At 44.3% G+C, this 71,883-nt stretch overlaps 1 protein-coding gene across 1 annotated transcript; it reads left to right on the top strand.

Annotated features, from left to right (window-relative positions):
• The first annotated feature begins 12,876 nt into the window (after positions 1-12,876).
• On the top strand, positions 12,877-70,410 carry NCALD (neurocalcin delta). The gene is made up of 4 exons (XM_033053739.2): positions 12,877-13,042; positions 53,722-54,118; positions 60,140-60,245; positions 60,352-70,410. The coding sequence occupies exons 2-4, from the start codon at positions 53,741-53,743 to the stop codon at positions 60,447-60,449; spliced, it is 582 nt and encodes a 193-aa protein (XP_032909630.1). The 5' UTR covers positions 12,877-13,042; positions 53,722-53,740; the 3' UTR covers positions 60,450-70,410.
• The last annotated feature ends 1,473 nt before the right edge of the window (positions 70,411-71,883 follow it).

Raw genomic sequence — 71,883 nt, 5'->3', positions numbered from 1 at the left:
GAGCTGCATTACAACTATGCTCATTTCTGTAACAGAGTCTCTGGTGGTATCACTAATGAAAATAATTACCCTATTTAAAGCTTTGGTATATTTGCTCCTGTTCCAGAGTAAAGATCTTAACAATGTGGGGGGAGCAGGAGCCTTCAGGCTGCCCAAGGTCTACTGGTTTTAGTCCCATTCAGCCCTGGTTCCATGTGATGCAATGTAAGTCTGTGCTGGATCCAGGTGCCCTGCTGTTGAAAGTGCTGTATGCCTCTGGAAGATTCACTCTTTTCTTGCCAACTTGCCAATTTCCACAATTTTGACACTGTGAGGCTTGCTTCACAGAACCTCTGCTTGCATGAGAAAAGCTGCAGAGGAGGAGTGTGACCTGTGGGTTACCTTCTGCGAGGGCAGCATGCCAGGCTGGGTGCCACATCCAGGACCTGCTATACTGTAAATCAGCAGGAGCAGAGGATTGCTCCTTTTGCCCTGCTTGGTGGTTAGAATGGCCTTTCTTTGAGCATACTGTCTCTCTGAACATGTCTTCATCTCCTGTTCATCACTGTGCCCCCAAGCAGCTTTTGAAACCACTGCCCAAATCCAGTCAGACTGGCAGAAGTCTCCCTTCTGGGGAGATCTGCCCTGAAAATGGAATCCTCTGTATTCCATGAAAACTAATAGCATATTAAAACAAACCAAATTAGCAATCTCCCATCCAATGATATACAGAGACATTTCAGACCTTCTTTATGCAGTTTAATCAGTCCAGACATACTGTTAAACCAGCATGTGATGAAGCCTACCATTACTACCATTATCCATGTCCCAAACCATCAGTGTGGAGTAGCAGGAGGCTAAGGCAGAGCATGGCAATGGATACTGGGGGTGAGCTGGGTGCCACAAAGGCAGCTCAGAAATAAAATGGAAGGACTGGAGGGGTTCTGGAGACGTCTGCAGATGTGAAGGAGGCTTGGAAGCCTCATAGTGAAGAATCATAGGGGACATGGAGAGAGGTCTGGGGTCACTGTGATAAGGAGCACAGGGGCCATAAACACAACTCTAGATTTCAACCAGTAGTAGGAATCAGCTCCTGCTTATCCTAGAGCTTCCCTTTACTAGCATGTTGCCTTTCCTAACATTACTTTAATTTTAGATGTATTTCTACTGGCTTGTTTTGCTTGCTTTTCACAAATGAAAGGCAATGCTCATGATAAGGCAAGGCAATATTTTTTCCCTTGCTTTTGGTCAGCTACCTTAATCTAGTCCTGTCCTGTCAGTGTCGTGGTGGAACTTTCTTGGTTGTTTAAAATGCCATTTAGTGCGTACCCACAGTTTAACTGCTTAATGTTCATTGTTGCTAATCCACCAGAGACCTTAAAATCCTCTAAAAATTGCCCTTTGGCAATGTGAAAATCTCCCTCATCCAATTCATTTTCCAACAGAGAATTTCCAAGAGATAAATCCAGGCTTATTTTATATTGTTTTTGTTTTTGCATTGCCTAGTTATGAAAAGTTGCATGACAACAGTTCAAAACGGTGACTAACTACCAGCATAGTGGAACTTACTTTTTTTTGCCTTTTAGAAATGATTTGTACTTTTTTTCCAGAGCAGATGTACCTTTTGGTAAAACAATTCAAAAGAGATGCAGACAAATATGCAAATAAAATGCTTGAACTGTGTATCCCTTTTATTGCGGACTGTAGTTTCAAGGAGTCACTGTTCCTTGCCAAACACATATCTTGAAAAGGAAAGTTTTGAGTCAGGTCTAACCAACCCAGGAGTAGGGTGAAAGGGGAAATATGTCATTGCCTCCCTTGTGTCCTCAGGGAAGTGTCCATGGGATGAGCAGGATGTGCTTGGAAACAGTGATGGCCACTGCTCCATACCCTCAATACCTTTTTGCAAAACCTTTTTCAGCTCATCCAGTCTGACCAGAGCTGAGAACTAGCTTTGTTTCCTCCAGCCAGGTAGGCTTCCACTCCTTAAGCATCTCTGCCCTTTCCTAGTTTGAGTTTGTCTGTCCATCCTCTGACACTGAGATCAGCTTGCATGTAGGCAACATCATCATCACCATATTTCACCAGCAAAATATTGCTTTTTGTGCCATTATGAATTAGAGCACTTCCAGGCTCCACCCTTGAGGAGCTCTGCTGTTGTCCACCCGCCAGCCTGCTCCAGGCTCAGGAAATTGCTGTCCACTGGCCACTTCTTCCTCACCTAACAGTTCTTGTAGCTTGCATAATTTCCATTTTTTCTAATACTTACCCATATTGTATCATGTTGGCTGGTTCAACAGAGTCTAGGTAAATAACATGTCCTTTAGCCATTAAAATCCTTCTATCAAAAGCAGATATTGGCTAAAATGAATGCATCTGTTTCATAAAGATATGGGCTTGTATTCTCTTCCTCTGTGTTTGTTCCTCCCTTAAAATCTGACTTTATGCTTTTTATGTTACCAAGATCAGATAAAGGGACCCATATTTGTGGGCATTACCTATAGTCCTTTGATTAGAAACAGCCTGAACTAGAAATATTTGTTAGAAACACTTGCTGCCAGACTTACTGTTTGATTTGCCTGCTCTTTCATTATTCTTTGCTTCTTAGATACAAATCATCTGATCTTTTGATTCAAACACATTAAAAGCCTTCGAATGTTACTCCATTGGTAGTATTCATCCCCATATTCTGATTAACTACCATATCTTTGCCCCTCTGATCATTGTTCTGTTGTACCACAGATTGAGATGAAGGATTAAATTTGTTTTGGGACCATACCCAGATAATCTTCAACTTGGATGTCACCATTTTTCTACATAGTAACTCCTCTCTTTGTTCTTGTCTTGCTGGGCTGACTTGCAGCACTTAAGTACTTGGGTGAGTTTCATTTGCAAAGTTAACATTGCTTTGGGGCAGTTCTTATTCAACACATTTCTAAAACTTCAACATCTTTTTCACCAGTTTTGGGTAACATTTCATCAAATTCAGCATTAATAAAAATTCCCTCTGCTGTTTGACTCTTCCTGAAGCAGACAGAACATGCAGCTGTAACACCTTGCACAGCCCAGGAGAGCCCAGGGCTCTGCTCTCTGGCCCCATGATGAATCCCCAGGGACCAGGGCAGGGAAGGAGAAGGACTGTGAAGGAGCAAAGGCTGAGCAGGACTGGGTGACAGCAGTGCCCACACTCAGTGAGTCAGGAGCAGAGATTCTTGCAACTACCTGCATTTGTCTTGACTTTGCATCTTCTCAGAAAATTAATGCATTTGTAGCCTAGAAGCCATCCTCAAACCAGGATGGTATTCACCTCCTGAATAAAAAAAAAAGTACACCAGCTGGAAAATGCTGCTCTTGACATCACTGATGAGGGGATGAGGGCGATGCCTGGGTCTGCAGTGTCCAGCCATGGCTTGTCTTCTGGCTTACTGAAGTTAGGTCCCTCTCATGTCAGTGACAGCTTCACTTTTGCTCTGGTTTGTTTTGTTTTGATGAGTTTTGTTGCTGGGATTTAACACAGCTGGGCGACTGTCCCACTCAGAGATAATGTGGGAAAGCAGCCACAGTTTTCAGTCTCTGTGAGCAGCCCAGGGACATCGGCCGTGCCTGGACAGGGTCATCTCCACCAGGAACAGGAAGGTACCTCATGCAATGAGGCCTTTCAATCAAAGGACAGCATAGTTCTTAGTTCCTGTTAAGGACAGATAGCAGCCATAAATACAGCAATATTGGTTACTGGATTCTTAATTCTTAAAGAATTTGGCTGCTCCTAGGTTGGTTTTGTTTTATTTTTGGGGTATTTCTACGTGTTTCTGGCAGGCAGTTGTCAGCTCTGTCTTACTTGTGCTCTGCAGCAACCAAGTATTGTCTAGGTGTGGCTGCCTTCTTTGCTTGGTTTTGGTGGATTTTTTTCCATGTAAACCACACTCGTGTGTGGGGCAGAATGAGCTCATACCTGCCTGTGAAAAACCATGTGTGCATGCACACCCATGCAGTCAACTAAGACAGCAGAAAGGCTGATTGAGTTGATTTGTGGAAATCTGCCCTTGCATTCCTGTTCACTAAAGCACTGTTGGGCTCAAAGCACCTCTCTGGGGTCCAGCCATGGAGTTGCCTTACATGCAAGATTTTACATGGGGACAGCGTGCCATGGCATGTGGTCTGGTTTCAGGAGAGACACAAAACACCAAATGGAGACTGGAAAGGTCTCAAACACTTGGCTCAGTGTCCAGAGTCCTAACAGACTCTGGTTTATCATCACCTGTGGGGATGGAGTGGCAGATGATTAGAGAGATGTTCTGCTGTTGTCTGCCCAGAGACTGACAGATTTTGGTTTTATTGCTGCCACAGATGCCTGGCCATGCAGAAATCACTCCTGCTGCTCTGTGCCTTCCTCTTGTTGCAGTGCCAGGCTGCAGAGCCTGCAGCATGAAAATTCATGCATTTACTTTCGAGCAATTGCTGTGAGCTTGCAATGCAGGTGCCTAACTGGCATCCTCACATCCATCCTTCTCACAGCAGGGTCGGGGACACAGGCAGGCGCCAGCAGCAGGTGCTGGAAAAGGCAAAAGTGAGAAATGGGATGTCAGAGGGATGGAGTTGGCCTCTGCTGTTGGAGCTGCTGATCAGGCATGGCCAGGTCCTCCCTCTCAGCTTGGACAAAGTGGGTGCTGAAGCAGCAGGGGTGGTCTGTGTCCCAGCATGATAGCTCCTCTGGCTCCCACTCCTGTGTTTAGGAAGTGTATGACAAATTTATCACCACTTACCTTTTGGATATCAAGAGGAGAAAGGGGAAAAGTGTATGTGATCAAGGAAAGGGCAAAGACACTTGGTGTAAGCCAGAAAACAGTTGCCAAAAATGCTTTCATTCCTATCTCTTCAGCTGCTACTGACACTAGGAAACCTTTCCATATTATCTGTGGAGGAAGAAGTTAAGGAAGCGCCTGCCAGAGACGCTCTGTAACAATGAGTGCAAGGACAGTGAGTTACATTCTGAAGAGCAAAACTCCAGAGCATTCTGAACTGACCCTTTGTTCCATTCTGACCCCTGCCTGCCCACTGATAAAAAGCCAGGCAAAGCTGGCATTTTAGACTTTACCCATCTAGCAGTGAGGAGCAGCAGAGTTTAGCTGCTGGGCACGTGCTGGGTAACTGGGAGGGACATAGAAATGTCCAGGTCAGGACTGGCAGAGAATTGAAACAGATGAGTTGTTTATTGTGTCCCAATTTGAGAGATTTTCCTCGTGGCAAGATAGGGTCTGGGTGGCAGTCTGGAGCTGGGTGAGGAGGAGGCTGGCAGTGACCAGCACAGCCCAAAGGCCCCACATCCCCCAGGCTCTTCTGGGCAAGATGTGCAGGCAGAAGCCTTCTTTGCAAGGGTGTGCACAGGCTGGGCTCCTGGGGTGGGCTGCACAACACCACCATCCTCTGCAGAGGGAAACAGGTTTCCAATGCCAAGGGCTGATGTGACACTGGGGGCTTCAGAGCCATGGGAAGTGCTGGACCACTGTGTCTCCATGGAGGAAGGATAACATCATGTTCTCCTTCCTGAGGGTGGGCAGTGAAACACCATGTCAAAGGTGGGCTGAAATTCACTTTTTAATAAATTGGGCTATTCACAAACTGGTATATTTAACAGAAGTGTGATATAGTATTTCCATGTGGAGCTGCAGCCTGGTGGCTGGTGATTTGCTGTAACAAATTAAATACTAGCAGCTACTCAGATAAGATAAACTACACAGAAATGGACAGCAGCAACTCAGGGAAAGGGGGAGGAAAAAGAGGGAGTGAAAACACAGGAAATAAAAATAAGAAAAAACTAAAAACATTTGAAATTTGCCAGATGTGATTAACGCTGCAACGAATTTTTTAAAAACGGCAAAGGTTCCTTTCAACATATGTGGGACAAAAATACATATCACCAAATTCCTGTTACTGATTTCTCTTCCATTCTCCTTATTGGTGAAAGGTTTCTTTGGGAGGAAAAGGGTATTTCTATTGTGTTTCTTTGTTTTTCTGTACCGCTATCGCTCTGTGCACAGTTGGTTTCCACCATGCTGTCAGGCACTTGGGCTCCCATCCAGCAAATACTTAAGCACACGTGTAACATCCCAGCCAGCATAAGGTTATCCATGTGCTTAGATGACTTTGGGTCAGGATCTTAATATCTCTGCAGCTCAGATGTGACTTCCACACAGTCAGGAGGAGACGCAGAAGAGCCAGACAATTAGAAAATGTTTTTCTGAGACCACAGAGATCCTGGCAAGAGGGCTCAGGGGGTAATTCGCTACCTGAAACACAATTCTGGTCTGGATGAAAAATTGGTAAATCGATTATTCTCCAGAAAGTGCTGCTTTCAGGCGTTGCAAAACATCAGCAAATTCAGCCCAAATGAGCTAGGTTAGGTTAGACAGTACAAATATCAGAGTTTGAGAGGAGTGGTGGTCTGTGCTTCCCAGCCAAAGAGGCCTTAAGGATGAGGAGAGTGACCACCAGCAGGGCAAGTAATGCTTGTCCTGCCCACACAGGTCTTGGCTGAAGTGCCAGTGCAGATGAAGACCTTTGTTTCCAAATATCCTTGGCTTGTTTTAAAATGCCCTAAATGCTTTCTTTGATCCAAAGTGCATTTTTTCCCCTGCGTGTTGCCACGTAATCAATTCTTCTTTGATCCAGATTACTTTTCCTTGTTTTCTTTCAGTTTGGCCCCTAGATAAGGACACACAACTCAAGTGCATCAATTAATGGAAAGCATCCATCCACATTCAGCAACGAAATCAGTCTTCTGGCTGGTCCCTTAGGAGGCACTGACTGTGATTGCTAGATTGTGGTAATTCTTTTTCATTTAAGAATATTTCATTTTTTATCTAGTCTCTTAAGTTTCTGAGCTGGTCTCCTGGTGTTTCTGTGATAGTGAGATGGAATTCCTACAAGGGTGATTCCAATCAGGCACCCTGGCTACTGCTCAAACTGCTGTGGTAGCCAACCTCAACTCCTCTCACTCTCCTGTCCGTGGTTTAGTGAAGAGCAGAGTTTTGAGGTCCTTCACAACAGGAGGAAAGGCATGAGGCCACCCTCTTGGGGGAGAGCTTTGTCTCTGCAGGCTCCAGTGGTGCTGTGACATCTGATCTCTGGTCCAGGAAATGGGTCCTGGCTCCTTTTAGCTGTTGGAGTAGATGCTGTCCTGGAAGATGTGCAAGGTGCCAGAAAGTGATTTTTATCTTGCTCACAGCTCAAGATGCTTTTCCTATCTAAAGTGAGGGCAAGGGAGTTTCCCAGAGTGAAGGTGAGGGCACTGCAAAGGAAATCCAGGAGAATAAGTTGAGAAAGGAGAGGATGTAGAGACACTGGCACAAGGGAGGAGATGCGAGAGGGATGCACAAGCCCCAGAAGTGATCAGCTCTTATGAGGAAGCAGGTGCAAGCAAAATTGTTAAAAGAAGCTGTTGCATATCTCAGCAGTAAAAACAATCAGTGCAATACTGCCTAAGGATAGATGATGGCATTATTTAGGTTCAAAGGCCAGAAAAGTTTTTGTAGATCAAGTAATCCTTTCTACAGAATATGTCACAAAAAGGCAAATCCCACTGAAGAGCTTCTCCCACCCCTCAGCAGCAGCCATCAGAGGCCTTTGTTGGAACCAAGTCCTTGCTGCTGATGCTTGCACCCTTGCAAGTCTCCCTTCAGTCTGGGGGCTCCTCTCACCATTAGGAAGGGTGCTGGGGGCATCCCCAAAGCCACCAGTGCAGTACAGGAAACAAAAATTACTGCTTTGGAAAGCAGAATATTCACCCTCCCTGGGAACAGGAATTAGTGGCAGTAAAGAGTCATGACAGATATATGGAGAGTGCAGGATCTTCTTACAGTGCTGCATTCCTGGGAAACCATCTTCCACCTGACTGGACTCAAACAATAACTCTTTCACTGAGCCACCATCAGTGAACAGGGTGGGCTGAACCACTTTCTCTTCTTGTTTTTGTTTAAACCCCCCCTGTGCTAGTAGTGCCATGACAGCTGTATCAAAACTAAAATGTCTTTTCCTGTGGGTTTTTTTCCATGTTGTTTTTCTACGAGAGCAAAAGTCAACATGACAAGTTTGCTGAGCCCTGTTTCTTTCTCTTTTTTATCTGTGTAACCAATGCCAATGGAAACATTAGCCACTCTTTCAAACAGCAAGCTGCAGAGGCCAGCAAAACACATGTGGTTTGCTCTTTATATTTATTAAATCAAAATCATGCCTACTTGCCTTTTTCCTTGCTTTTATTTTTAAAACAGTGAAAAGTAGTGGATGTTTGAGGGAAGATTCCAAGATGAAACACTTTTTAAGTGTTGTTTTGATAAGAGGAAAGCCAGGAGTAGATTCTCAGCTGCTTGCATGGATGTGGCTCCTTCCTGAGAGCGGGGATTGACGCCAGGGAAGATCTAGTCTTGTGGGTTCAAAGATCAACCCATATAGAGTTTCTGCTCCCTGCGTGTCTTCCATTTTATGGGCAAACAAATGTTATCTATTGTTAGCTCTGTAGAGACAAAAGAAGTGCGGGGGAAAGCAGGATGGTGCCCTACCTTGTCGTGCTGCATTTGTGTGTAAGTTATTACACAGGTCCTGATCCATGTGTGCTCTAGGTTTAGGTACTTGAGATATCTATGTGTGTATTATGGTATATACACACGTACGTGACACACTTTGCTGCAGCCAGTGAAGTTCTGGCAGACTGTCCATCATCCAAGGATGAAGGAGCCAGTCCCTATTCCCTCTTACTGCCCTCCATGGGCCCCAGACCTGGAGGGGTGGGAGGGATGAGGTGATCCCAAATGCATGACAGAAACCTCTCCCCAGGAGCCATCGTGTTCCTGTAGCAGGAGGAGGAGTGCCTTTGTATCATGGTCCCAGATGGATGCAGTGCATTTGTTACCAGCAGGTTTCAGATTTTAAATTGAAGAATGTTAAGGCTAGGAAGGAACCCCAAAGATCATCTGACTCATTTTCAACCCTCCATCCACCAGGAGCTCCAGGTCCCATTCTGTGGTGCTGCTTTCCAGCCTCTCATTCCCCAGTCTGTCTGTACATCCTGGGTTGCCCCGTCCCAGGTGCAGAATCCTACACTTTCCCTTGTTGCACTTCAAGTTGGTGATTGTTCAATCCCTTTATTTCTCCTGCAATTTGCTCCTTTTGATGCAACTCAGGATTCAGTTGGATTTTAGGACTGCCACTAAAACTAAACTTACTAACCTAAATGAATGAAAACAAAACAAAATTTAAAAACTTTAAAAAACCCTAAGCGTTCTAAACCAAACTACTCTAAGCTTTTTAGACTGCCAGCTCATGTTGAATTTTTCATCAGCCATCACTCACAAGTTCTTCTCTGCATAAAATACCTGTTTTGTATTTTTCCTGTCAGTGCCCATATCTCATTGCTTTGAGCTCACTTGGTTGATTGGAACTATAGAGAAAGCTGTTTTTATGTTGGAGGTTTTATCATGGAAAAGTTAAGTTAATTCAGGGAATATAGGTTTTCCTGCTACTTCTAGCAGGACACTTCAGCTCTCTGAGGGACAGATACTGTTGCTTTCATTTCTGCATGTCTGCATGGTGTAAGGTCTCCTTTGACCCTAGTCCTGGAAAGCTTTGACAGTTGCACTGGGCATTGTGGAGAAGCAGGGATTTCAGTCACCAATTCAGAAAATATCCCTATGGACGAGCCACATCACTGGGGAGGTGCAGGAAAACCTCTGCCAAGCCTTGGGAACTGAGAACATCTGACCCTACACTGCCATTATAGTATGTTCTTCAGAGCACTGCTCTTTTTTTCTTTTTTTTCCCACTTAGTTTCTTTCAGATAGCTGAAAATTATAACCCTCTCAACATATAATTAGTACCCCCTTACAAACACCATGCATGGTTTAAAAACTCCTCCAAGCTCTTGTACTGCAGCAGGAATATCCTGTCAAGGTGAGTGAAAGGGCTATTTTTATGCTGGAGGAGGAAGGTGCTCTTCATGTGTGCGCAGGTATGGAAGACCAGACTTACACAGAAGCAGGGCAGGTGCAGGTCCTTGTCGGTGTGTGAGAGATGGGGTTCTTCAGCCTGGAGAAGAGAAGGATCCAGGGAGACTGTAAAGCAGCCTTCCAGTACCCAATGGGGTTTACAAGAAAGATGGGGAGGGACTTTTTACAAGGGCACGTAGTGGCAGGACAAGGGGTAGTGGCTTTAGACTGAAAAAGTGCAAGCTGAGATTAGATATAAGGTGAAACACTGAAACAGGTTGCCCAGAGAAATGGTGGGTGTCCCTCTCCTGGAAGTGTTCAAGGCCAGGCTGGATGGGGCTTTGGGCAACCTGATCTCATGGAAGGTGTCCCTTTCCCATGGGAGAGGGATTGAAAGCATGTGATCTCTAAGGTCTCTTCAAACTGGAACCATTCTATGATTCTATGATCCTGCCTGGTTGTCTCTGTCAGCTCTTTAGGGAACCAGCAAAATGGGTTTTTTTAAATGTTTTGTGACCATCAAAATGCATGTGTTGTATTGTCCCCTTTTGTGAAAAGGCTTTTATAAGAATTAAGAACCATTAAAATCTCTCAGGTGCATGCATTTTTGTCAGACCAATAGAAAGGAATGCCTTACACAGTGTTGAGAGATGTCTTTTTAAACTGCAAACCAAACTTTATGTAATATTGTACAAACATTGCCATTAAGTGAAAGAATACATCTGTAAGTTATGATACAATTTTATTGGTGGGTGTTGACATGAAGTTTCAGCCTTCTATATTGGATTAATATGTGGGATTATGTGCAACACTTGCAGTAATCAGTGGGGTTTTAAAATTCATCACATTATTTTTGTTTTATTAAACAGTCACAGGTTTCCTAGCTAATTGTAAATATCTTCTTTTTATTACATGAGTTTTAGACAGTGGGGCTGCCTTATTCTACTGTAACAATTCTCTGAGCCCTCTTCACTGCTTTGCACTGAGGGTCAGGGGGCAGCCCAGGATCTCAAAGGGCTTTGCCCCTAATATCAAGTGGCCAAGAAAGCCCCAGTGCAGTGCTGGTGTTGGTTGTTGGTAAACTGTGCTGGAGATGCCCTACTCTCTCAATGCCGTGTAAAGCAGCGCTGGCTTTGCAGATCCCAGGCTCACAGAATGATTAGAAGGGACCACTGAAGGTCATCTAGTTCAATTTCCCTGCTCAAGCAAGGTTCCCCAGAGCATGTTGCTCAGGATTGTGTCCAAAAAGCTTTTGAATAACTCCAGAGAAGGAGACTCCACAATCTTTCTGGGCAACCTGTTGCAGTGTGGAGCTTTCTATGCACCAGTTTCTGCTCATTGCCTCTTGTGCTGTTACTTGGCACTCCTGGGAAGAGTCTGGCTGCCTCCTTTTGATACCCTCCTTCAGATACTGATAGATGTTGATAAGGTCCCTTCTCAGTCTTCCTTTCTCCAGGCTCAGCCTTCCCTCATAACTGAGGTGTTCCAGTCCCCTAATCATCTTTGTATCCCTTCATTGGACCACTCCAGGAGTCTCATGTCTCTCTTGCACTGAGGAGCCCAGAACTGGACAGAAAACTCCAGATGTGCCTCACCAGGGCTGAGTAGAGGGGCAGGATCACCTCACTTGACCTGCTGGCCACACTCTTCCTATCACCCCAGGATACCTCTGTCCTTGGCCACAAAGGCACACTGCTGGCTCATGGACATTTTGATGCCCACCAGGACCTTCCCTGCAGAGCTGCTTCCCAGCAGGTCACCCCCATCCTGTACTGGTCCCTGGGGTTATTCCTCCCCAGGTGCAGGACCTGCATTTGCCTTTGGGTTTCAGATGGTTCTTCTCTGCCCATGTCTCCAACCTGCTGAGGCCCTTCTGAAGGGCTGCACAGCCCTCGGGGGTATCAGCTGCTCCTCCCAGCTTTGTGCCCCACTGAACTCGCTGAGGAGGCATCTGCCGCTTCATCCGAGTTATTGATGGTAAGTTAGACAACACTGGACACAGAAATGAGCCTTGGGGAGCACCATGAGCTACAGGCCTCCATCTAGACCCTGTGTCACTGACCACAACCTTCTGAGATCTGCTGTTCAGACAGTTTTCTTTCCACCTCACTGTCCACTCATCCAGACCTGATGAGCTCAGAAGCATTTTCTTGCTGCTGACACTTGGTCTTTCCTCCTTGCTTCTTACAGGTGATAGTCTTTATCTTCTCCAGCATCTTCTGTGTCCTACTCCTGGCACATACATGTTGTGGGGCTCTGGTAAGGTGGAGAGAAAGAAAAAAAGGAAATTAGGAGGAAGGAGTGGATTTTAGCTAGAGTTACAAGGAAATTGGAGACGCTGGTGTTGTGTCTCTTCCCGCAGGAGAAGGCTGCACAGGTGAATCAGAATGAGGTGGAGACATGCGCTGCTGTGTCCCCCTTCCCGTGATGTTTGGCCAGGAGCAGCTGGAGATGCACAGGTCAGCAGAGGCTGAAGGACACGAGGCTGAGCTGGCCAGGCAGCTCCGGGGCCAGCCCACAGCCCTGCTCGGCTGCTGCCCATCACTACAGCACGGACCACTGCTGCCTCGCCCCAGTCCGGGCACAGCCACCAGAGTGTCCCTGTGGCTATGAATAAAACTTCAACCGCGTGTCGCTTGAAAAGACCCTAATTTTAGCTAGCCAGCGCATCGCTGAGGTGCCTCCTCACCCTCCGAGGGCGGCTCCCCTCGGCTCGGGCACACCAGGTGTGCAGTACCTTCCTTCCCGCGGGGCCGGGGCTGCGGGAGGCGAGGGGCAGGGCAGGGGACGGGACCGGCAGCTGCGGGCGGCCGCGGCTCGGGCTGCGATGTGCGCGCAGTGTGACAGATGACCTATTGAAATAATTTGGGAGCAGGGCTGGCGTTGCCAGGACAACCAGCGCTCCTGGGCCATGTGACGGCCCTTGACGTCAGGGGAGGCTGAGCCTGCGGTCCGGCCGCGCCGTCAAAGCCGGGAGAGACTCACACGGAGAGAGCCGGTGGATGCTGGAGCCATCCCCGCCGCCGCCGCTCGACCTCGGGGCTGCCGGAGCATGGACTGCTAAAATCGCCTTTCTGCAGCGTGAGGTAACCGCCTGCTCTATGTTCTCATCAGGTTTCGATTATTTTCCTTTTAGAAGAATAGAATAGAAAGCGGCTTGTATCAGTGTCTGATTTTTTTTTTTTTCACTTGTTTGTTTTGGCTGGAAGTTTGCCTTGATGAGCAAGCCCAGCGCTATCAGATAAATGCAGAGCAGCTTCCAGTTACTAATTCTGTGTGTAGACGGCAAAACGGAGTTAAATATAGATTAATGATCCATGAAAGGAGAATAAAACTATATCGTTCTCATTTGACACTTTAGGAATATAAATTAACGTGAGTAATCCTGGGCTGATGCATTCGGGAGTAAAAAGAAATGATGTTTAGGCATCGTGGTTTTTATACCTCTGTTGGAATTTGTAGTTTTTTAATGCTGCCCGGTTCCGGCGGGTTTGTACCCAATGTGTCCAGTGAGGGGAAGCCAGCAGTCAATGCAGCCAGCTTAAAACAGCTTCAAATCCAACTCTCAAAGTTGGAGCATTGAAATCATCTTTGTTCGCGCGGAGTCCCCGCACCCTGCGCTCCCCGGGCTCTCTGCCCCTCTCCCGGGGCACGCGGCTCTCCTGCCTGGAGAGTGTTTACAGAGGAAAGGAAGAATCAAAACCTTCCTGAAAAATTATCTGAAATATGCCAAGAGAGCAGCATTGCTGTACTACAGGCTTTTACACTCTTTCTCACAAGCACACACACACAGGGCTTGTTTCCTCTCTCTCTCTCTCTCTCTCTCTTTTTTTTTTCTTTTTTTTTCCTGTTGTGCATTGAGAGCAGTTAGAATAGCTAAAAAAAGAACTGCAGCATAAGCAGCATGATTTTTCAATCACCACAGTGATTGAAAAATGAAATGCTATTTGAGTCTTTTTGTAAAAACAAGAGGGAGTTTGAGTCTGTTTCTGTATTGCACTTACTGCGAGGTGGCTCTTGTGGGGAAGGATATCCCAGAGCTCCTGAAGTTCAGTGTCACAGGCTGAGTTTGTTTGTGTGGGAACATATAGATTTGCTTTAAGAACAGATTACAGCTGAAGCATCATGTGCGTTGTTTCCTGGAAAAGTATGTTAGATCTTTCTTATCTTCTCTAATTATATACTCCTGTTCCCTTCCTCCCAAAGTTCAAAGGGTTTATCAATGATGGGAATGATTCTCTAAAGCAGCTGCTGGTCTAAAATGATGTGGAGCTACAAAACAATTTAAAACACAGAGCAGTAAAATATATTTTTAAAAAATCTATTAAAATTATTCTAACATTATCAAATGCAGCATAAGTAATTGTTTCAGAAAGAAAGCCAAGACAGACACTAAAACTCGAGGCACTTCTCTAAGGAAGTTATGGCTTAGTGCTCTGAATTTCACTGCATTTGGCATTCTAAGCAGAGAACAAGGAAAAATGCTGAAATGTCTGAAATGTCTAAACCATTTCACTTGGTGTTATCAGTTCTTTCCAGCTCAATTCTTATGCCCTAAAATATCGTTGTTGGGGGGGCTGAAATATTTCAAATTGTCTTTCTTGAATTTTCCACCTGATGCTACTGCACCAGTGCATGAGAAATCTCTCCTGGTCCTCCTAGGTGAGTTTTACCCAGGTTTGCAGGAGCCTTGCAGTGCTGGAGGTGTTGGCACCCTGTGCACAGCCTTGCCGTGCCTTGGGCTCTTGGTGTCCCTGCCGGGGTGACCCACCTGGGCTGAGCTGGGCACGGCTCCTCCCCAGCTGCTGTGGGGAGCTGTGTCTCAACCCACAGCAGTACATCCCCCTCCATCCATCCATGTGAGCTCTCCAGACTGGAGAGGAGGACAGGGAGGTGGTTTATACAGCCCACCACCCTCTGAGGTCTGCCTGTTCACCAGCTTATGCTGCTCGAGCAAGACTGCAGAGGGACCAGGGCATGGAGTGTGGGGACAGATCTGAGCTGAGTGGCACCTGCCATTCGAGAGAAGTCATTCACCCTCATGTCTGCAGGATTTGACTCCATGTGTAGCTGCCATCACCTCCCAGACTTGACTTGAGTGATGATGCTCAGTGTGGGCTGAGGCTTATGCTCATTCATTTAGGTTTGGATACCGTGTCCTGGAGCATCTGATGCCTTGAAACCACCTGTAAGGGGAAAAATAATTGATGCAACTTTTACTCAAGAGCTATTCATTAGAAATACCTTAAAAATACCTTCCTCATCTCCAGGTGGAACATATCTTTCTTTACATATCTTTCAGACATATCTTTCTTTAGCCATACTGAGGTAGTATTGAAAAGGCTGTAACTTGATCTTAGAGTGAAGGATGATAAACTGCTTCACATTTTAGCAGAAGGGTCCTATACATGCTGTGGCAAGAGGTCTGAGAGACAACGTTATAGGGGAAGCTGGTAAGTGCCACTAAGGTAGCACAGGGATGCATCCTGGCAGAGTGACAGCTCTGTCCCCTCTCGATGAGTCTTTGGGGGCTTTGGGCATCTCATCACCAGGCTCCACCCATTTTGCCCAAGAGATGGGAATGAGTTACAGGCAGGCAGGGAGCTCACAGGCAGTGCCAGAATCTGCAACTGGACGTGACACAGGTCCCTGCTCAGGAGGGAAGGGAATGGTGTGAGAGTCATCCTGGGGCTATGTGCCTCTGCTTGATGATTTCATGCTCTTTTTCACTGCTCAGCTCTGTACCAGACCTTTTGGACAAACACTCAGGTTTACCTTGGCAGAGTGTAAAGTTGCCAGGCAATGCAATGCTAAGCATCCTGCCATCTCTGTGCTTCCACCCACCATGAGAAAGGAGCAAACAGCCTGTAGGTTCCTTCCCACCAGCGAGAGGGGAAGGTGGCTGGAGCCCATCCTTCACCTTCTGCCCAACACCACAACTGTGACACTCACAGTTTACTTGGGCTTGGAATCCTCCGACATAAAGAGAAAAAATGTGAGATGCACGTGGGCTTGGCAGCACTCCATCTTCTTTTAGGGAGTGTAGACTGACCCTCCTGCTTCCCATCAACCTTCATGCCATTTGCAAATATCACCCCTTTGCACACACATGAGGAAGGGGTGATCTGCTCCTACAGTCCCCTTGTCCATGGTGGAGGGTGAGCACATCAGCAGTTCCCGAGGAACTGGAGCACTTCACCTTAGGAAAGACCTTGGCTAAAGTCACGTCTGACATCTCCTCAAGTCACTTCTCACACAACTGGATACAGCAGGGAAATCAAAAACAGATGTGAGCTGTTGATGCCTCTAGCCTCATAATAATAACACACTCAGTGTGCTCTACCTTCATCTGCTTGAGTTGATGGGCAATGACAATCTAAATTTAGCCTGGAATCAAAATAAAACCTAAAAACCCCTTGAAATGCAGAATACTCCTTGAATTTTTTCAAACAGAATACAATTTCTACTGTTTTTTTAAAGGTCCTAGCTACTGCTTAGGCAATATTCATGGGGGGAATAAAATCCTCTGTAGGGGGTGGCTGTTGTCAGTGGGAACTGATGTTTCAGTATGGAGTTTCAGGATCTTAAATTACTTATTGCAGAAACTGGTTCCCACTCTGATAAAAATCATTACATTGTGCTAATTTAATGTCTGCATCAACATTAGGAACCACTGGTTTAATGATAGCTGAGCTGCAGTAGAGATTTGGCATTTTAACCAACAGTTGCTTTTCCACACAGATGCCATGTGCAGGGTACTCTGAATGCAAAATAAAAGTTGACCTGACTGTTGGTTCCAAACTAAAGCAACAAAAATCCTAACTCTGGAATGTTTTTGGTAGTCATATTTTAGAAATAATCTTCTATGGTGAGCCAAAATCTATGCAGACAGTTATAGTCAGATAACAGTTTGAAAAATAGACTATGTTTTGGCTGTACTTTTGCTGCTGTTAAATTTATCTTCTTAAATAGCAGGGAGTATGAGTTGAGGGTTGAGAAACAGTAATTTTGTAATTATTTTATATGGATTGAATTATTCTGTCATCAAATTTGCATTTCAGACAGCATTACAGTATGAAAATATAATTAGAAACCGTAATTCAGGAATTGCTGAATGTGATATTTCCCAGAGGGAGCACTGTGAAGAAGCTGCCCTTACTACAACTTTAGCAAATATCGAAATCTTATAGGTGGAAAATGTGAAGGCTGAATTGTAAAAGTTCCTCTCTCTTCTGTGGTCTTCTCACACTGTCAGCTTTCTGCTGAACTTCATTTTTTCATGAGATTCATTTCCACAGAATCATCTAATCATTACGAGCTGAAGGGCTCAAATCCTGTTCTGCTGAATTTCAGTCTGGCTGTGCTGATAGCTGCTGAATTGCTTTCAGCCACAAAATGACACTGAGATAATGTAGGGATCTGATTTACATGTAGAAAAACCAAGAAGCAGTGTAGTTTGGTCTGAAATGCTGGTTCCAATTTGCCCAGCACCTGAAATTCGCAGCCACACCTAATTCGCAGAAGACAGCTGAGGATGCAACTTGGTTTAGCTCTATTTGTCTTCTTTTGTAGTTCAGTATTTTTTGCAGTACATGTTCATAATGTTGTGCCAAGTTATATCTGTATAAAAGCCACTGATATCAATCCTTATGGCTTTTATTCTTGTGACAATCTATGGCTTATCATAGACATACTAACTGGAAACAAGTTTTTTTAGCTGGGCTTGTGTTGATAAATCCCATGCACTTTTGTTTGAGAGATGCACTTTTTAAGGAGAGCATCATCCATGGCCAGTTTATCACCTTGTAAGGTCAGCTCCTTATGTGAAACCAAGCCTGTGATGCACACAGCATGGATGGCTTTGGGAGGGGGAAGAAGCTGAGTGCGGGGCATGCTTGATGTCCCCATACATCTGTCACAGTCCTGCTGAGTTACAGTCACAGAGGAAATGTCAGGACAGGAAAAGGAGAACTGTGGACCTGCGGCTCCAAGGATGGCATGGATAACTGGTGACATGGTTCCTAGTGACCCAGGGACACTGTCACCCCTAGACTGCTCTGAGAATCAAGAATGCTTTCCCATGGCTGCCCAGGACCACCTACCTGCACCCAACTGCACCCTGACATTTTGCCTGGGGGCTGGGGAAGATGTCTGTCCCATAGCTCACATTTTGGGTGATGCACATCCTGCTGCCCATGTCTGGTAGTTGCAATGTGAGCACAGGACAGGAGCTTCAGGCTGTCACTGTTAGGGAGGGTGCCAGGTTGGCTCTTCAGGGACAAGTGGCCTTGCTTGAGCTGCAAGTGCTGTTTTACAGAAAGGACATGAACAGTTTCTGAACTGTGTTTTTGCACATTTACTTAGGAACTGCGAAGGAGCAGCGTTTCAACTGACTGTGTCTGCACATAGGAGCTGAAAGGCTTGGAGACAGGTTTATACCTGCCACATGTGTCACAAAGCCTCTTAGCTGTGTGCTGAGTTTCATTGTCAAGAGAATGGGGCTTTGGGAGTGCGCCAGAGCCAGGCTGTCCAGCCACAGGGGCAGGGTGGAGCAGGAGGGAGGGGACAAGGAGGGAAGGAGAGCCCTTGGCAGGGCTGACTGAGTGTGTGCTGGCAGGATGTGTGCAGGGCAGGCTCTGTCACTGCTCCTGCACTGCTGCATCTGCCCATGCAGGGACCTCTGGCAGTGCTGCCTCATGTCCCTGGGCATCTGCAGAACAGGCCAGACATGACTTCTGTGAAACAGAGCTGTCTGAAGGAGTCAGGAGAGTGAAATGCTCTGGCTGTGTTAGCAATGGTGCAGTGATGTTGTTCAGCTGCTGTGTGATGTAGCTGTGGCTAACAGGGCTGCTCTGTCTTCTGGGCACTGGGTTCAAGGTAGGGCTGGAGGGAACTGCAGACAACCCTTGTGCAGTGCCTGATACTTGACAACAGTAGTTTCATGCTTGTTCTACTGTTATAAATAGAAGAGAGCAACTTTTGGAGACACCTAACATTACTTGTAGAGAGGTTTTATTAGACAAAGCAGATCAGGTGGTTTACAGGCTGTCACCCAAGAGAATACAAGTTACAGCTGAAGAAGCTCAAAGTTGGCTTCTTTCCTTACCAGATTCCCTGACTCCTAGAGCAGCAAGATTTCCTGATTGCTCCTCACACAATCTTTCTGCATCTCCTCCAGGATGTGTGCAAAAACACAATGGATCCAGCAGATATGAAGTGTATAACTTCAGCTGAATAACACTCAAAGAGACTTCATGAAGCAATTCAGCTCTAAGAATCTGTAACTCTAAAGAAAATATTCTGCTCATGTTGTGCTCGCAAATCCAAGATGCCAGGGGGACATGAGCACAAAGCTGTTGATTATTTCCACAACTGCTCTGTGCTTCCTATCACAACAGTATTCTTTTGTGCAGAACAGCAGCATGATTGCAGAGCCCTCTTTAGCTTTACCATCTTCACAAGCCCAGGTCCAATTAGAGCAATTATATCTCAGCAGAGGCACTGTCTGCTGTCCTCTGGACCTGTCTGTCAAGTGTCCTATTCATCGCTGTTTATCTTGTATGAGGCTTTTCATGCAAAGTCGTTCTGACCCTATTGAAACAGTCCCACCAGAAGGGTAGCCTGCATTTTTATTTCACAGTCTGATGTGGACGAGAAGAGTGCAAAATTCCAGCTGGCCAAGGATACATCTTTCAGTCTAATCATGATCTCCTCTCACTTGAGTATTATTGCTGATTTAACACAGCACACAGCTTTCATGTTCAATAATTTCACTTCACCCTTCATTTTCAATTACTTTACTGTTAAAAATTGAGAACATTATCAGAATTCACAGTTCTTCCTTGCCATGTTCAAGGGTTTCCTTAATCAAAATCCCCAACGTGAATTGCAAGGCATATAATGTTTGATGGCACATGGTATTAAACCACTTACAGCTCTGATGTCTGTGTAGACTCTCTGGTCTCTGAGATACTGAAGAGTTGCTGGGTAGTGGAAACTTCTGCAGAAAGCTCATTTGTGTTTTGCTTTGCCTCTCCTGAGAGGGCCTGATGAAGGAACTGAGTGACTCCTGCCAAGGAAGTCCCCCTTGTCACCACTAAGGTAAAAGCTGAAAAGCAGAACTCAGTGAAAGGCAGAAGTGCTGGGAATTGGGAAGGTCAGGGGCAATGCAAAGAGGAACTCTTTCTGAACAAAAAAATAGATATTTATTTTCTCATTCTGCTCTTGGAAAGGAAAATCCAGGAAGCAGTGTTTAGGGTCAACTTTATGAAACAAAGAGAATTCTTTTCTGACAATTCAGAAATAAGATTACTTGTGAAAAAGCATCTCCTGTCCCTGCTGCTAGCTCCATGGCATCCATGGGAGTCCTGGCCAACATGCCCAGCAGCACTTGGGCAGAACAGGATTGCTTCAGGAACTGAAAACATGAGCTCAGACCTTGGTCGTTCTTCCTCCAGTATCATCAGGGCAGCGGTTCCCCCACATTTGTTTCCTATTTTGCCTCTCTTCTGCTAGGTTTTAGGCCAGAAGGGCTGTTTTTGTCAGGAGGAACTGCAGAGCCATCTGCAGTAGTGGTCCAGATGTCACCAGTGCCTTCCCTTGGCACAGGATGCTGCAGCCAGGAGAGCCATGCCAGCCCTGACCAGGGCTGCAAAGAGACCTGGCTGATTTGGCCACACCAGGGACAAGAAAAAGTAGGAGCTGATGAAGCAGCAGTCTATCATGGTCCACATCAGCTCCATGGGGGTCTTGGTGAATTTGTTAAAGCCTTGGCAGATTCAGTTTCTTTTCTTGCAGCGATGGTGTTTTCACTGACAGCCTGGGGCAGGGTTCTTTGCTGCTGTGCAGAGCCAGACCCCTCCACTCACCATGGACACACAATGTTTGTGATGCTGCAATTAGAAAAATACAATTCTTTCAGGGATGACAAAAGGTGATAGAAGCAGGGTGACTGCTTGCCTGACTTTTACTTTTTCTGTTAGACACTGAGTCCCTTGCAGAAACCCAGTTCAAGGAATCAATTAGATTCCTTGGTTCAAGGAATCTGATTAGAAATCGAAGAATATTTCACTATTAGTTCACCATGTGCCAGTTATTGGCAGGCTGTGGTGTTGCTTCAAGAGCCTGTAGTAAGACACACCATTCCTGCATGCTGCACCCACTTTGCTTGTGGATGGCACTCCAAACAGGGTGCTGGGGAGGCAGCTGGGAGAGCAGGAGTTAAAACAAGCCACAATTATCAGTTTGAGACATTCTCAAAAATAGCAACTTTTCTTTTGTTTGCTGAATTCCCCATGCTTTTACAGTGCTATTCCCATTATTCATTTCTTTCCCAAAATAACACTTTTAAGCAGAGGAATGACTTGAGTAGGGAAAAGAAGGGATCTGCAGGCCCAGTGGGACAGCTGCATGCTCCTGTGTCTGCAGTGAGGGGTATTTCAGTATTTCAGGCAATTTTGCTTCCTCGCTGGCAAGCCCAGTAATTCCTTCCTGACAGCCCTTGCTTCCTGGGGCAAGTTCTGGGCAGTGTGCTCATGCTGTCCACTGCTTTTACAGCCCAACCTGAAAAGAAGCATCTCTTGCTGGTGGATGCTCCTTTGAAGAAGAAGGGAAGGATGCTTCTGGAAAAATAAGCCCAAAGGAACCTGGCTCCAGGACTGGTGATGCAGGCAGATCCCACTGAGCTGGGATGCAGTTCCAGCCCTCAAAGCACCTTGGGTATCCCATCCTTGAATGCTGGCCCAGGAAAGCAGCTGCTCTGGAGGGGCTCCCTGGCAGCACCCACCAGGGCTGGCCAGGGACACCATCCTTATCCCTCACAGTCAGGCATGCAGCCAAACACAATTGTGAGCTCCAGAAACAGGTGCCAGCCCCCTTCCCCTAGGGCTGCAGGGAGGGATGGTAGAAAAGAAGCCCTGAGAGGAATTAAAAATTAAATGCTCATGACAGTGGCTTGCTGTCACCACATCTGAGCAGTTCACCTTCACTGTGGCTGGCTGGCTGCCCAAGCACTGAGCAGGAGCAGAGAGAGGAGCATCCCATTCTCACTGCCTTCACTGGAGATCAGCCAGCTCTCCTGTGGCCCTGGTGGGTGGATGAGGAGGATCTGCTTCACTGCTCATGCACACAGAACTGACCAGAACAAGCAACAAGTGCCTCTTGGTGGAAATCCCCTGAGTCCTAGGGAAAGAGATCACACCCGGAGGTGGCCAGACCCAGATGAGTCACATCCCTCTTGAACAGATGCAGCTGTCCAAGTATGGGGTGCTGAGAGGCTAAACTGACCACACCACAGCCCTCCCCAGCAACAGGTGTGCTTAGTGTAGGTGCAGGCTGAGCCCACAAAGACTGGCATTGGGGGTGCAGGGTCAAGCCAGCCAAGGCTGGTATTTGGAGTAGAAGGGCTGAGCTCTATGGCATCCAGTCCAACTCCTTGGTTTGCACATGCCCTGAAACCCCTTCAAAGCCCCATCAAATTCATCACTGAGCCCAAAACCCCTTGCAGAGCATGTCCCAAATGATTTGGACTTTGGGTCTAGTTCATAATTCCCTCTTAATATCCCACATTAGGTAAGTATTTTCCTCCCCCAAACCTTGATATTTCTTGTTTTGACACTAACATTCAAGTAGGTGAGAAGCTATCCAGTTTCCTGAGTTAATGGCTGTGTCTGTACTATGGCCACTAGCTGTGTCCATAACAAATGAAATAGGGGGCAATCCCAGCACCAGAGCTCAGTAGTCAAAATCCCTCTCTGCAGTCCCTATCCCAGTCTAGCTCCCAATCAGTTCCTGTCTTCCCAGCCTGTGCCACTGGGCCCGTTGCAGGGGGCAGATGGCACACGGTCACTTTTCCAGGAGGGTGCAGAGTTCAATGGTGTGCACAAGGGAACTTCTGTGCCAGTTGGCTCCCATGCTGGGGAATGCACCCAGATGCATTTGCTTCATAGTCACAGTGATGTGGTAAATGTCATCATGCATAACTGGGAGAGATTCCTTGGGAGGCAAAAAGAGCCTTAAAAATAGAAAAGTGTTTTTTCTTAAGCCCAGGTCTAGGCAGAGCCCATGAGCTGCAGGCTCCTGCCATGGCCAGGAAATCAGCCCTGACATGACATCATTGGAGCATGGCAAAAAGGCTGGCAAGTCCAGTCTGTCAAACAAAGCAGTGGGGTTCTAATAGGACCAAAGTGAAGGAAATGAGGAACATGGCTGGAAGAAAGGATAAAGAGAAGCCTTTGGTCTATAGAGCATCAGGTTCTTTACTCCTCAGTCCACAGAGAGGAACATTTTCATGTACACTGCTGACATGACTTTACAGAGAGTGGTTTGATGCTGATTTCATGTTGTTTCTCAGTACATACTCTTTTCCCTGTGAGGCTCAGTTTTAACCATTTTCTAGTTTACAATCTATTTCTTTTAAAGATGTGAAAAATGCAGAGTAGCCAATATCCACTACTGCACCCCTTCTGTTCTACCATTTCTCCAAAATAAGTAAATTGTTGTCTGTATTAGCCTTCTCAGCTAGAGACCAACGTGTTCCATGATTCTAATGCTGTCTCATGCCTAAAATCTGTTCTCCAAACCCTGCTTTGCCCGAAGTGAGAACTGTGCACTGCACAATGCACTCTCCAGCTCCCTGGGGACTGCCCAACCCTGCCTTTGCCACACAGCACTGTCAGGAAATTTCACATTTCATTCTGCAAAGAGAAAAGTGATGTCCAGGTGCTGTCCTTGTAAAACTTCAGGGTTGAAAGAGGTCAAAAGCAAAGGAGATTTCTGAGTGCAGTTTTCTCCCAGTACTTCTGGTTTTGATGAATTCAACCTTTATGATTTTGCTCTTGGAGCATAATGTCAGTAGGGTTTGAGAGAGCCAGGGGAGCATTTGCCCATCTCTTTGCCTGTGGCTTTTCAGGTAGGTTTGATTATTTTAATTACTTCCTCTGTTAAACATGGAGTGTCTTCCACTTTCCCTGAATTTCCCAGTCAGGTCTGGTCACAGATCACCTAGTGCCAGTGCTACATGGAAGCCATCATATGGAACTCTGATATTATTTGCAAATTTACACCAAAGTCCTGCAGAGCATGAGGATACTGACTGATAACTTTTGAACAGTGGGGTCTAGTAAAGCAGGACTTGGGCATGACTGTGTGAAAGCATAAAGTTTTCCCTTTTCACTTGCAAACAGGAGTTGCTGTGCTTGTATTGCTGCAAACAATACAGGGGATTTGGGAAGACTAGCATTAAGACAATTTTTCAGAGTCATTGAGTATGTTTTAATCCTTATTAGCCTTGAGCAATTGGCTCCCAGGGAACTCATGGAAGAATAGGCATGATTAAAGATCTGTCTTGCATGGCCTGCTGTGCATTTATAGCTCTGCAACTGCTCTCTGTAGTGAAACAGAAATATGTCCTTCAAAGGAAAGCTCAACAACAGGAAATATTTCTTTCAGAAATATGAACATAAGTGTTTCTTCCAAGAATCATCAGATAAAAGCAAAAGTGTTCTTAAATTTCTAGTTCTGCTAAGCACCTGGCTCTAATCTACACTTCCTTGACTTTGTTCGTTTTTTAACCCAAATGGGATCCTATTTTAAGGCACTGTTATTTCATCTGATAATAAAAGTCAATTCAACCATTTGTGTGTTTCATGAGTGTTTGCATTTTTTGTTCTGTACCATATTTTGCATTTTTTTTCAATCTTTCCACTGAAGAATCAGTGGAAATTGCCGCTGCACAACTGGACATAACTCCCTATTCCTTGCTATTTAAAGTTGGTTATCTAACTCTGCTGGTGGGTAATTTTGATAAAGATTTCACAGAGTGCTAAATTTGTCTGCACAGATGACAGAATGACAGGTTTTTCTCCCAGCCATTGCAGAGGTTTATGATTGCTGCTTCTCAGGTGTCTGGCACAAATGGAAGTGGCACCGTTGTGGGATGTGCTTGTTATTCAGGCATTAGCCTTGAAAAGCACTGGGTTATTGCATGGTTGGTCACGTCTGTTTAAGCACATTATTTCTGAAACTGCTCCTCCTCCAATCAATAAGAGACTCCATTAAATTGTATAAACACATTAAGAAAAATAAGAGATTCACTCAGGGAATCTTTATTGCATTTCATTATGAACTACTGAATCTAATATACAAAGAAGATTGCTTTAATTATAAATGGACAAAAGAAAGAGCTACTGTATGTTCTCACTAGGCAACTATCAGCAACATGCACCTTCTTCATCTAATGCAGTCATGACAAGTAATTAGGTTTGGTAGTTCTCCTGGGAACAGCAGTTAACTGTATTAGACAGCCCCCAAGAGACAATGACATCAGGTGGATTTGTAAGGTTTTGTGGTATCTGTTTTCAGCTGTTTTTTCTTGCCCTGAGGCAACTCATGAGATAGTCATAATGTAGGCAGAGGGTTCCCAAGAGGAGCTGTTGATCTCCCCATCTCATCTCTGCCCAGTTTCACTGCTCTCAGTGCTTCCCTCTGGAAGCTCAGCAGGCAGCAGAGAGCTCTGTGCTGCGGACCATGCATGACTAGATTTTTGTTGTACAAAGTGAAGTGCCCTGGTGCCATTCACTGGTTTGTATTTTATTATTTATTATCTATTATTTCAAGTCCTGAGCAAACGATTTTTGGAGCAGAAAAAGGAAGAGCTCAGTCCAAGGTGGTGTCCTAGAGCAAGAGCTCTCTGTTTCTGTGTTCTTCCCTGTTAGGTGAACACCTCTCAACTGAGTGAAGGTCTGAAAAGCAGAGGAATTCCTCCATATGTGTCATGGTGTGGCTTGGGAGGGAGCATGAGGCAACACGGTGCCTTCCCACTGTCACAATCAAGACAGTGCAGGGCATGCCTTGAGCAGAAGGATGGCTGTCAGGAGGTTTAGGTGCCTGCAGCCTCTGAGCCCAGGTAGGATTCAGAAGTGCCTGATGAGTGTTTTGTGCCATCCTCCTGTGGGTCTCTGCCAACCCAGGAATCTTGAAAACTGACCCAGCTAGTCCAGGAGCACATGACCAGCTGATAAAAAAGACGAAAAAATCCTTTCCTCCTTCTTCCTGTGCCTCTGTTCAGTCAACAATGTAGTGCAACTGCCCTCCAGTAATTTTTGTGAAGTCATCAGAAATCTTCAGATGAAAAGAATGGTATTAATAAATTATTGTATTCCTTAGAGGAGACAAAGGGATGACAATAAAGAGGTGAAATTTTGTAAAAAGCTTGAATTGCTCAATACTGAATAGAGACCAGGCACGTCTGTAATTCACTTTCGAGGAAAATGCAGAACTTAGTATTTCATGATTTGGACAACAGCCTGCTAATCCTCTTGACTCCAAGGTTAAACCCAACCAGCTGTGAATTTTATTGAGGTTACTTGTAAATCTTAATTTCAGTTAAATTTTTTGCAATAATGTATTGCTGTTCTCAGTGCTGTCTGATGCTTGAAGTGACAGAGCTGGCCAGCTTTCCTAACCTGTCTGTTGCTTCCTGGCACTTGTTCCTCTGCTTGCATAAGCCTCCCCTCACATTCCTGCCACTCTCCATCACTGATGTGCAGTGGGGGGTGATTATATAGTGCAGAGAAGATAGAGATATCATGAACTTGTTTACTTAACATCACTGCCTTTGGCTCTCTTCATGGTGCTCCTCTGTGCCAGAAAAACTGCCTGCTGTAAGAAACCTGCTTGGGTTTTTGGATGCTGTTTCCCTTCCAGAAGTCAGGACAGTAGGGGACCTCCTGACTCTCCCAGTCCACTGCAGGTATCCATGTCATAAAAACCCTATTTGTGGATTTTTCAAATTGCATTTTCCCATGACTTTGGCTCTTTGTCTTGTGATCTTTGAAGAAGGCTGTTCCACAGACTTTGCTGCTCTAGTGGTTTGAGATTTGCTTCTCATTCCCAGCCAAAATTTATTATGGCTAGTTTATACCCATTTGTTCTTTTGCCAGCATTGTCCTTCAGTTTGAACAGCTTTTCTCTTTCCCTAGTGTTTACCCCCTCTGATGTATTTATAGACTACAACCATATCCCCTCTTGGCCTTTCTTTAGCGAGGCTAAACATCCAAGTGCCTCTGGTCTCCTCTGAGAGCACAGGCTTTCCATTCCCTTATTTGGCTGAATAGCCCTGCTCTGCAGCCACTGCAGGCCAAAATCCCTTTTCCTCAGTGTGTTTTCCTGGCCATGTACTGCAGTAATCCAGGTGAGCTCTCATATTTCCAAAACCTGCTCATTAATAGCACTGATATTTCACCCTCCCTGAATTCAGCAGATTGGTCTCAGCAGGTTCATTAGAAAGCATCACTTGTCTCCTGCAGGACACATCATATTGGTATTTTCCTGTTATCTTATGGCTTTATAAGTCCTCCAGCTCTTCCTCCTGCTCCATCATTTCTAGTTAACAACATCAATTCTTCCCATAGGTCCCTCACATATTGCATTTTGCAATAAGGAATTTCATCCCTTTGCACTATTCCAGAGCTCAGATTCTTGTGGGCTAGTCTGGTGTTCACCTGATGGTGCCTCTCACCTCTCACTGCACTACTTTGAGATTATGCATCCTGGTTATTAATGAAAATGTACAACTACATCCATCCTGAGACTCAGCTTGGAAGAACCCTACTGTAACCACCTTCCTCCTGAGATTTCTCCTTTGATTTCAATCCATGATCCTGAAAGAGGAAAGATCTGCCTTACTCTGAACAGCACACCCCCAGAGGAATGACTTGCCTTGATTTTACCCAAGTGGTTTTGAATTCACCTTTCTATATACATCTGTATCTATTAGAAATGAATGCTTATGTATTGGTTGGAAAGCCAGTGCAGGCAGACTTCCTACAGAGTTTCCATATAAGGTCAGTTCTGCCAAGAAACTTCAGTTTTAACCTCTAACATTTCTACAACTTCAGTCTGAGATGTCTCTTCAGCAGCACTTGCCAGTTGTGGTGCTCAAGTTGGGGTGTTAGCAGATGTGTTTTGCTCTGCTTCAGTCTCCCAGTGGGTTACAAAGCCAAATTCATTATTCAAATGACTACACTTATTTTTCAGACTTAGTACATTTTTTTTTAAATGGTAATTTGGAATGGGGTGAAAATTCTTTTGTGTTCTGGCATGTGTCCCTCATATCTTGGCCTGCAGAGGAATAGCAGAAATGATATTTGTACCCTTTACATTCAAAATGTGGGAGACTATAAATATCTTGTAGTCCTAAAACATTCCTGTTTGTTCTTCAGTCAAGACTGTGAGATTTCTCCCTGAACATCTCCCTGTGAAGTCTGACAAATATCTGACTTTCTTCTTCTTAGTGCCAAAGGGCTTAGAGACTTTTGGAGGAGTTGGTAGTGGACACGTCACAAACTAAATAACACAGATACTTCTCTTTTGGGCTCAAATAGACCAACAGAAGAGAAGTTACTGAATATTTAGCTGCCCTTTTGATGACAGGAAAATAAGTCCTTGTCCTCCTTCCCATGAGTAGTTTGGGTTTTTTATATCTCTCAATGTTATCAGCTACTTCTTCTGAATATGTTGTATAAATGAGAACTGAATGTGCTGAACGAGAACTAGCTCCTTTAAAAAGAAGAGGAAAAAGAAGAGGAAAGAGCCTTCAGGAATATCAAGTCAGTCTAGTTAAGTTTGTTCCCTGCTTATAATTTAAGTTTTTAATACGAACATTAGAGCATTCTCTGATCTGAAGAATAAACTTTCACCTTTTCATATTGTGGGCTGACTGAAAAGCCTTCACCTAGTGCCTGCATCTGAGATGTTGTAAAACCAAAGACCAGATTTGTGACATTCCAGACTTCACCTTACTTGGTTGGTGGACCAGTTATCCTGGATGCTGCTCAAAGAATAGTTGATTTGAAGATTTGTCTGCTGAGCAGTCAGGTAGAAAAGGCTTTATTTTGTCATGAGGCTGCATTTTCCAGCCATTTTTGCTAAAATCAAGGAATTTCACATCAAGAAGGAGTTATATAACTCAATCTGACACTGCATGTTGAGCAAAATGAGACTGTGGTCTGCTGAGGCAATTTTGTGAAACTAGCCTGCCATATTTCTGTTTCTGCCAACCCATAAATTTGGAATTTACTCACTCACTCTCTAGATTCCATTTAGAGGTGGTATTGACTTGTAAAGAGACAGTGAAATTTAGATTTCTGAATGTGGAGTTTTCTGCAGGTGAGTAATATGGAGAGTTTGATATTAAAACAATCCCCTCCTGAGCTGTTGTTGAAGGATGTATCTTGTTAAAGGTTGATTCTAGATTCAAAGTGCTCCATGTGTACCTGCACACCTACCCTGCCCCAGCCCAGCCCCCTTGCTCTGTTCAGGCAAAACTGGGGTCCGTGGCTGTGAGTGCCAGCACTGGATCCCTTCCACCAAGGAAGCTCTCTGCTCATCTGAACCTTCAGAGGGAACATGTTTGCTGGTCTCTGCCTCTCCTGTCAGGACAGGCACAGCCTGAAGATGAGCAGAGCCAGACAGCTGGGTCCCAGTGCATGCAGAGCTCATGGTATCAGAGAAGTCCCTGGGGGCTGCACCCCCCATGCCACCCCACAAACTAGTGCAGAGTCACAGTGTGCAGCCTGGAACCACATTTCTTCCCCCTTTCTCCCTTCCCACAGAATCATCTCTTGCTGAGAATTGAATGTAGGAAGCATCCAAACCAAAAGCATAGGCAGGGGAGTGTGCCAGTCTGTAGCTGCTTAGCATCTCAAAAGGAAGACTGAGTTACTTGTATCTGACAATCGAGATGCAGGCAATCACTTTATTGACAGAATTAGTTCATATTCCAGTCTATCATGTACAGATAATGCACTGTGGGATTAAGCTACTGTAGCAATAAATTTCCTAACCTAATTTTAAAAGACAAAAGCTCCAGTGAAGTGGGGCTTCATGGCACACTCCACTCCATTCATTTTCCAGTCCTTCAGAAGAGCAGGCCAGAATGCCCTCCCTCAGGTTGCTGCTCTTCATCTCTGACCTCCTCCTACAAAAGCAAATTTTCCAGGGAAGGAAATAGAGCAGCACTAAATGTCCCCTCCCTCTGGCTGCCACATCTGCTGTCATTCTTAGCAGCTCATGTGAGAGGTCATATGGAGCAGATATGGACATTCACCTTCCTCCAAGTGAAATAAGGAGTGCTGTCTGCCCCAGGAGAAGACCTGCCTCCCCTTGTGTGCTTCCTCCCCTCTTCTGCAGCAGTTCCTGACCACCCTGCTCTTCCAACGAGTTTCAGATAGCCACAAGCACTGCCAGTCCACTGCACCTTTGATCTGCAAACAGGAGTGGCTTCTGAGTACTGGTGGCACATATGAGATGCTGCTTCCCACTGGCTGTGGCAGCTCAGCAAGAGGAGGAGGCAGAGAGCAACCTGTGGCACAGTGATGCTGGGCAGACATCTCAGACATGTTCATGTCCTGGGGTCAGGGAGGGCTGAATACACTGGGTATCACATGAGGTCAGATGGTGTCTAGGAGTTGCTCAGTACCCACAGGCGTCCTGTGGCAGCAACTGAGGGACAGATATTGCAGCCAGCAAGGAAATTCCAAGACCTGAGCATTTTAGGCTGGATAGCAGCTTGCATCTCAGCAGTGCAACTGCTGCACTGTGGGAACCCAGGGCATCCCTCTGGCTGCCCTGGATGGCTTGAGACCCTGGCAGGGGGTCAGAAGCCTTGGCACAGAGCCCAAGACCCCTGTGCCTTTGATTTTAGTCCCTGGGAAAAACTACCACCTTTGCATGAAGAGTTACAAGCCACAAAAAATAAGTAGAGTATAAGTTAGTTTATCACAAGGTGAAAAAGTAGAATTTTACAATGTTTTAGAATAGGGGTCTAGGGTCAAGATGGAGGAATATGGGCGTGTTCTGTCCTTCTTTCTCCTTCTTCCTAGTATCCATCTTCTGGGTCATGTTGACACTTTTAGATTGGTTTAGAGTAGAATAGGCTGTGTAATATAAGTGATAAGTATTGGAAGATAATTGAAAATAATGTTTACATAGTTTATAGTATAAAAAGATATACCGCCCTGAAGGCGGGCAGTGTGCCTGGGACTGACCTGCTGAGCGGATCTCGGCTGCTCAGGGAAAGAACTGTCAGATTAGATAAAATAAACAACCTCTGGAAACCACAGAAGACGACTCCTGACTCTTTCTCCGGTGCTCGGGCTGTGACTACAGAGACTTTTAACATACCCAGGTGGTTGTCTCGAGCTCCTGAGACTCCACCAACACTGCACCTGTCCATCCCTGCAGCCTTGGGGATGGGAATGGCTCTGCTACAGTGTGGTCAAGCCCCAGGGAACGAGGTGGCTGCATGTGCATGGAGCAGCTGTGCAGAGAGGCAGTCAGGTGCCCCTCAAGGCATCACAAGTCAGAATCAGAGAATAGCTGAGGATGGGAAGGACCCGTAAAGGTCATCTAGTCCAAACACCAAATCTTAACAGGTCACTGATTTCCATTCATGATTGAGCTGCCTTGCACTGCTAGTGAGACCAGAGTTTCCTGGTACTTCACTGAATTAAATTTTCATCTGCCCATGCTGCAAGGATGGTATTGTTAGAAACCACAGGCATGAAGCCCATGTAATGCTGGTGGCAGTAGCTTTATTTCTCTTGGCCATGCTAGAGGGGTTCTCAAGACTTCTCTGAGAAATTGGTTGTCTTCCCATTTGAAAAGGCAGCATTTACATTGCAGGCTCCAGCCATGTGCTTGGATCATGGTAGTTTGATATAATTTTAAGCCATTGATCAGGACAAAAAGAAATCTTTGTGTTGATGTGTAATTTTCCTCTTTGAAGGCTAAAATGTTTGATGCTCCAAACAGTGTACCTAAAGATCTGCAATAAGGAGACAGTGGCATCTTTGCTTGGAAACTCCTGGGAAAAAGTATTCATAGCTTCTGTATTAACAAAGTCCAAATAAATTAGTATTGTTTGTGCTGTTTGAGTGCTTACAGTGCAGTTCAAAAGGGGCATCACACAAAAAAAGGTAACATTTTCAGGTTCTCATATCCTGCCCGTAATTATTGCATGTACAGAAGACTGCTACAATTTTTTTACTTGCACCAGCTTCAAGCTGGCCTCCAGCCAGCAGCTGAGGTTCACCCCAGTTCTAGATGTGCACCTCAGACGAGGTTTACAGGAAGCCTTCGAAAATACGAGTCGGTGGTTTCAGTAGAGTTCAGCAGCACCAGCTCCCTGCTGCTTATTTTCGTACCATATTTTACCATCCACATTTCAAAGAGAAGTGTTTGCAATTTTTTTATGAACTGAGGTTGATATTAGGCTCCAAAGCGAACAAACGTTTTTTGCCTGGATTCTTTGGCCAGTTTGCACATTGCTTACAAGTCCCCATTTAAAACAGAGGTGTGTGAGGCACTCTGAAACGCCCTTTCCTTCACTCTGGCTCTTGCTCAAGTGGTTCCAGTCACCCTGCAGAGCCCCAGGAGCTGCTTATCACCTCTGAGCACAGCACACCCATGTTACCCCCTCCACCTCTGCCTCAGCTTCCCTTCCCTTCCCTGCTGTGACTTTTATTTTATTGGGCTTTGTCTGATTCACGGCCTTGTTCTCCACTTGCATGTGTCTGAGGAGCTGCAGTGCGCAGTTGGACAGGGTGGAATGGACTGTGGCCACAGAGAGGACAGAGTTTGGGGAGGCACTGCGGGCAGCAGGGTGTGCCAAGGTCAGGTGTTTTTGAGGAATCTCAGTCCTGCCAGTTCTCTCTCAGCCAAGCCAAGGAGGTCTCTAGGCTCAGTTCTGCAGGATCTTCCAGAAATGCTGCTTGTAGCTGCTGGACATCACTCTGATGTAGGCAGGGATTACTTTGCTGATCTGAGGGACGGAGGCAGCTGCATGTTAGGGAAGTCTGGCCCAATTCCATCATGCTGCATTGTCATTTTCCGCAAAAGTATTTACCAGCAGTTGCTCCAGCCACTTGCCAAAAAAAGAGCAGTTTTTCTTCCTTCAAACAAAAGTGAATGTAGCATAGAAACTACATATATATATTTTTATACTTGGTAATTTCTCACAATAAATGTGCCACATGGATGAAATTGTATTAGAGGAACCAGCACACACATCAAAGCTTTGGTTGTAAACTTCCAGCTCAGAGAAGGAGATGAGAAATCTCTATGTTCAATTATAACTGCAGATATTTCCTTTTTCCTAAGCTGGTGTCTGTTACCATGGCCACAACCCTCAGAGTTTTCTGGCTATTTTAAAGTCATTACTAGGAGTGAAAGAGCACATGTTTAATTACATTCTTCTTATCCCATTCACTAGGTACAGCTGACAATTTAGAAGTCCTCAGTAAAAAAATAAATATTTTTTTGTCATTTATCATTTTCCTAGAGAAAAACAGCAGAAGTTAATTAATATATGCCGATATGCACTTTGTCTACAACTTCTAAGTAGAGGTGAGGAAAGCAGTTTCTTGGCATATTACAGATTGGGTATGAGATTGGTATTAGCAGTAATCAGTGGTAAGTGAAAACCACTTCATAGAAAATATACCAGTTCTTGTCCTGGTCACTGTCAGCCCCAAAGGATTGAGAGTGTCCTTTGAATGCTCTGGTTTCACCCAAAGAAACATTGTTGAGCCAGGGCCATGTATTTGCACATCACCAGCAGAGTCCTGCACAGGCCCTGCTGCCCAGGTGTTGTGACTGTCAGTATCCCCACTGTGGGAAACTGGGATTTATCAAAACATGGCACCTCACCAGGAACTTCTTCTCCACCCCATTGTGGCATTTCTGGTTTGTGCATACAAACAATAATTACTCAGGAGATTGGTCAGCCAAGAGGATGCAGGGAGCATGGTCCCCTAGATGTCTCATGGACTGTTCATGGTATGTTCCTCTTTGCTTAGGCAACATTACCACTTGTGTCACAGAAGAGAAAATTTGTTCACTACAGCTTCCTGTACTCAGGGTTGCCTAAGTTTAACATTTTGTCTGTAATGTTGGTGACTCCAGTATGTGATGAAAGCTTTGTCATCTCCCTGTGCACACCCCTCCCCACTACACTCTTCTCAGGCCAAAAGAGCAACTTGATTACAAGAAAGATCAGGTAGGTCCTGAACCCTACTGAGACTGGTGTGTAACTTGGTTTATACTGAGAAATGTCACAAAAAGGCAACCTCTGATGTTTACCCACTTCCAGGGACAAATGGCTGCAGAGCAGGAACTTTTGGGTGTTTAGCTTGGGCATGTTTGGATAGAGCAACCCTACTTCTCATCCCACTCTTACTTTAAGTGTCTAAACTTATTTGGATCTGTGTCGTGTTCCTCTGTGCCTGAGCTCTTCACCAAAGACTTCCTTGATGTACTGAAGTGCTGGGAAGGTGAATGCACTAGAGAAATGAAAGATGTGAATTCATACCTCCATATTCAGGCTGCTTTCTCATTCCCTTCTACAGATAGGTGTTCTAGACCAATGCTGGCTGTTAAATACCCTCCTCAATTTCCCTGACTCAGAGCTGCTAGGTTTCAACTTGTAATGAGTTATGAGATACCATTGTTTAGCTGATTTTGCTCAGCTCCGCTCAGTGGTGGAGTTTGCTCTAGCTAGTACTGCTACTAACTTGAAGCTGTTAGTGTATTAAGAAGGCCATAATCTCATCAAAATTATGCTGAACACTGATGAACACTGGTTTAAAGATTTTACAAACTGGAGCAAAGAACAGTGCTTTCTTTCCCTCACAAGTGGAGCTCACACTGTGGGGGGACATCCAGAATGGGACTGGAACCTCAAATGGAAACAGAAAGAGGCCAAAAGAAGGAGTTTAGTTCAAGGTCAATGGCTGCAGAAAATCCCTATCATGGAGATGTGTTCAGTGTCCAGCAGCTTCTCAGCACCCCTGCTGCTATGTGATGTTTACAGAATGTCCACACACAGCTGCTGCTGGGGAGGCAGGGCAAGAGCTGGCCAGCAATGGATGTGCCTCTCAGCCACTGTGGAGAGAGTGCTGGCTGCCCAACAGTCCCTTCTCCTCTGACCATGTGAAACTTGGCTGTCATGTTTCTGCCTTTCTTTGTGGTTATGCAATTATTTTGCTAGATTGAAATCTCTTGAGCTGCCATAAAAGCTGCTCTTGCCTGTGCAGTCTGTAATTAAATATGACCCCTCTTCTATCGTGCCTGCAGTACACCATGCACTATCCAAAACTCTTACACTTCTTCCCATTCACCTGCTTCTCAGAGATGTCTGTGTCATTTCCATGGCTGCAGTGAGTTCAGCAGATAGAAGGCTGAGCTTTGGGCTTTAGGAACTCATTCCTTCTAGAATAGTAATATAATGACTTACCCTAAGAAATCCAGTCCCCTAGTGTGGCTGAGCCAGGGTAGGACAGAAACAGTGTTGTACTTGCATAGAGGCACAATCACCCTTGAGCAGAAAAGGAGAGCATCCATGCAGAGGACAGCACATTTTTAGGCAATCCCTTACCTAAGGCATGTTTTTAGTTTGCAGTGCTGGAAGGAAAGTAAGTGCCTTGCTTACAACATCTGCTTCACGCTCCACGCCTGACTGATCGCATCCCTCGTGCAGCTCCGCAGAGCTGCAGTGCCAAGGTCGTGGGAAGGTGCAGTGGGATCTGTGCTGAGCAGCCAGGACAGCTGACCTCACATCTGTCCCAGATACCACTTCTGAAGGTTCTCTCTTCAGGGCACTCACACTTCAGTGTGGCATCCACCTCTGCACCCTGCTACCCACTCTGGGTTGTACTAACCTGCATGGTAACCTAACAGGGGGTGTCTGGTCTCGTCCTCTTGAAAGTGTGTCCATCTAGTTAATGCTGTGTACATCCACATATGCCATATATATGGTCCATACATGTACTACGTGAAAATATAATGGAGAATTTTCAAATTAAAATAGGTGGAAATTTGAAATTTAGGTGACCTGTGCTTTGTCTCTGAACTCTGCTAGAGTACATCTCTTTCATATAGCAGGAGCGTATATATTAGTGCAGTCAGCTGTGCCTTTACAATGTGCTTCATTTGTGTGACACCCCTTGGAAAGTAGTTACAGAAATCCAAGAGTGGAGTCTCTTTGTCAATAAGGAAGATGGCTTCAGAGAGGGGGAATTTACTCACAATTAAAAAACTGCACGCCCCAGAGTATTTAATTCAGAGCATCCTCAGGGAGAGAGGGTCTTGTAAATCAGTGTGATCTGCCCAGCATCACACCACAACTCTCCCCACAAACAGTTAGAGTGTACAAGGGGCTTACATGCATGACTGCCCTAGGAAGTGCCCATTTGCTCGTCTGAAAATATATCTGGGCAGTTTTCCATTTTGAACAATCCTATCTATGTGTCTGTCAGAATGAAGAAGATGCATATGTGTTCCCTAGTCACAATGCACCTTTCAGTGGTGTCTCAGTGTGTTTCTAGATCATCTCATCAAGGACCTGTAGTTTCTTCTGTGCATGAGCTATTCTAGACACTTTTGGCTGAATTTTAGTTAAATATGCTTCTGTTATCAGCTACCTTTGTAAATGAAAGGAATCAGAATATATAAAAGCTTCAGAGTTCCCAGATGAAAATGTTGATGTCTCAAATGGCCATTCAATAGATACAGGAGTGAAAATCTGCTGAGACAGACTCTTGCAGGGAAAAAAATCAACAGAATAATGCTTTTTTGTTTGTGACTACTTTCAAAGTTCACATACAGAGGCTCCTTTCTTTGAGCATCTCACACATATTCTTTCTGAAGAAAGAATATTTTAATGATAAGCCTGAGCTGTCTGATCTTCCCTGAGCATCCTTGTTTACTTCAGACCCACTTCAAAGCTATGCTTAAAAGATCTGGTTTTTTTTAAATAAAAAGTAAAACTAGCTTCTAGGTGAAATGTTTAAAATACTGGGATGTCCATGCTTGTGACTGTGACTGTCCAAGGGGAGCTGGACAGCACATTCTGCGTTCAGTCTGAGGTCCCATATGCTGCCTGGTGCAGAGGGCATGCAGAGGTATGTCCCCAAGTTTGGGAAGATGTTTGGACTGGGCAGGTCAGTTCTGCCTTCTGCCTTGGGGAAGGAAATAAATGATGTTCATAGATAAACAGTATAAAGCTGACCATGAGCCAGCAGTGCCCTGGCAGCCAGGAGGACCAGCCTGTCCTGGGGGCATCAGGCACAGCCAGGCAAGGCAGGGATTGTCCTGCTCTGCTCTGAGCTGGGGCAGCCTCACCTCCAGTGCTGGGGCAGCTTTGGGTGCCACAGTGTAAGAAAGATATAAAGGCATTAGAGGGCACCCAAAGGATGGCAACAAAGGTGTGAAGGGCCTTGAGGGGAGCTGTATGAGGAGCAGATCAGGTCACTTGTTCTGTTCAACCTGGAGAAGAGACACTGAGGAGAGACCTCAGCTTCCTCATGAGGGGAAGAGGAGGGGCAGACACTGATCCCTGCTCTGTGGTCCCTGAGACAGGACCCGAGGGAATGGATTGAAGTTGTCTCAGGGGAGGTTTGGTTGGATATCAGAAAAGGGTTCTTTACCCAGAGGGTGGCTGGGCACTGGAACAGTTCCCCAGGGAAGGTGCCACAGCATCAGCCTGACAGAGTTGGACAATGCTCTTGGGCACATGGTGTGACTCCTGGGGATGGTGCTAAGCAGGGCCAGGAGCTGGACTTGATGTTCATTGTGAGTCTCTTCCAACTCAGCTTATTCTGTGATTCTCTGACTTATACCTCCTAGTTGTTAAGATGATGGCAAAATCTACTTGTCTGCAAGATGAGTGTTCCCATTCAGGGTTGCCATCTGCCTTTTCTTTGTGCTATATTTTATTGCCATCAGTCAAGAATTAGAGAAGTGATCACATGTGCATGGATGTTCATGCTCATATAGTGTGAAACAGGTGCTGTCATCAGGATGGTTTAGCAGTATAAGAGACTTGTAAGGAAGGTGATATATTTTTATTACATGAGTTTATATGCTGTGAAACAGCAGAATGTACCTTTGGAGCATACTATTGCAGGCTGGCATCTATATGAAGAGATCAGTAAAGAATTTCTGCCTGAGCTGGAATGAGGTCACACCTGGAAATAAGTTTTTTTCTGAGGTCTCCCACTTGGTTTCAAGTAGCCCCCCTGCTTTCCCAGTTCATCATCTCAATTCAATTGTCCCAAGAACCAAGAAGTGTCAGATGAAATCAGGCCTTGCCAAAGCCCCCACGGTCTTCAAAACCAGTGGATTCCAAATGTATTAGTCACTAGATACGATACAGATCTTCTAATGCACCATCTGCCTCCTTTAAAATGAAGGTGAGACTGCTCCAGAGAGGTTAGTGACAACCTCCTTCTCCACCAATATCCCTTTCTGCTCCAAATGTGCTAATTACCCTTTTCTGTCACGATTATAGTTCATTAACAATGATAAATTTACAAGCCACCTGTTTCTCTGCTATTTTACCTCAGGGTTTACTGCTTTGTCTGACCTCCTAAGGCACTTGAGAGAGTTCATTTATTTTTACCTCATTAGGGGGTCAAATAAAAGATTTGTTATGACCCTCCTTCACAAATACTGCTTCTTAGCAGCTGTATTGAACCCATCTCATCCACTGCTGCAGTATTTAGCCTTTTCTGTCCATATGACATGCAAAAGTTGATGAGAACACCCAAGCTTGTGCTGGTCTGGATTGCCTTCTGGTACTCTGCCAAGGAGCAGCACATGCAGCCCCCTGGAGCACTGATACAGATTTTTGGTCAGAAGACAACCCCCTTACTGGATTCCCAGGTGCATAACTAAGCAGTGAATGGAGAAGAATACACAGAACTTGTTTAGAAAGACCTTTTTCTCTTTTTTTTCTGCATAAGGAACAGGAAAACTCTAAGTGGTGAGATGTGCATTATTTCACAGCAGCTCCCCAGCTTTCAGCTTGGCGCTTGAGGTAGCAACAACTGTTGTGCCAGGACTCCATCAGACCGTGGCACTGCCAGCACGTATCCTCAACCCTTGGCCCATACAGGTTTGTTACCACTTGCTGGCCACATTCAACACTTCCCTGTGTCTAGCCAGCATCATGGGGCATGTCTTGTCCTCCTGATGGCCACTATCCCTGCTAGGGGTCCGAGCATGTCCATGTCCTCAACTCCTTTGGAAGGATCTACAGATACGTGGCATGGAGGTTGCTCCCAGATCTCTGTGAGATAAATCAGGATGTATTCAGGGACTGGGAATTGAGGGCTCAGCATGGGACACCCCTGCCCACATAGCAGTGGTGCACAAAACTCAGAGTAGAGGGATCTCGTGTAAGTGAAGTGCACGTAGTTGAACTTTGGCCTCCACTGCTTTGACTACAGGAGAAAACAAGGGTCTAAAAATAAGGAAATGTTTGCCTCTTGGAAATTTTCTAAGCAATTTATCTAAGAATTATTGATGTTTCTAATTTTGTCAGAAGAGGGAGGACCATCAGTCACACTCAAAAATGCCAGGTCCTTGCTGATAACTCATAAAGTGGAATGGCTTTTTAATGAAGTTGCCAGAAGAAAGGTTTGCTGCCAAAATCAAGGATGTTGCTCTATCCCAGTCACACTTCTTCATCAGAGAAACTTCCAAGAAAATTTTGGCTTTCTCCCAAAGTTGTTGTGTGGGTTTTTTTTTTTTTGAGTGCCTGAGAACCAATTCCAATGCCAGCTTTACTGCCAACCTTTTAAAAGAAGTAATGACAGTATATCCTAATGGGAGGTTTCACAAATCAGCATGAGATCACCAATACCAGCTCCCATCTGATCACGCATGAATGAACAAGGTGTGGGTTTGAACTGTGCTCATGATATGATGATAACTACATCTTTCATTCAGATTGAGATCAAATGATTATTACGAAGTGCTGGGTGGTAAACTGTTGATAAGCCACTGTTTTATCATCCTGTGGAGACTAATTTGGAAACATCCTTGTTTTAGTGTAACCAAGTGATAGATTTTAAAGCACCTCTCAATGAAATAGATACTGTTGCTTAATGAGTAGCTCCCTTTCCTAGAATATTCATTAAAAATTAGTGAACCTCATGGAGTACATCCCTCTTTTAATAAAGAAAAACAAGTAGAAAATCAGAAGTTTTCTATATATATTTGCATAGTTACCAATTTTTTAATCATTCTTGGAGACTTCCTTTGGTAATCCACAGGAGGATCCCTGTGTTGCTCACTGACTTAAGTGACTTTCCAGTGAATTAATTAGAAGATCAAGATCTGAGACTTATTTGGTGGAACAGGATTTTTTAATTGAATAAGTGATTTGTATGGTGATTTTATATGCCACTTTACAAACAGTGGGCTGATTCTTCAGTGCTCACCCTGTTTCTAGGCAGTGGAGCTTCACTGGTTTTCATAACATCAGCAACAGAGGAGAGAATTAGGAAATACTTGATGCATGAAGTGAGAGGAAGCATGGAATGTCTGAGGAATGGATTGAGACAGTAATTATTTGTGAAGATTATATGGAAGGGAGAATTATCAGTTGAAAATAACATATGGACATCTCAAAAGCTGTATGTGGCAAGCAGGAGGAGAGAGACATTTAAAATATGAGACCTTTATTTTTATAAGCATGATACTGAGAGTGCAAGAGATTATTACTGTAGTAAGAATGGGTCAAACAGGGCAAACAGAACGAGAAAAGAAACTGGAACAAATGTCAGAGACAGAATTCTATTGGTGAGATTATGATTACATAAGAGCATATGTCACTGAAAGGATCTGAAATATTGGCCATCAGGTAACTGGTAAATCTTCCATTAGCCACAGGCAAAATACTCTCATTAGAGTCAGCATCTCTCACACACACATTTCCACTCCTTTCCATGTCTCAAAAGTAATACTTCCCAGGAAAAGGAACTAGATCGTAAAAATCTGAATTTGTAGTTAAACATTGGTGATGATGCTGTTCAAAGTTCAGAAACTGCCCTTAAAAACAGCAGTACTTGTATTCTACCATTAAGGCAAAAGCAGCAAGGCAAATCATGGTAAATGAAATGGTAATAGTTTTCTATTAATTAGATACCAAACACATCTTTGCTACATATTTCTTTTGGATGATTTAACTAGAGAGAGCCATAGATGGTCTTCTTCCAAGGTTTCCAAACCCCACTGCTTCAGAGATGATATATTTCATTGTTAGGATATTGTTTTGATGGTGCATAGCATCAAAAATGCCATTATTTGCAAATGCTTGTAGTAGGAATGGACATGCATAGGAAATGCAGAAAAACTTAGGAGAAATTATGTGACAGACTTTTTCAAAGATAAGAGGAAAAACAAGAAAGACTGTTTTAGGGAGCTAAGGAATAGTAGTGGAGAAGAAGAGGTAGGGGGAAAAGATAAATCAAGTATAACAAAGAAAGGACAAAATTTTATATATGAACACAATATATGAAAGTCCTAGAAAATGAAAAATGGGGAAAGGCACTAAAACTCACGTATAAGAAATCTCAGAGAAGCTGACATCTTGAGAACAGCAAAGAGGCAAAAGTACACTGGCCTAAAAATGTAACAGGATCAGCTTTTCTGTTTATTTACAGTCACTAGGAAGTCGTGAATAGTGACATTTTATTTCATGTTGGATAGAATCTGGTTTTCCTAAAGCTAAACTTTGGAAAGAAGCTTTCTGTTACTGCCACTTCTGTTCTACAACAGTGATACAAATTTTTTGTTGTTCACATGAGAAAAAACAGTTCGTTTGTTTGAAGACAGTTATCTGATGGACTTTGTTTATTTCCTCAAAGGATGTTAGTAGTGAAGGAAGAAGTGCTGTTAACCCTTTCTTTTGGGAAGGAGATCATTATGTTGAATTCACAGAAACTTTTCAGAGATGGCAGAAAAGGTTTCAATCTCATAATTAATATTTTTCTATCTAGATTTCATCCTGGGTTTTATACATTATTTCTCATTGCAATTTATGCAATTCTAGAAACTTGTAAAAATTTTGTTGAATTCATGCAAACAATTGTTTACTATACTCCGTATAATGACTATGTCATATATGGCATTTCAAAAGTTCCTTTGTAAACCAGGAGTGTCTATGAGTGTTTACTACCTAACAATACTGAGAACTGCTTGGATTTTGTTTATTGATAACAAGCAATAGTAAGAACATCAAGATTATACAAGCTTTTGTTTACACGTGTGTGAGACAGAGAAGTACGGCAAATTATTTTTGCATTTAACTTGTCAGATGTTTTTCTATGCCTCTTAAGGGAGTTTGCTTACCGACCTTTACCATGTTGTTCAAACTCCCAAATTCATTCCTGTTGAGTAATTTCTAAAATCAGGCAGCACACTGTGTTATGCATGAAACAGCAGTTGGGTAAGACACAGCTCTGTGTTTTTCACGGCGGGCTGTCAGGACTGGATGTCATTCTGACTTTCAAAGTGAATACTGATCAAAATATTCTTCCAGTAACTTTCTAGATTATATCCAAGCTAGGTTTCCCAAGCTAAGATTTTTTCAGGTTTGTGGTGCTCAGAGACAACAGGATCTCCACATTAAATGCCCATTGTACACTCCCAGATCCAGCCCTCCCAGGTCAGCTGTCCATGTAGAGTGTGGAGAAGGAGGTGCCTGGCTTGAGCAACCATCAGATTGCCATCAAAATGAAGAGGTGCTGTCATCACCAATGGTAACCACATCCTTGTCCATGGAAACTTTCCAGGGGGCACAGCAAAGCACCTGAACTGGGGTGCATGGCTGAGCTTCTCAAGCTGACTGTATTGCTGGACCAGCTTGGGGGCAATTATTTGGTTTTCCTGTACCTTACTTGCAACATGAAGGTTATATGTGAAGACAGAGAGGAAGTCTTAGGAAAAAACAGCAAAAACATTGTCTTAAAACAAAATTAAAATATTACTTTCTTTCATTTGTGCTAAAATCCTTCATGTCAGCATATCTTCTCAAATAGAATTCATGTTATGACTCATCTGGATTAAGTTAACTTTTGAAATAAAATATATTTATTTAACTGATAGTGTTCAAAAATAGGCATTTATCGTGGAGCAAATATTCTATTCAAATTATCAATTTAAAACTTTAATAAAATGGAAGTAGCTTACTGTGCTGCAATTTGGGAATTACGAGTTTCTTTCAAATGTAAGAGCTGTAGGCTGTGCCATATGTCACTTGGAGGATGTTTTCTCATATATTCACAGGAAAATCTTGGATTTGAATGATGAATTCCATGAACTTGGCAATAGAGAATGAGGAATAAAATAGAAGTGGCTAGCCTCAGACTCCCCTAGACAACCAGAAGCCAGAAACTTGCCATGTCATTGACTTCCATGAGCAATGCTGAACAGCAGAATATCACCCTCTCTTGCAGCATTAAATACTGCCCTAAGTCATTAATACAGAGCAGATGGCTTTGTTGTTGATTAGAGCTGGTTAGAATCTGAAATCCCCATTCCAAAGGAAATTTTGACATTTGTATTTATTTTTATTGCATATTGGAAGAAAACATCAGAATTTCCCAGTGGGTTGGATATTAAAACTGCTCTGGAAGCACTAAGTTATTTAACTTCATTGGCATTGAACTGTTTTCTCAATTATATCAAACCAGTGTAATTCCAAAATTAATCAAATTTAAATGCCAAAACAAAATTAATAAACACATAAAGTAACACTGAAACATTTTGCCATGTTAAAAGGAAAAGATTCAATTGAAATTATAAATTCTGACATTTTTACAGAATTTGTTTTCTTGACTGTGACAAAACATTTTGATTTCAGCTAAGCTGCATTACCTGATGGAAATAGGTTCTACTGAAAAAATGTTCAGCCAGTGTTGTTCATCCAGGGCCAATAATGTACAGGATCATCTTGAAAGTTCAAGAACATAAAAATTCTGAATATTAAGACATGCAAAAAGAAAAAATTAACACAATATATGCAGTTTGGGAACATCTTTGAAGACTACTTTAAAAATTCCTACAACTCCTACGAAATTCCTTTAGTCATCTAGATCTCTCTTACACTAGCTCTCTTTTGTTCAAGCATACTCAGGAGTGCTAAATGCTGGACAAATCATCCCTGGCATGGAACTTCATATTTATGAACTTGTAAACTGTGACATTATCTCAGTGCATCTTGTTTCCATCTCCTTAGCAAAATTCTGGTCCTGACTGCCAGAACCTCCCACTCCCAATCTCCAGTTGCCTACTTTCCTGGAGAAAGTTCCAATAACTCTCTTCAATATGGAACAAAATCTCACAGTTCCTCTCCAGGTAGGAACCTTCACAATCATTCCTTTCCCTATCATAAGAACATCTTAAAAAACATCTAGTTTGCCAGCTAATGGCTCAATTTTTTCCAGTATCACGATTTTTTTTTTCTGTCAACACCAAGTCTCTGCTGTGGGATAGGACACCATCTGTTAACAATTTTTTTAAGAGTAGTCTAAGCCCGAATGTCACTCTTTCAGAGTCACACGCTATTTATTTACAAAGATAAAAAAATCAATATCATGAATTCACATCAGCTTCTCATCTTACTTTGTGCAACAGTAGCTTTCTGCTTTAGTTTCCACTACCCTCCACCAAGGTATTGCATATAGGATTACATAAAAGGGCCAAACAAGATGTAGGACAGATTAGAAACCTGATGAAGTTGCTGCTGGATGAGTTTGATGACTGGTGTGCTCAGGTGCACTGGGGAAGATTATGTTACTACTGGTTAGTGCCCTGCACAGGGGAGAGAAGAAAGGAGAATAAACTGGGTTTGGCGTGGCTGGACATGTGAGCATCAGGACAAAGACAAAGAGCAGTGACGTGGGTGTGTAGGAAGGGTGGCTTTTCCAAGGCACTCAGGCCCTCATTAAGTACCCAAATCAGTGGTGCTGCTTTCTGGCAGGTCTCAGTTTACTGCATACAGATGCTTTTTGAGAAACTACCTGTTGCACAGGTGCCCAAAGGGAAGGAGTGTCTTGTTTGAGAAGCGCAAGTTTAATTGTGGGTGCTGGGCACTTGGAAAAATGTGACCTTGAGCATTTTAGGAAATGTGGCCCGGAAAGGTATTGTAACCAAGGAGAGTTTAGGCTCACAAGATGCTTAACAGTAGCTGCAGAAAATTTCCATCATTTGGATCTTGATATATGGTGTTCTGAAAGAATGTTGATCGATAAAGTCACCTCCAGATGGAACAGGTGAGAGATTTTGCCAACTCCCCTGCCGTCAGCTTAACACCCATCTTTATAAATACTGCAGATGTCCTGTGCTTAGGGAAACAGCTGAATGCAGTAAAATCTGGAAAGGCAGCCTCCTGAGGGTGGATGTCCTAATGTACTGTCAGCAAAGTCTCTCTTGCCCTTTGCCATACAAAATTAGGCAAAGGCAAACATACTTCTACAAAAATACTATTTCCATAGAGTTTTAAGAAACCAAATACATAAATATATATCTAATTCCCAAAAGAGTCATCTGAAGTCTGCCAAGGCAAAGAGTTAGTTATTTTAAAGGCCTTAGATCGTTCTACCCGGGGTTAATGAACAAAATGTTGTGGTTTTTTCTTACACAACATATGGTAAAGTGTTGTTTCTCAACTTCACAAATGAATGATTATGAACTAAAAAAAGCATGTGAATATTGGTGTGGTTTTCATTGTTGTGAGTTCTAAAAGAATTAGGAAGAAATGAAATTAAATAGCAAGACCTTTTCTGAGTGTAAGAGGAGGGGTAAACAAATCTGTATGAGTTCTTCCTCTTTTGTCTGGTTTATCTTTTTTTTTTTCTTTTTTCTTCACTTCTCATTAAGGAAAAAAAGTTACTTTCAAGCCATTCTGGTTGGGTGGAGCCTTTGCTGGCTCTGGGGAATGACTGTCCAACACTTACTGCATCATTTTTAGCCCTGCTCATAGAGTGGTAGCAGCACTTCCAGAAGGGGCTCCAGACAGCCCAGGACATTGAGAAAGGCTGAAGTGCTGGATACCCCTTGTGTGCACAGAGGAGCCTGCATTTACAGCCTCTTACACTCTGGAGGGCCAGTGTCACATCTGGGAGCATGGAATTCTTTATCTGTATCTCCAGCAGCCCCTTTTCCATTTGCCCTCAGTGCCTGTCTACCCTGCCCGAGGTTACACTGAGCAGACAACCTTTCTTAGGTGTGCTCTGTCTGAAGCAGCAGAGATTTTGTATGAAGTGAGAGAGCTTTATTTCCCCCCTGTGATAGCCAGGCTGTTGATGCACCAGCACCAAGTTCCTGAAGGTGAAGGACAGACCTGACTGCCCCATGCAAGCAAAATCTGATGGGTAGAGGCAGCCCATTAGAGACACTCCTCTTTAGTACACCAAACTAACCCAGTTAGCCCACAGGTGCTGAAGACCCCAGCATTTATTGATGGGGCACTGCCTTTCTCCTGCATCCCCTCCTCCATCCTCACACCAGTCCTCATTGCTGAAATGCACAAAGGAATTATGATAATGAGAAATAGGAGACAAAGTGGAGGAGCTGTAGCACTTCTCTGCCAGGACAAATCTGAAGGGAGAAGGGCTGAGCTTTTGATATTACTCATGAGCACCTCCAAGTTTGAAACATGTGAACTCTGAGCAGCTGCTCCTGCTTGGACTGCCCACCTCAACCAAAACTCAGAGCTATAAAGGAATTACTTTTATTTTTTGTTTTGAGTTTCTCCTGGGGTAGCAGGAAAGCCCAGAACAAATACTGTCAAAGGAGAAATTAGGGGCACCTTTGGTAGGGGAGGGATTCTCAGTAGGGGGCTAGAGAAGCAGGAAGGTGACACTAAAAACAGGAACTTAGAGCAGTGAAAATGTCAGGATCCTGGAATCAAACTAAGATCCTTATACAAAATGAGTGACCATTATGATGAACATATTTGGAAGTACCAGTGGGCAACTGGATGGCACATGACTCCTCCTCCTTCTATTGATAAATGAAGCATAAGTACTTAATGATGAGCCCAATGTGAGATCCACACCTCTTCCTTGAGTTTTTTCCTCTTAATTTCTTCATTAGTCTTCAGTCCTCTTCTTTAACATCAGCTATAGTTTTAGCCAGACCTATTTGGGTACTTGTTTTACTGCACTGCAAATCTGTTTGCTGCTGTTCCTTCTGAATATTAATAAGAGAATGACAGATTTTCTTAATGGATCTTTCTCATTAATTTCATCCAGTTTTTGCTCTTTGCCAATAGAAAGAGATAAATGGGGGGTGGCAAGGCCCAAAATTTTATTCTGTATGTATTTATTTTTTTGTTAAGTCTCTGTGTGGTTTTTAATAAATTTGGTTTCCTTTCAAAAATATGTTCCAAGATGCTGTTAAAAAATAATAAGCAAAAGCCTTTCTTGGCAAGCATCTCCACACTGGCTACCCAAATGAACGTGTGAAAACAAACTAGAAATAGCCAGAAGGAAGCAAAGTGGCTGTTTCCAAGAGCTGGGAGGGTTGTTTTCTGTGGGATAGAAATTTAAAAAATAAATCTCTTGTTCAGGTAGTGCTTACATTTCATGGCAGGAGACTAAAACCAGAGAAGTTGTTCTTCCCAGCACAGCTGCTGCTGCTGTAACTGCACTGTGTCCCACCAGAGGGATCCTGCACTGGCACTGGGATTTCCAGATGGACAGTGAAGAGAGGTGCTGGAGGTGGCTCTGAGGCTGTGAATTGGGAGCTCAGATTGATCACAGAGGTTGATTGCTCTTGGGCTGGAGCACACCAGGGATCCACAAACACATCCCTGCCTTGCTCACCAAGTCTCACTGGAGAGCTCCAAGATCACAGGACAGTGCTCTGCCCACATTCACTGTTGGGCTTGCATTCATGATGAGGCTGTGGCAACATTGGTGTTCCAGGCACAGGGAAGCAGCATACCCAGATGGGAAGGGAATGTATCATTTGAGAGAGCTGTTGCTCTGAACTGTCTCATTCCATAGCTCATACAGCAGTTAGCAGTATTACAGCCCAAAGGAATAACTGACCTTAGGAAAGAAACTTGGCTTTTATACTAGATTGTGTTCACCAAGCTTTGACTTTTGTAAATGCACATAGCTTCCCCCTTTCTGTAAGGGCATAGGCATAGAAGAACCAGAGCTGCATTTGGAAACGTGTACACTGGATCACAAATAACAACAGAGTTTGCAGAGACTGACACATTGTGGTGAACTGGTATTTGGTATCTGAATCTTTACCAAGCACGAGAGCAGCTGACAGAGGGGAAGGAACAGTAGTCCTAATTTGGTGAAGCTTGATAACAGGGCAAAATTTTAGCCAGGAAGCCCTGGGGACACATTCCCAGACAAAAATCTCATGCTTTGAGATGCACTGCAGTCTCCCCTTGATATCCCTGCACTTATTGCAGGATAAGGGGATGCTGTACTGCAAAGTTTGGTCAACCAGGACAGAGGAGCACCCCCTCCTCTGAGCTTGTGACAGAGCTGAGTTGCACAGTGACAGAGAAAGAACTAGCAGGGGTGCCAGAAAGTGATGAAAGAAGAATTTCTCTTGCCTGAGCCCTTTCTGCTGTGCTGTGGAGGCTGGTATGCAGTGACAGGAGAAGACTGCTGGTGGGTAGGACATGAAAGAAGGTGAGATCCCTGCCATTTCCAGATGTGCAGACAGCTTGAGAGATAGATGCTGTATATGAGTCCACCTGTCACACATTCAAGTTTTCAGTAATGATCTGACAGGAGGAAAAGCCACAGCAGTGATGTTGAGTGGAGAACCGCACTCATACCTCAGAGTGGCATTGCCACGGGGACTGACTCGTGCTGGAGCACTGCTCTCACCACTGTTAGGTAGCAGAGCTGGCTCAGAGTAATGTTGTTATCCTGCTCAGCCTTCAGTTCATTCCAGAAGTCATCAGGAGCTTGTGCAGCTGCTTGGCAGAGATTGAAATCCCACGATTGCTAGTCTCGGGAAAATTCTCAAATTATGTGTTAGAAGTATATTAAAGACAGCATTGCACCCATAAGTGGATTATTTATTGGAAATGGGTCAAACTGTGTGTTAGAAACCAAGAAACAGAAGTTTCTGAAGACAAAAATCACAAAATAGAACTTTCATTGCTTCTTTCTGAAAAGTTTTCTGCTTTCATTTTCACAGAGATGATGCCTGCAGCCTGTGCCTGTAGGTGTGATTCACCTTGCTATTCCCACCAGAAACAGGTCAGGCAGGACTTGTTTTCAAACTGATTCTTTAAACTTTTGAGGTGCTTTGTCCCTTTTTAGCTATGTTAGCCTAAAATTTCCATTTTTAGAACAAGGCTTCTCTGCACAAATGCCCCCTTCTCATAATACTTTTTCCCAGCACAGGACTTCCCCTCAGACTCAAGCCTAAATGAAAATTAAGAAGTTGTCTTTGGCAGACTGTGCTCAATTAAAAAAAAAAAAAAAAAAAAAAAAAAGCATGGAGTTTTCTTTAACTGATGGGTGTCAAGTTTGAAGAGTAAAAGCACTGCTAGAAATGTGTTGCTAGAACCTGCTCATTATAGCAAACCTTCAACAGAAAAAAAAGAAAGCATTCATTTTTTTGAGGAACTATGTTTAGATGTTTGCATTGCATGTTTGTTTGCATTGCTCTGCACTCGTTGCAGTGGGCTGGCTGCCTGCTCCTGGCTGCTGCCTCATTCCAGCTCCTGCAAGGCTGTTGCTTAAGCAGGCAGTGTTTGCCTTGCTCTGAGGTTTCAGACTGAGGTAACAGCTGTGTGTGAGCAGCAGCAAGCTGCTGGCAAAGAGACCATGGTTGCACAGATGTTCCCTGCCCTGCTGGCCAGGCAGAGCTCCTGGTGTGAGGAGAGGGCTGCAACAGCAGCACTGTCTGTCTGTCTGTCCTGTGTCCTGTCTGCACACAGCAGATCTGCTGCATGCAGGGAAAGCCAGCAGGGCAGTGTCACTCTGTGCTCACGCTGAATCCTCACAGGCCAGTTGTTTGTCAAACAACTCTGTCATCTTCATCTTAAAAACTCTGGACCTCAATAGAGGAGCTCTAAGTATTTCCTCTAAGGAGCATGGCCTAAGACACTTCCTCCAATAATCAGTGAACAGGGATTCTTTCCATAGCAACTGCACAGCAATGATGCTTTACTTCCTGATATTCTGTAGTTGTTGGCTGAAATGGTATTAACCTTTCAAGCCATAAAAACATCACATTCTTTTACCAAAAAATATTGCCTTAATTAATATTTTGATATGTTGTCCTATGTAGCAACTCATCCTTATATATTATATCTAACACCCTTGTATCAGAGGACGTAATTGCAGAAATGCAATTAAACATATTCATTAGCCACTTAATTTATCCTTCTTTTTGTACTCCCACAACATCCATTTCTGAGTATTGTCAATTTTAACTTTGCCATTGTGATTGCTGCTCACTATTTATTTGCTGTATTTTGAAATTTTAATCATTTATTAGAAATTTGAAAGATCTACAGAAATGATAAAATGTGAAAAGATGCCTAAAATAATTTTTCAATTTTATTTTGTTCTGTGCATTTATTGCTGCCATTGTTAGCTGACATGCTCTTAGCTTACTGCACTCTGCCTATAATCTAATCTATTATGAAGAGTCAGACAGCAGTCTATGAGTGATTGTAAGGATCTTCAAGTGTCTTCAATGATTTTCTGTACTTGGGCTGCAAAAGCATTTTGGTCTGTTGTTGATGGATAGAATAGACACAATAAATCCTATTGTTGTGAACACTGCCTATTAAAAAGGAACAATCTGGAGGGCAAAGAACATGATAAAAACTCATCACGAGTGAACTCAGGAATAATGCTGCTAGTTCTGACTGCATCACCTGGCATCACAACAGCTGTGGATTTCAACCTTGTACTGCAAGTCACCTGTGGTTAGCTCTCTCCTGCCTGCAGAACACAGGTTTTTCTGGTTGTGATGTTCTCAACTCTTCTGTGGTTTTTATTGTTTAGTGAAAATATGTTGCATCTACAACATTGTGCAGCTATAAAAGCATTACTTTTTAGAGGAAAATACAGTCTTATTGGCCACCTCTTGAAGGACACTGCCTGCATCTTACCTCACTATTTCGTTTTTCAAAGGAAACTGGACTAGAAATGTGTCAGCTGAGTTTTCCACTTTCAAATGGTCGAGTTATTAAAAAGCAGGAGGGGATTACATGGCTAATTCTAGCTCATTCCTACCTTACCCTTTAGCCAGAAATCTTCCCTCCCTCAATCTTTCTGGTCTGGAAAGTGTGCTGCCCCTGGCACTGTGGAGGAGCTGCTAGCTGGGGGTGTGGGCAGCTGCTGGGGATTTGTGTTAAACTGGAGCCACTATAAACTGAGCCTGGCCACTTCCCTTGTCCAGTTGCTCTTCCATCCCACCCATGGCAGACCATGTTGTTTTGCCTGCCATAAAGCCCTCTGGCTGCCCTAATGTGATCTGTTCCCTGAGCTAATTCCCAGGTTGTTTATTGTGGGCCCCATCCAACACCCATGGAAGGCAACACAACGTTCAGCTGTCTCGGCAGCTCTTGGGTCAAGCCTATGAAACAAGGACTTCTTTGCTATCTTCAGGACATCAAGAGCATGGATTGCTTAAAAACTGTGCATTATATTTTGATCAGGATGAAAAGACAAAAGGCAGTAGAAAAAATTACCTCTGAGGTGGCATCTTCCACTTTTCAAGTATTTTGGAGACACTTTGGAGGAAAAGATATTATTAGGTGAATACAGTCAACCAAGCCCCTGAAATTATCAGGAGATGGATAGGCCCTCATGGGTCAGGACTCTTCACCCTTCCCATCCTCCTGTCTGTGAACAGGGGAGCCTGTTCTCCATGAACAATGGAGATGTGGCAATGTGTTCAGACAGGACATAGAGTTACCAAACTATGGTGCCATTTGGTTTTGCCTTTTTTCTTTTATATGTTCTCTGTATTCTTCACACATATATTTGTAACTATTGTGTTAGTGACTGGTTTTCCCAGTACTTTTCCATAGCCTTTCCCTAGGCAAAAAGACCAAATTCCAGAACTCCAAGCACCAGGGGTACAAGGCCCCAGTGCTGTCTTGGTTCTTCTGGGAACCAAGGCTGAGAGTAATGAGGAGAAAACTCCAAAGAAAGGGCTTGACATGAAGGAAAATTGCATCCCCACTTGTCCTCCTAATTGGTGCTTTTCATCAATTATGCTAATTTCATAAAAGCTATAAAATCTGTTCACCCCTAGAGGGGGTAGGCTTTTGCAGACATCCTTCCCTAGCTGCCCCTGAAGGCCTTGAAATAAATATCCACTCCATACTAAAACTATCTCGAGTTTCATTTCCAGGTTGGGAAAAAGGCAACAGCTGTATGTTACCAGACAGCCATCAGTGAATCCTGGAGACACAGATGGATCTAGGATGGATCCCATAGTTTTACACTTGAGAAATACAGCTTTTTGGTCTGCAAGAACACAGGAAATTAAGGAATCAGTTCTCTATCTGCCTTGGGAAGTTCAAAGTCTTTGGGGAGAAAGGGAGCTTCCCACCTGAAAAAAAACCAACCTCAGCCCAGGGGAGCCTCAGTTTTTTCTTCCCAATGCCAAACAGAAGAGACAGTGGATTAGCTTGAAATGGTGGTACATTTCTCAGTAGCTGCTTCTGTCATGTATCAATACTGTATTATTCTTCATCTTTTAAAAGTAATATCTTGGTTAAGAAAGGACATTTTATTGAATGCTCATTAGCCATTCCACTCATCATTAGCAAATCCATTTCTGGGCCAGAGATTCCATTCTGACAACAGTGTGAGTCATGTTGAAATTATTTTGCAATTCTACCTTAGTTATCCATACATCATATGTTAGTTGTGACTGTCATTCGTGTGACAAATTCTCAGGCAGGTTCCTGTCAATAGTGAAGGGCTTCCCACACTAATGTTAAGCTTCCAGTAAAACTGATGTTGCCTTTTGGAGCCAACACACTCAGGCTCCAAAATTTAAAACCTGAAGGCATTAGTCATTAGTAAATGTGCTGTACCATGTGATATGTACCAACTTGCCCCAAATGAAATATAATTAAGGTGATTTAATATAATACTTCTTAATGGTTAATTTAAGGGAAATGAATTTCCAATTTCATTGTCTCGGTACTTTTTTTTCTGCTTTTTATTTTTTTTAGAGGTTTTCTCAAAGGACTATGGCCACCCAGATTACTATTAATTACAGTTTTTTGCTACAAGAAAGATTAAAAAACACAGTAATTGTTTGAATGGGGGAACCCACCACTGATAAAATCTCTTCAGATTATATCTTAATTTTGAAGTAAAATGGGAATTGGTCTATGCCAAACAAAAGAGGCAGTTTCTGGGCTGCTTTCTGGTTATAAAGATATATGTAGAAGGGCTTTGGAGCTACTGTTTTCAGCGTACACTGCAGTTACACCTTGATTCCATTTTAGAACAAGACCAAGGGAACATGGGTCTTTGTACCACTCTGGTTTCCACCAGAGATGCAAAAATTGGATCTCATTAGCCAGGTCCTCAGGACAGTTGGGTGGCTGGGGTGGAGGGTGTGCTGCAGCACACAGCTACTGCTTAGCTGTGCCTTGCAACATCCATTGCTTACCTCGTGATTTCAAGGGCAAAATAGGATGGCAATGAATTCAGTGTAATTACTACTCTCCAGACTGTCAAAAGACAATGTAATCAACATGTAGATTAAGTTTACTAATTTTTTCAGAGTGTACATGTGGTACTGGACATTGTCCAAGGTTTCATTTGATACCCAAGAGTGAACTATCAGCAGAAAACTCAGAACACAGCATACTGTTTTTCTGCAGCCTCCAAGCTAATCAGTCTCAATAATTAATAGTAATTCATATGTGTTTGTTTTTGGTCTGCAGGTAATATTTTAACTCCAATATGGGAAAGCAAAACAGCAAACTACGCCCTGAAGTCATGCAAGATTTGCTAGAAAGCACAGACTTTACAGAACATGAGATCCAGGAGTGGTACAAAGGCTTCTTGAGAGACTGCCCAAGTGGACATTTATCTATGGAGGAGTTTAAAAAAATATATGGAAACTTTTTTCCTTACGGGGACGCTTCTAAGTTTGCAGAGCACGTATTCCGCACTTTCGACGCCAACGGAGACGGGACAATAGACTTCAGAGAATTCATCATAGCCTTGAGCGTAACGTCGAGAGGAAAACTGGAGCAAAAGCTGAAGTGGGCATTCAGCATGTACGACCTTGATGGCAATGGCTACATCAGTAAGTCAGAGATGCTGGAAATCGTGCAGGTATGTGCTGCTCAGAGGCATCCCTGGGCTCCCTCCTTCACAGCAAATTGTGAAGCATTGTTGTACTGAGACACTGAGTGAAAAACTGGCAGCACTGGTTTATAATCCTGCATAACTGCTTGGAAATAAAATGCTATTTCATTTGGCAAAGATCATGTCACAATTCTAAACTACAGCTTAATATCCACTGCAAGTTCTTCCAGAGCAACAGGCTGCACTGATATTTCTTCCCTGGGAACTCTGTTGGGCTCAGGCACAGCAACCAACCTGCTGATAAATATGATTCTTTAACCCTGTCAGTTAATTATGATTAATACAGTTGAACCAAGTAGAGGTATATTAGAACAACCAGGCAGTGTACTTTTAAGGAAGGCAGGCTCCCTCCACAATAAGAATCAAATCTACTTTGAAAACATTTTATTATGAAGAACCAGCTCACATATTATAAAGTTGTTTTGTCTGCCTAATTCCAGTTAGGTCTGCATTATTAGAATCCTACTAGCTGTCCTCATACTAAGTTGACAATATAGATGAATCTTATCTGAGTAGAGGATGATTCCATGCATAGCTTCTTTGGTTGTGTTTTCTTGTGGTGTTAGTAAAAGTCCCACTTCACTGGCTTTCTCCAACATGTTTTTGCCCTTGAGGCACATCACTCTACTGAAAGATTTAAAATATTTTTTTTTATGGCAGTGTATTTACACAGCTTGAATCTGTATAATGCAGCACTGTTAAAAAAAAAAAAAAAAAAAAGCAAGCCTGTTATCAAGATCCTTTCCTTTCCCTGGAAATTCTGAAGTGCTAACAATATACTGTATTATCCAAACTTATATTTGCACTGAAAACCAAGGGAAAGTAATGCACACAAATACAGGCTGTGATGGCAAGTTGCCTGTAGGGAGAGGGCTCACAGGTGATGGTCCTGTCTTTCTACCAGGGCCCTTCTCACATCCTTCAAACAGTGGCTAATGCAGCTGCAAATCTAGGGTTTGTTGTCTTTCACTTAGTCTGTTTTGTGTTCCTGTGTCTGACTTGAGGAGCAGGACCTCCCTGTCTGTGCCATGACAAACCCTGTGGAATATTTGCATTAGAAGATCCTCCATTCCTTACAAATCTTCCTCTCCCCAGGCAGGGTAAACAGCCTGTCAATTATTGTTTTTCTGGCTGTATTTCTCCTAGTGAAGAAACAAAAAGAATCCCAAAAGAACTAGCACAGTGCATAGGAAGCACAAGGAGCCAAAGCCGGGTGATCGCCGCTCCTCTGGAGGAGGGGACACCTGGGGGCTGCAGGACCCCTCCTGCTGTCCAGGAGCCCAGCAGGGCTCAGTGCTGACAGCAGGACAAGCCCCAGGCAAGGAGATCCACAGACAGGCAGAACAAAGCCACAAATTTGTTCGTGTCAAATGAAATGAAAATATCGGAGCCTGGATTTTCTGCAGTGAGCCAAAGGACCAGCGAAGCTGGAAGCTTTTTCCAGTTACCCTAGATCTGCTTACCAGCAAGTCTAGAGGCCGAAATGCTCTGCCTCCTCTTCATATTTCTGTCAGCACCAAATTATAGCATTGTTTTCACAGCCATGATGCCATCATCAGGCAAAATTGCAGCTTAGGGGTCAGCACAGGGTGGCATTCTGTCAATGTGCAAATCCAACCCGAGCAGCACTTTGGCTGTGCACAGCCCTCAGCCTGGCACTCCCACCCCTCTGCATTCTTGGGAGTTTGGCTCTCTCCTCCTTTCAGTCTGAATGTGAAACTCAACTGCATGATGCTTATAATCTCACCTCATTTTGAGGGGCCCAATTTTGAGGGACCACACAAAAAGCAGTTACGGAAGTGAACAGCCTGAAAAAGAGTTATTTCTGAACTCTGGACTATCAGCAGTTTTTAAACCATGAAAGCTGCCCTTTCTGTGATGGAGCTGCCCATAAGGCAATGAGCTTCTAGATCTCACCCTGTTCTCTTCTTTCAGGTTGTTTTGAACGCATTGGTCTCCCTGTATTGCACTGGCCACCAGGAGATCCTCCCAGTGGGATGGGATTTGTTGTGCAGTCTCTGCAAACGTGTTCAGCTGATATCTGAAACTGAAGCAGATGAGCATATTTTCTTGCTTTGTTGAGAGGTTCCTTTGAAGTAGAGTGATTAGATACAAGAAGCCAGCAAACAACTATCACTTTCATTTATAAAAGATTATTATTTTTTCATATGGAATGACAGGATTCTCTATCGAATGTCTTCCTGGGGGCCCTCAGCCATCACAATTTTTCTGAGAGTGAAAATCAGAACTCTGACATAGCTCTGATATATGCCTCAAAGGAACCTCTTGCAAGTCCCTTGTCTAGCATACATTTGCAAATTGATGGAGCAATATTATGTTTCCACTGGGATTTTTGCCTGAGACAATACATCAAAATGAATGCTAAAAGAAACACCTTTAGTCTAAAAGTCTTAGTTTCACAGAAAAATGCTGTCCCTGTTACTGTGGGATTACTGTATTTTAAACAGCATAGGGGCAAGGCACACTTTTCTTCTTTTTCAGTCTGTTTGTCTTCGTGCTTTGAAAGCCCTCTCTTTGCAGTGCTGATGCTTCCTTGCATTTTCTTTCCATTGCTCTGGCCTGATCCAACAGCCCTGCAGGCAATGCAGGCACTGCACTCTTGCTCAGCATTGCATTCAGGCGATGGAGGTGGCAGTGGTGGCAGCAGCAGCACTGGACCAGCAGGACTGCTGGCTAAGGTGTCCCACAGGAGCCCTTGTGACTGTGTCCATGAGCATCCCTAGGCCAGTCTCCAAAAATCCCTGCTTAGAGACCCACATGGAGCCAGCTGCACAGTTTGGAAGCTGAAGGGCTGTAGTTGCAGGCTGACAGTGGTAGAGGCTCAGAAGAGAAGGTCCACAGGATGCTGCTATACTTACCAGGCATAGCACATCTGCAGACTGCTGTGGGAAGAGGCTTCATAGCCTGCCCCTTGACAGACCTTGTCACAGCTCCTCTCAGATTCAAGCTTTTCGTGTCTCCCATGTGTTTACCTATAATCTAAATAGCCCAGTCCACTCAAAAATAGCTGCAAACCAGTCAGAAGATTTGTTCTCCTTGCTGAAACAGGACATATTTGGCTAGTCTCTTAAAATAAGAGTTCAAATAAGAGATGAAAACCTTGTTCTAAGGATACATTTTTGCACTGTATGGACTCAAAATGCATTTTAGAAATACTAAGCAAAGACAAGAATAACACTTTCAGTTTAATAAAACCAGAGCACACACATTTCACTTGCTGGGATAGCTTACTTGAAAGCTAGAAGAGACAAAAGTTGGTATAGGAAGATGTCAAAAATCTCCACGAGACTGAGAGGAAAACAAATTTTTTTCAGTCCAATCATTCACTTCATGAGACTTCTAGCCATCAGAATTTATTTCAACAGAGTAAAAAGAATCAACTGAAAATTTGTGTTGTCATTGCTGCTGCCACCAACCTAATGAGCTTTCAGACAATTTGCCAAGTGCACCAGGAAAATGCAGCCCTCTCCAAAGCTTCTGAGTGCAGCAGTGGCAGCCAGCAGCTGGGAGCAAAACCTTGTGAATGGGCAAAGGGGTGGGATTTGCCCTGAAATCACCCATTGCTGCTCATCCACATGGAGTTGGAAAATCAGATGAGAGAGTTCAGCAGGGCAGTAGATGAAGCCGGAGTCTGTGCTTGCTCCAGTGTCGTCCCCAGGGCTCTGGAGGCACAACTTCCTAGTGGCATTCAGGGGTGCCAGGGAGCTGTAAGGAGCACTCCTGACAGAAGTGCAGCTGTTAAAGCTGCTCTGACTCAGGAGACTGCTGACAGGTGTCAACTTCAGTGCTGAATGCCACTGCCCAAGTTCAGGGAGTGGAACCCCTGCAGCCTTTCAGTGCCAGGTCCTAGCCCAGGGTTAGTGCAGTCCAGCTCCACATAATTACTGCATGAAACCAAATTCCTTTCAGGGTTTGCTCTTTCAAACATACAATAAAGAGTTTTGTGTAGCTGCACTGAATTAATATGGGGCAAGTCTCAAGATTCTTAATCAGCTTCAGCTGGCTTTTACTTTAGGAAAACTTCCCAATGAACTTCTGAGTAAGGACATAAGAATTTGTCCAGAGTAACCATTTTCAGCATGAAAGGAACGCTCACTATGTTATTCCCATCTGGCTTTCCTAGAATATCTCATCTGTTATTCCCTTCACACGCCTCTGTGAAAAGGACCCTGTAGGATGAAGTCATCCTGAAGTGCTGTTTTTGTCCTAAAAATCTGCATATTCTTACTATGGTTACTTTGATCAGGGTAAACATGCCCTCACTCCCAGTCTGGGGCATTCCTCCCACACTTTCAATGCAGATTCTCTGCTTTGCTGTCCTCTCACCCAGAGAGAAGGAGTGACCCCTCCACCTCTCTTCCTATCCCAGACAAAAGCCAGACAGCTTCAAATGCTTCAACACTGGCAGATTTATAAGCCTCGTCTCTGCTCTGACCCTTGCAAGCCTTGCATGCTGATGAGGATGAGCAAGGTCTAAATTCTTACTGTCCACCCTCTCCATTTTTTTCCTTCCCTATTGCCTTCATCCCCCAGCTCCCTCATCCCTGTGTTAATATGCTTGCATGTTAATTCTTTCTTCTTTGCACCTGGTATCAGAGTGTCATGGCTGTGTGGACAGCATCCCTGCCTCCACTGAGGCTCTGCCCAGCATTCTGGAGCACTAATTCTCCTGGGAGATTCTCCTGGGTGGGCTGCTGGCAGAGGAGAAGCCAGCAAGATGGCCAAGCAAGCGGATGCTCCCTAGTCTGAGTGTAAAATGTCTGTGCAGCTTAGTGGCATCCTCCATCTGTGCTGTTACATTCCTGGAGCCAGTCCTCGGGGATCCTGAGCCAGAGGATCTGAGCTGCTAGGCAGAGTGCTCTCATGGAGGGACAGAGGGGAGAGGGGTAACCCAATGAGAAATCTTGGCTTGCACCAAGGACACCCCTCCCAAAGCAGGAGGAAAGGAAGAACAAATAACTAAAGCAGTCAGGAGACAGCAGGTGACAGCCAAGGAGTTGCAGTGGGCAGGAGAAGGGGCCAATTGGATCAGAGCAATGCTGCCTTGGGCTGGGATGTGCTGCCCATCCCAAGGAGGAACCCCCAAGCCAGGACCCTGCAGCCCTCTGAGTGCTGCTGCTCTCCCAGGTGTGGCACTGCAGAGAGACCTAACACAAAGCCCTGGAGTTTGCTGCTGCTGCATGCTTATGTTTGCTGCCAGGCTTTGGATAACCAGTGCACAAACAGACCCTCATCCTTGTTTTAAAATTAACATTGCCTCTCTTTCAGAGGCAGCTGGTACCAAAGGTGACAAATGCATTTATCTGTGCAGAGAATAGCTATGGGTGATAGTGGTGCTCTGTAGGACCAGAACACCTGGTCTCTGTGGAGAAAATCGTGAAAGGCATTTTGAGCTGTACACACAACAGCCCCCAATGAAAAGGCCTCCTTGATGGCCACCTCCAGTCTTTGTGAGATGCAAATTTACATCAGCAAAAGCAAGGAGTGAGTCACTGCTGACAGGGAGGGAGAGAAAGGAGATGGGGGAGAAGAGAAGGCAGGGTGAGGAGACAGGTGTGGTGAGGATGAAGGCTGTGTGGCCAAAGCATGGAGATTCATCACAGCATGAAACAAGACCTTGGTGGCTTGGCTGTTCCTCCAGGCTCTGGGAGCTGCCATCGCCTAATACGTTGTACAAATGATACATTTGTACAAAGACTGTTTTAATAAGGAAAAATGCAACCTTAGTCCAAACCCAGATGGTGTTTGACCATGACTAAATAAACACAGTATTTCATAAAGGAGTGCCCCACTGAAGAGGGAAGCTGCATGCCCTGGTGCCACCCAGCACCCCTCAGCATCCCAAGAGCAGGTCGTGCTGGTGCTCCAAGGATATTTTTTGCCTGCTTCTGTCAGGAGAAGGTTATTGTACCCTTGCATCAAGATAATGTGCTTCTTACCAGCTCTTTGCTCCTGTCTATCACACAGGCAATCTATAAGATGGTTTCTTCTGTAATGAAGATGCCAGAAGACGAGTCCACCCCAGAGAAGAGGACCGAGAAGATCTTCCGCCAGATGGACACCAACCGTGACGGTAGGCACCTCCAGGAGGGGCGGCTGGGTGTCCCACACGTGGGACCATGGGCTTGGCAGGCGTGCTGCAGCCCCCCACGTGTGCTAAGCAAACGTTTCTTTTCTAGGAAAGCTCTCTCTGGAAGAGTTCATCCGCGGCGCCAAGAGCGACCCGTCCATAGTGCGGCTCCTGCAGTGTGATCCCAGCAGTGCCGGGCAGTTCTGAACCTGCCCTTGGATGAATTATGTACCTGCTTTTTTGGTTTTTTTTCCTTGCCAAACAACATTCATGGTAGTGTTGCCTCCGTATGGCCAATTATGCCTTCATTTGTGGCATCTTATAGCTTATTTTGTTGTGGATTAATTATAAGAATGCTGAATTGCTCTTAACAATTTGTCCAGAGCACAGGCAGTACTGTTTTAAACAGATATTGTGGTGTTATCATTGTTTTTAAATTTTCATTTTGTTTTTGTTTGTTTGTTTGTTTGTTTGTTTGTATCTGTTTTGGAAAGTACGTGTTGAGGAGGAGTAAACCAAGAACAAACCCCTTGGCAGCAAGACACACTGACAGATTTTAGATTGCTGCTTTAGTTGTTAGATATTCACCTGCAGGACCTGAATGTGTAGTAAGGCTGAACCAAAGGGGTTGTGATGGGTGGGGCAGGATTCACCTGGAACCTCCTCTCCTGTCCAGGAGACACCAGTTAAGATCAAAGACAGGACTGGGAAGAAGAATGAAAGTGCAAAACGTGTGTGGAGTGTATCATCCACTCCTATGCCTCGCTGTTTCAATGCTGTGAACACTTTCCAGGTTGTGAAGGAGAAGGGACAAAATGAAGGTTGACGTTTTTTTACTAGGTTTACAGTGGCTGAAGTCATACGGCTTTATCTGTAAATTCAGCAATTTGCAATCCTGATCTCCAAATCCACAACTGACAATACCTCTTGCCGTTTGGGATCAGCAAAAGCAGACACAGACATGAAAAGCTGGGTCTTGACAATGAATTTAAGGGAGATACATGTTGAATGTGAAATTTTCAGGTTAGTAATAAAGCAGTTGCTACTAGGGAGAGTGGGCATTCACGTGAGGAACTCGCAGACACCTGCAAGCAGCTCCAGCACATCTGCTGCTCTGAATGCTCTTGCACAGCAGGAAGTTTTGGGGGTGTTTTTGTTTCTCTCCGTGTAGCTAACAGAGTTTCTGGGCCTGCTCTTAGGGGAAGGCTGTCATCAAAACTTGTTTTAAACGTAAAATTGTAGCATTTATATTTCATTTATTTTAGTAAAGTTCAAAAAATCTGTACTGAAATGAGGAAATGGTACGCTATATGATATATTTATATATATAAAAATTAAAACAGAAAAAGATCAGCTCTTGAGAGAAATGTTGAATGTTTATCTTTCCGCCTAGGTGCAGGAGTTCTGAAATTTGCTGCTGCAAAATTTTATCCTTGGGTCAAAGTTGCTGTATACAAAGCTAGTACACACATGTGGGATTTCTTAGGGACTTTACAAGCGCTGTTGCAAAAGAAAAGCTGGAAAAGCTTTAGCAACAGAAGGCATTATGCTGACTAAATTGGCATTAATCAGTCATTAGCTGAAGTCTGCTTTGTGATCCTGTTGGAGAGCTACCCATGCAGGCAGGCACGGTGTTGGGAATTCATGAGCTCGTTAGAGCAACCTTTGTCTGACAGGCAAAGCTGGCATTTTGTCAAGTGACCTTGTAGATGCTAATCCCCAGTAGCCTTAATTTAAAATAAACCAAGTAAAAGAAGTCTGCTTTGCAGATGATGATTAGCTAAGTACTAATTAGAAGTCATGAATAAGTAGTCGAGCATAAATAATCTTCTGTGGTACACTAACTAGCATGTACAATAACTGACAGAAGCAATCCTATACTTAATTTTTCTATACTATTTGCTTTGCCAGGTGTGAAGGGCAAAGCATGCTAATAGAAAATAAAAGTAAATTCAAAATAACATTGTTAATCAGTTGTACTAAAATTTTTACGAGTGGCTAATGACACTCAATAGATGTCTTCAAGCACACATCCTTGTCTCAAACAATCACAAAAATCCAATTGATGATATATTTCTGTTACATTCATCAAAATACTGAGCTGAGTGTAGGAAAATAAGAAAGCAAAGGGGGCCCAACCACAGACACAAACAGATTTTAATACCCAGCACTTTCAGGTGTTGTGAGCAACACTGGCAAGTTTTGCACCAATTCTTCTGGCTGATGAAAATGTTCCCTATCTCCTTCTCTCAAATCTTAATTAGACACCATGTGCACAAATCTAACCCTTCGAAGGACAGCCTGCCTACCTTCTTCAAGGTAATTTTCTGCTTTGTCTGGAGAGGTTCTGGCCCACTCTCCCAGGCCCATCACCTCATGGATTTTGAAAGTCATGTACTTCAGGGTTGTTTTTCAGCAGAAGAAGGCTGGCCAGACTGCTGGGGATTGCTGAAGGAAGGTCAGTGGGCATGGCCTGATCAACACCCCCTCTGCCAGATGGGAATGACCAGTGCTGCTGCCCCAGCTGCTCCAGGGTGCTCCATCACCCCCCTGTGGGGACAGGACAAGGTGACACCACAGGATCCCTGCTGAACTTCCAACCTCCTGGCTCAGGCACCCACGTCCAAAGCAGCCCAGACCTGTGGAAGCTGGCATTTACTGAAGGTGAACTCGGATACCTCCTACTGTTCCATCTTCTTAGTGCTGTGAAGGCAGTTGCATGCGACCGAAGCTTTTAAAATGTTCCCTTTTAGTTAAGTGACTGGATACCACCTCTTTTTCATTTTACAAGATACTTCTGGCTCAGAACCTAGTCTCTCAGTTTGTTTTGCTCAGTAGTTTTGGGGTGTTGGGGCCAGCCTTGCCCCCTGTGTCACTCCCGCACAACGTGTTTGAAAGCACAACCTGTGCTGTGACCCCAGGCCAGCAGAGGTGTAATGCTTCCCACAGTTCACAAAATTTGGAATAATAAGAATTAGCTTACAGCTGCAGAGGTCATAGCTGCAGATAAGGCTATTGTATAAACATTTACAGAGTGAACTAAGGTTATTCTTTTACCTGAGTGCCACTGATGATTGGTATTATTTTAAATTATTAACTATCCCTTTCTTTCTCTGCCTCTACATGTACTTAAAGAGTGATTTGCAGCTGAGGTTGTGATAGAAACATCTGCAGACCTCAAATCAGCAGGACAACAGTGGTGTGCTGTGCCTCAGATTGAAATTTTCTGCTTTGCTGTCATTTGGATATGTAATCAAAACTGCCTTCAAAAGCTTTTGAAGGCAAAGTGGTGTATCCTGTATAAAATAGCACAGTAAGTCAGACTTCTGAGTGATTCATTAGCAATATCTCCACACAGCAAGGATGGTACATACTATTTCATGTAACTTCTCAAGTCTGTAGTGGCATTCTCTAGTTTTACTTGCATGTGCAAGAGGCAGCCCTCACTGTGTGTTGTCCAAAGGAATTAATGAGTACATCTCACATGTAGAACTGAACTCATGGAAAATGCCAGTCCTGTTTATCTGACATTCCCAGTCAGCTTGTCAAACTCTGGGCCAGAAAATGTAGAGCAAGGACTATGACTTGTGAGTTTTGCAGTAGCCTCTCTGTTTTAGGGTGCTTTGGGAAGGGAAAAGTAACACAACCCTTTTAAAACCAACACGTGTTCTTGGGAGCACTTAGAGTTTGAGAAGAACTGAAGAAACATTTATGTTTCAACATTATTTGAAGCCCTGTCAGTTCACAGTTCAATGATGTTCCTGAGGTACCCAGAGCTATGCTGTTTCCTTGCAGTTCTTAGGAGTCTGTAGGATTTTTATCTTTTTCCAGGGCATTCTGAACTTTGTTGTTCTGTGTTATAAGGCATGACCTCCACATTTTCTGCTGCTTAAAACAGTAAGCCAGAAGTGTGTAAATCCCGTAGCTGGGCGAGGTCTGTGTGCAGAAATATTGCACACCAGCACAGGAAGCAGTCACACATGACCAATCCCCGTGGTGTGGCCCCTGCCTCTGGGGAATGAGCCCCAGGGCTTCTCTCTTCACTGATGGCAGAGGGGCAGTAATGCAGCTTGGCTTGATTCTCTCCCGCTGCAGATCAGGTTAAGGCGCATTACCTTGCATTTGCTGTGGGCAGAGCCTTGTCTCAGCTGACTCATGGAAACTTGGTGAACCGTGGTAACTTGATGAACTTGATGTTGAGCCCTAATCTGCAGACTAAGCTAAGATGAGAAGATGGCCTTGGCCATATGTCTCAGTCCATGTGAACCAGAGAACACGGTGACCACTGGCAGGTCCCTGGGGACATGTGGCAGTGACAAGGGAATCTCCTGCCTGAGAACAAATGCCCTGAGCTGAGCTGCCTCCTTCTTTCAAAACTCTCTCCTTTTTTAGCACCGCTGGTGTAAGATGCAACATGATAGCAATACAGCAGGTCAGGATCAAGGAGGCATCCTTCAAGTTTCCTTTTGCAGTTTAGCCTACAAGTGCCAAGTGAAACAATCAGACAAGTCTGATTGTTGGCTGGACAAGTCTTCCTGAACACCCAGTACACCATCAGTACATTCCAGTACACCATCACCTCCTTTTGTCTTTCTCATGGTGCTCCCTCGGTTTCCTGGCATGGCAGCCCTTGGGCTCAGCAGTAAGAGGCTGGGTCCCTGCTGCAAGACTGGTGGAGAAGAATATTTCACCTGCCCCTTGAAGAAGTTTTTGGATGTGTTCTTTTCTCTGTGTCTTGCTAAGCAGGATCTCATGTAGGAGTCTTAAAGTGGGAAAGTTGGTTCTCTTGGTATCGCAGGCAGAACTTGTGCTCAGAAATGCAGAGAAACTTGGCAAGTGCCGGAAAGTTGAGCAGTGCTCAGAGCTGCATGCAGAGTTTTCCACTGATTGTGCAGCAGGCAGATGAGATAAACAGCAGTGATATGTCAGACACATCGTGTGATGTGTGTCGAGATAGGGCTTGACTAGAAATGGCATCTCCTGTGTGAGCAGCTCTGTCTGCTGCACATTCTGTCAGAGGTGCTGACAAAATACACTCTAAAATTAAGCAGCAGAGCTGTTCACCGTACTCAGGCAGGCGTTGAACAAACAGCTCCCAGGATGAGCATAAGGTTTTCCTTAAGTGCAGCTGAGGACAAAACACTGCCTGTAGGAGTTTATTCCCGGTCATGGCAGAAGAGAAGGGAAAGCTCCGTTGATTCGCAAAGCCCAGGTGTCATTTTGAAGGCTGGGGACAGTGGAATGACCATCTGTGTTTTAAGCACATAGAAAAGACAGCATGGAAACCAGTGGCATTAGAAATCAGGCCCACTGCTGGGGGACTGCAGAAGCCATTACCTGCCTCTGGCCTTCAGAGCAGTGGAACCATCAGTTGGATGTGAGTCAGGCTCCTTCGCCCTTGCAGAAACTATCCCTGTCTGATAGGGTATCTAAACAGCATCCTTTATTCCATCCTAGCTTTTGCTGTTGTTGTTTCCAATTATCCATACTGAGGAGTTGTTTCTGGGGTGAGGATTTTCACAGGATAAGGTATAAAGCTTTTCAGATGTACTGTCCATATCTTAACAAGCTGGAAAGGCCAGGTGCGAGGGGCTTCTCATTGTTTCACACAGGTTGTGTTATTTTAATGTGCAGCTGGGATTAAGCTATCACCTGTAAAACGCTGACTAATGCTGACTAATAAGCAAAGCAAAAAAAGAGCTTGAGTTGTAGTGAACAATGTGAAAAGACTAAAGAAATGAAAAACCATAAAGACATCCCTGCCTGTAGCCCAGGGTCTGAATTTGCACAGTGAAGCCCTCTGAGCAGCAGCCAGCACAGAACAGCTCCTCTACTCCAGCCCAGTCAATGGTACCTCCTGGGCTGCTTCAGTCCTGTGTGCTGAGGCTGGGGGCTCTGGGTCCTGCCACAGACATGCTCATCTGAGATTGTTAGGCAGGCTGAGGGCTCCCTAGATCTTGAGGCACACAACAGCCACCACTCTCTGCATGGTATTCACTTACTGTGCACCTGAGAGGTTTTAGATCTTCCCCTCCTGCCCTGACCTTATACCAAAGATGTTCTCACCTTCCCAGGGCATGTGCTCAGGGTGTCCAGCTCTCCAAGTCTTTGCAGCCACTTGCTAGTTGCCATCCCCAGACACTGTGTGAACAAATAACACCAGTCCTTGACACGTGGAGGAGCCAAACTTGATGCACTTAAATAGAACAACTTCTTACTTGGTTTCCCATCTTTGGCCAACACTATTTATTTCCTGTTATTAAGGAATGGCAGTATTAAACATTTTATGGGCACACTGAGCCTCTGAAACAAGACAGTTTTCATTACTGTGTAGGTGTTTGTTGAGGCAGTGCAGACTAAATCTGCTCTCCACTGCCTGGTACACTCCACAGAGAGCTGGTTTCATCCAGGCTGGAGCAGCATCCTCCTGTGCATTCCCATGCAGTGTGCAGTGCCCCAGTCCTGCAGGAGCACCCAGATGCTGTGGACCAAGAGATAATTTTGGCATAGTTACATCAGGTGGAAACTCTTTCTCTGCCCTGTCAAAAACAAGTGTTGGGGGTGTGACCTCTGTTTTTCTCCTCCCTGGGGACAGGGGTTTCAGCAGTGTTCAGGGTTGGCCTCACGTTTCCCCACCAAATGGGATGACAGGATGATGGTGATTAGCAAACCCACCTGAGAAAATCCTCTTAGATTCTAAACTTCATCTGTGCTGCTCATTTGCTGCACTTAGAGGGAAGATTAATGGGTCCAGTGTGGTGGTTTGGGGGAGAACTTGCAGTTCCTTGCCACCACTACGCTTTTATTTCCTGTCATTATTCCCATTTCCAGGGCAACCAAATAGTTTTTGATTAGTATCTGGAAGAGAAATAAAAATCAAATCCAGGGTTTCAATCCAGTAAGGATCTAAGGAAGGTTACTAAAGACATCATGCTTGATGTTAGTCATATGACTGTTGCAGAAAACCATGTTTCTTTGGTATTTTGTATTTTGTTTTCTTATTCATGTTTTAGGCATGACTGTGGTTTATTTAATTACTTTGGATCCTCTTAGATTCAGCTCTGCTGGTCCTTCAGCTCTTATGCAGAACTCCCAATGATCACAAGAGCAGAACTGACTGAGCAATTGCTAGCAAGGTGGGCACACTGTGCCTGGTAAAAATGAAGAGCTTAGTTACCTTAGGGATATTTTTTTGTCTGCACACTTGCTTCAAGGAGAAAAATCGAGCTGCATTTCAATACGTTTATCTCTTCCACTTGCTCACTTCAACTCCATCCTAGCAGTCTTGTAGTTAACATTTGTATATTCAGCACTATTTTGATCTTGAACCTGAAGTGACCAATATTGTCTTCCTCTGACAGTCTTAATTTTTAAATATTGCTAAGTGAGTGATGTGATAGATGGAAAAGCAATTACATATTTGTGTGCTGGCTTTGGCTGTGATAGAGTTAATTTTCTTCACAGTAGCTAGGATAAGGGTCAGTTTTGGATTTGTGCTGGTTGACAACAGAGGGATGTTTTCTTTATTGCTGAGCAGTGCTCACATGGTGTCAAGGGCTTTTCTGCTTCCCACCCCACGCCATCAGCACGGGAGCCAGGGGTGCACATGGAGGTGGGATGGGACACAGCCAGGACAGCTGACCCCAACTGACCCCAGGAACACCCCCGACCATGGTGTCATGATCAGCACATAAAGAGGTAGGGGAAAGGAGGAGGAGGAGGGTGACACATTCAGAGTGATGTCATTTGTCTTCCCAAGTCACCATCAACTGTGATGGAGCCCTGTTTTTCTGGGGATGACTGAACACCTGCCTGCCCATGGGAATTGGTGAATTAATGCCTTGCTTTGCTTGTGCATGGGGCTTTTGTGTTCCCGATTAAACTGTCTTTATCTCAACCCATGGATTTTCTCAAGTCCACCCTTCCAATTCTCTTCTCCATTTGTGGGACTTAGTTACTGTTTGGGATTAAATCACAACAATTTGTTTAATTTGGGCAGATATTTTTCATGCTGTAGAAACTGATAAATTGAGATAAAACATGGCCAAGAGCTGAATGGACCAAAGTGTCCGGTTCCTATTTAAGTCTATGACCATTCCACAGGGAGAGCTTTCTCTGTTCCCTCAGGCTGTTGCCTCATTGCAGCATAGAGTAGACATAACAAATCGAACTTTTAATGATCTACTATGAGCAGACTCACTGCAGCAGCATGGAGTTCAGTATATACTGTGTCTTGGCAAAATTAGATACCTCTCTAGATGAATGCTTTGTAAGCAAACCTACATATCCTAAGAAAGACTTTTACTATTCAGAAAGGAGAGGGACAACTATGAATTAAATTAATTTGGTCCGCATATTTTTTCTTACGGCTGTCTAGAATTGCAAGTGTCCTGTGTATTGTTGCCTGTAGCTGTTGTGATGTGGTAATTTCCCCCCCTGGTTCTGTTGTAAGCTCATCTGGTGGTACCCTGAGTCTCTGCCAGGCAAAGCCCATGAGAAGGACATGAAGAGGTGAGCAGCTTTCAGGCACACCAGGGGCAGCTTTTGGGGATGTGCCCTGTGCTGTTCCGTGCTTTGGGAGTCTGTAGCTACAGAGCAGCATGTTAAACCTACCTGATAAAATGAAAGTAGATGATCAGGCCACCAAAGGAGATGGAGAATTTGGCAGAGTTGTGTATGTTTTGTTCCCCCAGCACGTGCATGGTTCCCCGAGCTATTAACTTCCAGTTAGGACCTTTCCTGAGCTCTTAGTGTTAGAATAAAGTTTTCTTATGCTGATAATGTATTTGTATTATGCAACATACTCAGAAAACAGAAGATTATCTCTCTATGACTGTCCTCTCCTCTCGAGAAGCTGTTCTCCCCTGTACATATGATATGCAGAATGTATGGGAGTCTTACCAGCGTCGGTTTGCATTTTTAAGACTGTACTAATTAATGTGTGATACTATTGTGTTTTTGTAGTGGCATCTTTGATGTAAGATGTAAAAACTATTTAATTTTTTTTTTGTTACTGTTCTGCTTTTAGAGATAGCACCAAGGACTGCATGTTCACTAGAATCAGCCTTTTTCAGGGGCTGCCATAGCTGCACGCAGGCACCGGCGTTTCACCCGGCACGTAGCACCTGCGTTCTTCTTTTAATAGGGGTCAGTTTTGAGCGGAAACTAATTCTTCCTGAAAATCTAGTTTTGTCTTCCCCTCTCTCAGATTCAAGCTTCCCCCTCCCACGCTGTGTGCCAGCCAGGAGCAGACCTGGGAGGAATGTCTCCTGACTCGGGGCACCCTGCTGGCATCAGGCTCTCTCACCCCACAGCTCCCCCAATGCATGCTCCTTGGAATTTGGTTTTCCTTGGAACTGCTGGCTGTGCCAGCACAAAAACGGTGGACTCACATTGCAAGACCATTTTTGCAAATGAATTAAATTAATTAAGGAATTAAGGAAAATAAGAGTCTGAGCAGCAATTTTAGGGTCAGAATCTTATTGGGGTGCTTAATATAGCAAGAACTTGGGGTCAGTCCCTAAAAGACAGGACCATTTGAGTGGCTTAGGTCTACACTTCGCATGACGTGGGGCTCAGATCCAGCCTCTCAGGCGGGTTGACTTCCTAGACAGAATGAGATGTTTCTTCAGATTGTGTCGTGGGCCAAAAGACAAGACATGCTGCAGATTAGGAGTTATTTTTCTTTCAGGTTTTTTTTTTTCTTTCCTTTTAATGGAGAAAGTTGTTCAAAATGCACCTAGCAAAATGACTGACTTCAAAAGCATGTTTCTCCTTGTTATACAGACACTCAAAAAGCAGCATTGCTTGGCTAAAAAGGCACATTTGTGACAGTTTCTTTCTGAGTGCCAAAATATGTAAGCAGTATTGTTTGAAGGGAAATAAAAATTTTTTTACTGTATTGTTATTACTGTTGAACAAATATATTGTTTTTAAATGTTAGATTTTGAAGACTTTTGTATTGTAAATTGTTTTGTGACACGGTGCTTTTTCATACTGGAATTACTGATTGCACCTAAATATGAATTATTGCTTTCTTATATAAATATGTGACCTTGAACAATCTTGATGAAAACCAATGTGTGGTGGATACCAACAGTTCAAAAAAAATCACCTACTGAAATCCCCTAAATGTTCTGTCCTACTAATAAACATTCTGCTGCAGCTAGCAATGGTGTGCCATGTGCTTTACTCCCTTCACTGTGGAGCCTTAAAGACTTTTTGCTATAGAAAAATTCCTCTCCAGGTTTAGGGGGCTTTTTTACCCCCAGTTATTATGACACCGTCAAGGGAGCAGGATGTGGCAAGGGAGCATGGGCTGGCAGGGTAGCTGTGGTTAGTCGCTCTGAGATGTGGCTGATGAGGCAGCAGCAGAGCTTGTCACAGCAGGGACTCCTGCCAACCTCAGACAGACTCTGGAGGGGGGGCTGGCTGATGCTCTGTGCATGCTCCTTCAGCTCCTCAAATTTTTACCTAGATTATATTTGGAGCTGGGATTAGCTGAGTGCAAAAAGTAGTATAAAGCCTGCTGGAAGGTAACAGAAACCAGTGCCTATTTTCTTTTGAGATTAAAACAAAATAGCCTATTTGTGGAACTGCAGATTAATATGAGCTTGAGACAGGCTGGAGCCTGAATGAAGCATCAGTTACAGTATTCAGGTATCTCCTGTGCTCAGTGCAAACAGGCTTTATTACACAAGCTTCCCGTGTGCCAGACTCCCTGTGATGTACATTCTCCTCACCCTCCCCTTAGGGCCATCATACGATTCAGCACAAAAAGAATGGGTGTGAGGAGGTGTTTGTACAGGGGTGTTAAAATCTTCCACTTGCCAGCCTAGCTGTTCCTCTCATCTCACTGTGCAAAGGTGTCTATTCCCAGGCACTGGAGCACAGTTGCACCCCCACAGTCCCAGAGTGGACGTCCCACCACCTGGGGCAGGAGGGAACCTGTGATCCTGCAGCTCCTGGCCCCATCGGGGAAGCAGCACGCTCCAGAATCTATCACTGTTTTCTGCAGCACAAATTGAGCCAAGGGACTGGGAAGGTGCTGAACAGCACAGCTTTGTTGCTTCAGTGAGTCCCCTGACATTTTGGTCAGGAGCTAGAGGTGGAGTGTTTGACCGAGTCACCTTGCTAAAGCCTGGCTCAGCCATGCCAGACACAGCCCGACCCTTGAGCACGCAGTGGGTGCAGTGGTTCCCACCAGCCAATGCACTTCTCTTCACCCCTCCACAGCCTCGCAGATGGAGCCGTGCCAACCACGCAGCTTTAAAGCATTTGCATTTTAAGAGCAACTCAGTAAAACTACTTGCTATAAAACATAATTAAACATCTAGCACAGGCAGTGCCCAGGAAATGTGATTACCTTAATGAGCTCCATGGGAGCTGATCCTGGCTCACCCTGCACTGCTCATCCAGAGCACTGAACTCCTCCACCCCACTGTAAGACAGGGCTGTCCTGCTGCTGCTTGGGGAATCACCTTTTACTGAGCCAAACGCCTTCCCAAGCACTTTCCCACCTAAGACATCCTCACCTCCTGAATCTTGTTTGAAGAGCCAGACTTAACTGGTGGAGAGTAAAATGTTGAATGAAAACTGATGAATGTTTGATGTGCAGCCAGGCAAGCTTAACTGCTTTTGG

Source organism: Catharus ustulatus, chromosome 1, assembly GCF_009819885.2.
Source record: "Catharus ustulatus isolate bCatUst1 chromosome 1, bCatUst1.pri.v2, whole genome shotgun sequence".
Lineage (NCBI taxonomy): Eukaryota > Metazoa > Chordata > Aves > Passeriformes > Turdidae > Catharus > Catharus ustulatus.
This window is presented reverse-complemented; position numbering and strand designations above follow the sequence as displayed.

Bases quoted from the DNA above. Each gene is read 5' to 3' on its own strand.
- NCALD (XM_033053739.2), top strand. From the start codon at position 53,741: ATGGGAAAGCAAAACAGCAAACTACGCCCTGAAGTCATGCAAGATTTG. The intron at 54,119-60,139 runs GTATGTGCTGCT...TCTATCACACAG, and splicing joins AGATGCTGGAAATCGTGCAG to GCAATCTATAAGATGGTTTC. The intron at 60,246-60,351 runs GTAGGCACCTCC...TTTCTTTTCTAG, and splicing joins GATGGACACCAACCGTGACG to GAAAGCTCTCTCTGGAAGAG.